Source organism: Pinus tabuliformis, chromosome 8, assembly GCF_031772625.1.
Source record: "Pinus tabuliformis cultivar Carrire ecotype Pingquan chromosome 8, CPIR1, whole genome shotgun sequence".
NCBI classification, from domain to species: domain Eukaryota; kingdom Viridiplantae; phylum Streptophyta; class Pinopsida; order Pinales; family Pinaceae; genus Pinus; species Pinus tabuliformis.
Window position 1 is genome coordinate 1,889,129,742 of NC_142294.1, and position 72,089 is coordinate 1,889,201,830.

Sequence of the window (72,089 nt, forward strand, 5' to 3'; positions counted from 1 at the left end):
TATGGGATGCCTTGTTGATGAGGCCCTTCCTCAAAAGATTGTGCTAGTGGGACTTGACATAACCGAACAAATTATTAATATTATAGACCTAAGTGATTAATAAACCAAGTCGATTAATATTATAAATCCAAGTGATTAATATTATAAGCTCTAGGGCCCACGGGGCTTTGGATTGACGGTGAATGGGTGCATTGTTAAGGCACTCCTTGCGATAGGTCACCGGTTCAAATCCCCCGTGGGTACTTAGGTTAGTCTTAACTTAGAAAAAAAAAAATATTATAAGCTCTAGGTATTAAAAAACCAAGGGATTAATATTATAAAACCAAGGAATTATTAAACCAAAGGGATTAATATTTTAAACCCTAAGGATTATAAGCCCAAGGAAATAATAAACCCAAGGGATTAATAAACCCATTGAATTATTAATATTATAAATGCAAGGGATTTATAAACCCAAGAAAGTCATCATTCCTTTCATCAGAAAGTGATCCATTAGTCTACATTTGGCATTGCTTCATGTCATCCTTCCATCTTCATGTTGTCTTTTTCAAAAGGATCTTACATCCATCTATATGGTCCTCTTGGAAGACATCCACAGTTCTTCCCTTGGCAGTCCTGCATAAGCCCATCCAGATATTGTTCAAAAATAAGAAATGAACTCTTAAATAAAAAAATTTACCTCTGTGACGGTATTTCATCATGACATATTCTGGTAATCATCAACATCCTGCATACATGTTGACACATCTCCCAAAGATATATATTGTCAAGGGTCTCCATATTTTCCAGACTTCCATCAGAGTCTTCATATCTTTCTCAGAGATATCATAGTCAAATATTTCAATTCTCGGATGTTGAATGCCTTCTTCCATGGTTGCATAGTCTACGATATCTTCCTTTCTTTCTTTACACATGGCATTCCTAGGAACTTACAATCAGAGTTCTTCCAATTACTGTCAACCACCTCATATTCCATATGAGGACACATTATGTTGATTTAATATAGTGTGATCCATGCCTCCCTGCATCCTTTCATAGGAGGAGATTCCTTTCCTTTGATCATGCTTCTCAAGATAGAGAAGTGATCCATGTTACCTCAAACCATACGACATGACTTTATAGTATTAAATACAAGCATACATACCCCATATATCTTTAGGTCATCTAGGCTTCTTTCAAAAACTTCCTTGATTGAAAAGAGATTCAACTCCATGATCTGCTTCATATCTTATGTGATCATACCATCATCCCATGAATTCCACAAGTTGGAGTTCCTGGTGAAACACTTGCTTCCTCTCTAGATTGGTGAACCCTCTGATGAATATTACATCAGAGAATATTGAGGATCTTGCATATCCCTATCTAGTAGATATTATCTTTTGATGTATGATGAACCTTGTCCTGGATGACTTTTGGTGAGCACCAGTATTGCAGCAATAATTCTGCAACTTCTGGGCTGCCTACTTTACTCTTATCAACCCGGTAGTTTGTAACAAACTTGGAAGCGATGGTGTTGTATGCACAAGTACTAGTTCTTACTGCAGGCTATCACTTGGTCAGCTGGCACAAGATCACTAGGAGCTCAAGCCAACTTCTATGGATTCCAGAAGAAGCTTTATATGTGATGAAAGAAATGAAAGATTACTCTACAGAGGCTACTCTACTTGGAGAAAGGAAAAAGACTGAAATGTAAAGTAAACCTAGCAAACCCTACTTAACCAACTAATCCTAATTTGGCAGAAAGAACTATGAAAACCATGAAATGAATGCCATTACTTACTCAAGGAAGTAAACAACATCTACTCAAGCTATTTATAGAAGCAAATGAGAAAAAAAAAACATCTTTTTGGATTTTTATGTATTTTTAAGTGAATTTGTCATGCATGTAATTTATTTGTTTATGAATGTGGCAGCAAATAGGTGGCGATGGAGGGTGGTTTTGGGACTTGAGAAGATGTAGGATGGTGTGAATGGGTCCTAGGAGGTCTCAGGTGGCCTTCTGGAGGCTTTTCCCACAATCAGCCTTCAAAAGGAAGCCTACAGGAAAATCTACAGGAGGACACAGGGGATCTACAGGAGGTCTACAAGAGGTCTACAAGAGGTCTACAGGAGGATGCCGAGAGAATTTTTGAAGGTTTTGAGGGTGTGAGAGTGGGTGGAAAGGGTAGACGAAGGCTGGGATGATGTGTTAGGGTGCTTAGGTTCCACCAAGGATCACTAGGAGAGGGAAAGATGGTCGGGAGAGTGGAAGGAATCCTATGGAAAAATGTAGAAAACTAAGGCAGATTTGAGGTGAACTTTGGGCGACCTGTAGGGCATAGATCAGGGAGAGAATGTGATGGCTGATAGGCCGACTTGTTGTGAGAAGAGATTTGTTGCAAAAGAACTGAAAGTCAAACAATGAGATCAAGAAAGCAATGAAATTAAGTACATCAAAAAAACTGAATTTTGCTTCAGCTAATCTAAATCATGAGCTATGGAAAGAAGTGTTGAAAAATGCTATAATGAGAGAAAGCATGGAAGAAGACTTATTGCAAAGATAGAAATGAGCATGGTGAAAGAGATCTAAACAAAAGCATTAACCTTCTAACAAACTGTAACACTAGAAATCCTATGGAGAAGGAAAATCTATGTTTTTGTGGCAACAAGAGGGTCTTGGCCTCAGTTCATGGTCCCAAAGGGAGGAAAGGAGGCCAAGGCACTATTGCTGACCTTTTTTATCTTCTTTCTATCACTGTTTAACCTGCTATAGAAAACACAAATGGAAACAACCTTCTAAATCACCAAAAGTAACCTATTCTTAACCAAGAAAGAAATTTATCTAACAGCAACTAATCCATAAACTGAAACAAAGCATATAAATACAAACAAGAGGAGCTTGGCTGCTTGGATTGGGCCCTAACCCAAGAACTTTAGCCCTCCGAGGTAATTTAGTGCTAGCTCAAAAGGGATCTCATCTTTATTTTCAAAATAATAATAGGATTACATGAAACTGTCAACAAAAGTAAGCTAGAAGTTGAGCAGAGCAAAGCTGCAACAAAAATTCAACAAAAATCCGACCCTAGTGAGGCCCTATGCCTCTCTACTTATACAACTAAAGCTCCCAACAGCTTCCTTAAAATCAGGGAGGCTTGGCTCCCAAAACTCGAGATAAACATAAGTTATCCTCCACTTGATCGGCTGTTATAGATCTGATCTAAAAATATATGAAATGATACCAATACATTCTCCACTTTTTCCCAAGATATAGCTCTAATACCACTTGTTATATATCTAACCCAGAAATATATGATAAAAGAAATAAACCCCAGAAATAACAAGATCGAAATAGATAGAAATGCTTCTCGTTATTAATATCAAACCCTTAAGGTAGGGCAACACCATACATTCACTCCTTAAGGAAGGAGAACACTCCACAAGCCATATGCCTGCTCATACAATATTCCTTGACATCTCTCCATGTGGAGTCTCTAGCCTCTATATAGGCCTCATACATACAATACCATGGGTCATTACCATGGTTCCCTCATACCATCGAACTAATACCATGGGCCCATTACATTATTACTAACTACTTGTGGTCCCTTACATGATATAGGTTAACCACCTTATTTATTACTATGGCCCATCCCATTATTACATTATTCCCTTGGGTACCTCCCTTTGTACCCCATATTATCCCCCCTAGGTATATAACATCGTCTGTCTCCTAGTGCATTGATTTGGTTGTTTGTACTCCAAGCTACATGAAGGGGAATTCGAAGTGGGGAGTAATAAATGAGGGGGGTTCCCTCCTATAAATCCTCTCCTTTGTCCACTTCGAATTATTGTTTCCAATTGTCCACTGAATCTTTGACTTTGTCTTCAAAATTCAACAAAAATATGCATTAAACACATATTATACTTCATGGTATCATAACTAACCCAACTCACTCCATAAGCATAAATATAATAAAAAAACATGCAATAAGCTAAGAGAATGGTTGATTTAGCTATGTTAGAAAGCAAAATGATCCCATATAATTACCCATTTATGGGGCTCATCATCACCTCCCTATTGAAGGTGTTGCTCATCCTCTGAGCAACTTAGCCCATCTCCTCATCCTTGATGGCCCTGGTGGCCTCCCTAACATCCCATGCTTCTGATATGATCTCCTCTTCTTTGTCATGGAATCCCACCTTTCTATCTACCTCTTCCCACTGATGTTGCTCTTCTTCCTCTTTTCTTCCTTCTAGCATGCCTAGCAACAGTGGGGGACTCAATTTGAGGACAATCCAATTGACCTTCAAACTCTGCATAGAGTGCTTGTACAGTGGCACTCTCCTTAATGCTTCTTTCAGCTTTGTTGGGGAGTGATACTCCCTGATTTGCAAATTGTGTGGTAGGGTGTTCCACCTCCTCATACAAGCATGCACACAGTCATCCCCAAGTAATCTTTCCATATCCTCAAAATGTGCAATGGCTTGAGCTTGATCATTGATATATTTAGGGGCAATTTGGGGATTATTTGCAAACAGGTGATGTGTGCTGCTAAGTGCCATGGGATCTGATGGCTCAGCCCTGATCATTAAGGGCTCATTCTGCTCCTTTAGCATCAACTTCCTTATTTCTGCTACCCTTAACTCTTCATGATTCATCCATGAGGCCATGGCCATTAGTTGCAGGTCCCCTAGCCTGGAATTGGGGTCCCACACATTCATGTCTATGAGGGCCATGTTATGCAGATAGAATTTTGCTATTTTTGCCTTGTCTTCTGAAGAGCTTTGGTCACATAGGTCCATAAATTGTCTGTAATCTTGAAAAGGCATTGTGCCTCTCTATGCCAAAGTCTTTATCTGAAACTGCAGCCATTGGTCCTTGAGGTATAATCCATATGATTTTGCTGGTGTTCTGCATTGCAGTGCCTCCATGGACCAGCTGGCCATGCATGCCAATTGTGTCTCTTTTTCTTGTAGCTGTCTTCTTAGCAATTCATTTTCTGTTTCAAGGTGAGTTCTTGTGATTGCTTCTCTATGTCTGATAGCACTTAATTCTCTGCCCATTTCTCTGAGTTGATTCTCCATATGGCCAATATCCTCAACTCCCTTGGATTTGGCTATTTTCATCCACTTGTGGGTCCTTATTCTTTCTTTCTCCAACTCAAAGAAAAGTGGGATTGCAAATTTTTGTGGAATGATTCTCCCCCCCCCAAGAAGATTGTAGTAAAAGCCAAGATTAGGCTGGGGGTCTGGTTCTTGTGCTTCTATTGCTTCCCCCTTCCCCTGTGGCTGTCCTTCTATCCTCTTTTCCAGTTTTTCAGTCTCCTGTAGTCTTGACAAGGTCTCCTGTAGAACACTTTGTGCCTCCTGTAGAACTGTTTTTGAGTCCTGCAGTTCTACTTTTTCCTTCCATGTGGGAGATCTAGGAGTCCCCCTTTCATAAGTGATAGGTGCCTTGGAAGGGGATTCCTTTCCTTGGGCAGAGGGTGAATCTTCAATAACAATAGGCACTTTAGAAGAAGACTAGGGTTTCCCTGTTTTGATCCTTGTGCTCTTCCTAGCCCTGAAATACATTGAGGTCAGCATATTCCTCTTTTGTTTTGGTTTAATTGGGGTGCTAAGGGCAGTGAGAGTAGCTGTTGCCTCTCTTTCTAGGATCTCAAGATACACTTCTATATTTTTTGCCCTTTTTTCTTCTCCTTCTGTCTTTTTCTCTGTCTTTGTTTGTTTTGTTTCTTCCTGCTCTGTTTTGGTTCTTCCTTCTTCCCTTCTTTTTCCTCAGTTTCTTCTCCTTCTCCCCCTTGCTACTCTTCCTCCTTGCTATCAGAAGGACTGATATCATAGGTGAGGGCATTTATGTCACCTTCTGTTGTCATGTTTCGGAAAATTTCCCATGCTATGGGTATTGTGAATGTATGGAGGCCTTCTTCCACTAAAATTTTGATCAACCCACGGTGAGACAGCTGATCTGGACTCCCTGCCTTGAACTTAATGCTGGAGTCTATGAGGGACTGCAGGAGAAAATAGGGGATGCTAAGTTTCTGGGCCGTTGGAGTGTCCATGCCATATCTTAGCTCATGGAGGATTCTAAAATGGTAGCCATAGACTATGCTATACCTCCCTTCACAGGAAATATATTTTATGATTTGGTAACTGACCTCATCCAAGGGTAGGGTATGCTTGTCCTTCTAATGCCATTTTTATCTTCTACAGGATGTTCATTGTTTTGGAAGAAGTTTTTCTTGGCAGCCTGTCCAATTGGTTTTTCATCTTTGCTCCAAGGTAATCCAAGAGGAAGGGTAGTAACCCTACTGATAAATTCTGGGGTGATTTCCATGGAAAGACCTCTAAGAGTGACAGTGGCATGGGTTCTTGAGTGAGGGACTAAAGAAAGGGAAAATTCCTGAGCAACTTCTTCATCAAACCCTCGGAATTTCTCAAAAAATGGCATTCAATTTTCCCTGGTGAATATGGCTACTACTTGGGGATGTTCATGGAGCCTGGTTGAATTAGTGGGCTCCTTCCTCATGAATCCTCCTATCATTGTGCTTATACCCCTTTTGAACACCAAATGTAGAGATGGAGACAAGAATTTTGAAGAAAACAAGAAAACAGAGGAAAACTGTGTTTTTAAAAAAAAACAGGCAGATTTTTTTTATGTAATTCCTCTTCTTCTATGTACTCAATTCCTCCTTAAAATGATATCATTATATTGATAATCAAGGTGGGTATGCATGGAACCTACCTCCTTAAGCCAGAAATCGAGCAAAAAAACCTGTGTTTTCTCTTTAAAAACATCTCATTGCCCCTCTTGTAGAACTGCCTGTAGGTGCTCTTGTAGAACCTGTAAGTGCTCCTGTAGAATGCTAATAGCAAGAGGATGGATGAGAGCGATGGAGAACGATGGTTTCGAGGCTGTGGGGTGACAAGGAGCTTGCTGCAGCTATGTGGATGAGAATGGAATGAAAGAAGAGGTGGTTAAAGTGTTTCGAGGAGGAGTACTTATTTCTTCTTTTAGATATTTCGATGATGGGGTGAGCTGCCAAAAATGTACATTGGCATATTTGGACCGTTGGTCCCCACATGCCTTTTCATCATGGTTTCTTCCCGCAATCACCTCTCATCATTGCATCGGATTTTGCATACCCTCCACTACTTGTCCTTGGGATATTTCTCTGAGTTGACTATGCGCACATGTGGGTGCCATCTTCGGATGAGTGCAGTCAACTAGGTGAAGGTGGCCAAGTTAACTGGCTACCTTTTAACGTTCAACCCCAACCATCTCATTCGCTTATGCATATCTTTCAATTACACAAATGCAACAGAGGACCAGGTTAGTCACTTACCTATGAGTTGAATGTATGTGCTATGAGGTATTTTGGCTCCTTTTACTGCTACATGCTTGTATTTCCTTTGTTGCATACTCTCTGCTTTTTGATGTGTGGCTGTTTGTCTTGTGCAGGTATTCTCTGGCTGGATCTAAGCTGCAGATGTCTCCTTCAATCCTTATGGTTGCACTTCTTTTGCTGTTGTGGCTTGATTTTAATGGGATTAGCTACTTGTTTTGTCCATATCTCCCAAACGGTAGACTGGATTGACCTGAAACTTTCTGAGCGTGTTTCTATCATCATTATGCACCTCCAATAGAAACATTTTGGTCAATGGATTCACGGATTTCAAGAAAAAGTAAAAATGGCTGAAGGTGATGGAGGCCGATTTCTAGGAAACCGTGCACTGGAATTTTCTGAAATTGCTTGGGCATGTTACCATCATCCATATGCATCTCCCCATGAAGCAATTTTTTAAATGGATGCATGGAAATTGAGAAAATGCAAAAATGGCTGAAGGTGATGGAGGCCAATTTATTGGTAACCGTGCATTGGAATTTGCTAAAATTGCTTGAGCATGTTACCATCATCCATATGCAACCCCCCATGAAACAGTTTTTTAAATGGATGCACGGTTTTCAAGTTAGGGAAAAAACAAATTTCTGCTCTATGTATTTTTGTATCAGAGCATCCTGTAGTTTTTTGGATAGTAAGAAAAATGAGCTTGGGTGTGATGCAGGCTTGGAAATGATGGAAGAGAGGTTTGAAGACTATAGGAGGATTTATAAACCCTTTATGAAGCTTCCCTATTCCTCAAACTGCTTTTAAAATCCATTTCTGGCTCTCTGTAATTTCTACAGGAGCCTCCTGTAAAAAACACAATTTTTGGGAAAGAAACACAGTGAGGTGGAAAGAATATCAAGAATGATGGAGAAAGGTGAGGGAAGGTAGGATAGGTGCTAGTATTGGTTTCAGAGCTTCCTTGGCACCTGTTGTTGCTTCCTGTAGTCCTCCTGCACCTGCAATACAACTGGAAATTCCTTTTTCTTTATCTCTCTCTCTCTCTCTCTCTCTCTCTCTCTCTCTCTCTCTCTCTCTCTCTCTCTCTCTCTCTCTATATATATATATATATATATATATATATATATATATATATATATATATATATATATATATATATATATATATATATATATATATATATATATATATATATATATTTGAAAACAACTAGGGCGCCTCAGAGAGGTTTTCACCCTAATTGCCGGCCTTGGGCGCCTCCAATGGAGATTTTCACCCAAGAATCTTATTCTTTTTCCTCTTTTTTTCTTCTTTCCAACCCATTGACCGCCTCATGAAGGTTTTCAATGAATGAGCCAATCTGAGGTGCCTCCAAGGAGGTTTTCAACTTAGATTTTTATTTTTTCTCTTATTTTTCGTTTTTCTTTTTTCTCTACCCTACCCTACTTGAAAAACAAAATCACTTTCAAGTATAAGAATACTTCCAATGGAGCCATGTGCATAGACAAAATGATGTGGATGTTTGAAATGTATGCTTTGACATGTATTCGGATTTCAAAGACCAAATGATTTGACTTTGAAGGGATCAAGCATAGTTGAGGAAGGGAGTGATGCTGCAACTTAGTGACTGTCTGGAACCATATTTCAATATAGTTGTGATGTCCTTGGTCCTTTTGCTGCTTTGTATCATTCTTCATGTCTTCTTCTACCATGACGTTCACATCCTCCCCTTTTTACTGATTTTTCTCTTGAATACATGGAGGATTTGATGGTAACCATAAGGGAGCTCTCTCGATCTTTGATTTTGATGTCTTCTCTTCATCAAGCGTAGCCCATGGTTCTTTGATCTTCTCTTTTGAATCTTCTTTCGCTGGATGTGGTCCTTCAATGATATCAATATAATCTCTTTTTTGCAATACTCTTCCTGAGCTATGGTGAATACCATTGAGCTCGAGAGGAGTTGTTTGGAAGTGTTGTACCTCAGCATTGTAAATGGGTTGAGCTACTTCAATGTGTGGGTTTGGAAATGGTGGTACAGGTAGTCGAGTGGGAGTGTATATTTGAGATGGATGTGGATGGGGTTGTGGTTGGGCAGGTGGTGGAGGCAGAAGAGCGGGAAGAGAGATGTATTGGGGCCTCCACCCTTGATGAGATGCATTCCACTGAGGTTGCGGCTGAGCATAGGGTTGAAATGAATGGGTGGCTAGTTGGGCATGATATGGAGATGTGAAGGACCAAGGAGGAGGTGTGGACCAAGAAGGATGAGCAGGGGGGCCCAAGAAGGTATGGATGTGACTTGGTTGGGGTTGTAGTATGCCTAAGATGTCCCTTGCATCCCCTACTGATATGGTCTAGGTCCATGCGGCCTCCTTTGGTTTATGTAATAGATCTGTTTAGTGGCTCCTTCGGCCCCTTGGTATACAACTTTAAGTCCGGGTAAGGACGGGCACTTGTCTGTAGAATGATTTTCTTCATAGATTGAACAAACCTCTATAGAGTTCAATGGGCATTCATTCCTAGGATTCCTCCTCGTGCATCTAGGGCAAAAAATGGCCAAAGCCCTCTCTACTTCCTCTTCTTTTCTTTTGATATGTAAGGTATCCATTTGCATGGCAAGAAGCTACAACATCTCACTCTTGAAGTCCTCTAGCATGTTTCCAATTTCAGCTTTAATGGATGAGTTAGAAGAAAAGGTACTGCCCCCACCATTTCTGTTTTCAGCCATTAGCTCTAGAGGAATGTTTTATTCTTCTTCTTCCCCTATAGGTTCTTCAAATATGTCTGGATGTTCACCTAAGGGTTCTTCTTGATTGCAGCCTCCGAAGAAGAGAGAAAGTTGGCTATGAAGTAGTGGGGGTGTTGGGCAAACATTTTTCTGAATTATCTCTATTCCTACGAGGCATGAAAGGAAATCTTTTTTTTCGTTGGTTTTTGTTTCTTTTTCCCCACACTGATAGTACCTGCAAAAATGAAATTGATTGAAAAAAACAAATTGCAACTAACTGAGATGAACTTGGTGAAATGAAATTGCAAAATTGAAGAGGAAAGCAAAAGAAATGCAGAACAAAAACAAGGAAATGACTAATCTACTTTTGCTGAAACAAATTGCAACTAACTGAGATGAAATTTCTGAAATGAAATTGCAGAATTGAAGAGAAAAGGAAAAGAAATGTAGAATTGAAAGCAAGGAAATGACTAATCTACTTTTGCTGAAATGAAATTACAGAATTGAAGAGGAAAGCAAGGAAATGCAGAACTGAAAGAAACAACTATTCTACTTTTGTTGAAATGAAATTTGCAGAATTGGAAAGGAAAGCAAGGAAATGTAGAAACTGAAAGAAACAACTATTCTACTTTTGCTGAAATGAAATTTGCAGAATTGAAAAGGAAAGCAAGGAAATGCAGAAACTGAAAGAAACAACTATTCTACTCTTGCTGAAATAAACTACTTAGCAAAATGTTGCAACAGAAAATAAAAAAAAAGTAGTAATCACAGAATACTCTGATGCTTCCCCTGCAACGGCGCCAAAAAGTGGTGAGCACCAGTATTGTAGCAATAATGTTGCAACTCCTGGGATGCCTACTTTACTCTTATCAACCTGGTAGTTCGTAACAAACTTGGAAGCGACGGTGCTGTATGCACAAGTACTAGTTCTTACTGCAGGCTATCACTTGGTCAGCTGGCGCAAGATCACTAGGAGCTCAAGCCAACTTCTATGGATTCTAGAAGAAGCTTTATATGTGATGAAAGAAAGGAAAACTTACTCTACAGAGGCTACTCTATTTGCAGAAAGGAAAAAGACTGAAATGTAAAGTAAACCTAGCAAACCCTACTTAACCAACTAATCCTAATTTTGTAGAAAGAACTATGAAAACCATGAAATGAATGCCATTACCTACTCAAGGAAGTAAACAACATCTATTGAAGCTATTTCTAGAAGTAAATGAGAAAAAAACATCCATTTGGATTTTTATGTATTTTTATGTGAATTTGTCATGCATGTAATTTATTTGTTTGTGAATGTGGCAGCGAATAGGTGGCGATGGAGGGCAGTTTTGGGACTTGAGAAGATGTAGGATGGTGTGGATGGGTCCTAGGAGGTCTCAGGTGGCCTTCTGGAGGCTTTTCCCACAATCGGCCTTCAAAAGGAAGCCTAGAGGAAAATCTACAGGAGGACACAGGGGATCTACAAGAGGTCTACTGGAGGATGCCGAGAGAAGTTTTGAAGGTTTTAAGGGTGTGAGAGCGGGTGGAAAGGGTAGATGAAGGCTTGGATGATGTGTTAGGGTGCTTAGGGTCCACCAAGGATCACTAGGAGAGGGAAACATGGCCGGGAGAGAGGAAGAAATCCTATGGAAAAACGCAGAAAACTGTTGAGGGACTAAGTCCTCTAGGGTTTTGGGTCAACACCCTAGCAGAGCGGGGGTTATCTATAGTGAAAAAAAACATTCCACATAGCCATGATACTTAAATAAGAAAACTACATGAAGAGAGGTGCACCTAGGGGTCCTTCGTTTGGGTAGATCCAGTCAGGGTCCAAACCCTCTTGGAGTTCCTCTCGATCCTTGAACCTGCAAAACAACCAATTCAAAGAAGCATAGCCATATATAGACAAAGTATCATACCGAAATCAACTTCATAACTTATTGAAAGATGGTTAATTATACATTGAAACAATTATTCATATGTAAACCATAACAATAACATCATATGCATAAAGAATATTGATTTCGGGAACAAGACAAATGTTTCTTTATTACAGATAACTAAAACAAAGCAAGGAATGATATCACCTGAATCTTCCTCTTGCTGGCTCCAAGCGGAACTGTCCTCCGGCTCCGTCCAATCCCAAGTCTTCAAAGGCTCCTTCCATGACTCACACAAAGATATCTCAACTAGTGAAATGACATCATAACTCAAGGAAACAAGGGTTTCCTGTAGTGGGGGAAGTACTGGAAGCATAGGGATCTTCAGACTTGATCAGGGATAATCTCAGCAGAGTAATTCTCTCTCTTCTTGCCTCTCTAAGGCCTTCCCATTGAAGCCTTTTTATACTTCTCCCAAAGTAGTTTTTTAGTTATGATTTCGATGGGAACAGTTGGGCCACGGGCACTAATAGGTAATCAATAGGTAAAACCCGTGATCTCCACCCGAAATTAAGGAGATTAATTTTTTTAAGTGTTTTAAGACATATACGCGGGTTGGGTATACACTGACCCGCGTACACACGTGTTTAGCTCAGGGCAATGTCGCGTACAGGGAGTAAAACACTGTTTTTTAAGTATTTGGACCAAGTCTGGAAGGAGGGGTTTCCCTAGGCCATAAATGCAGCATCACAAATATCAAGGGTGAGATTTGGAGCTATAACAGATGCCCCCTAATATATGAGGTCAGAAGGGGTACATGATGGCTGAAATGTATTAAGTACATGGAAAGAAAACTTGTCAAAAACTGAGAAGGACTTCACCAGATTTCAGCTTGCCAAGCCACAAAAGGAGATCAGAAAGAAACACTGTCTGAGGTGGGCATACCCATGCTCAGAGAAAGTAAAGCATGTCTGCATATCAAGTACAAGCGGATCCACTAAGTATACAAGTATAGAAGACTGGAAATACATAATGGATCATTTGATCATGATCGAACAAGTACATGTCTGAATATCACATATAAGAATGTCAATGATGCTGAAGGATGAAGCTGATCATTGATATCAAAGACTGATCCCAATAGTACCAAATGAACATGATGGAATAAGATGGTACTACACTGCAAACTCGGGTGCTAGCATATAGAATGTCGCCATGAATGACTGCAACATATAAGGTGGAATGGTATCAACTAGCAGCAACAGGAGCAACTGTCAAGTGAACCAATGAATGCTGATGCAACCCGAGGTCGTCACCGATCACTGTGGTACATTTCTACACAATGGGAATGAATGAGCTGAAGTTGACCATGTGAGAAATTGTTTGATTGCCGGTCATTGATGTATATCGTTAACAAATGCGAGAATACTCATCGATGATGATAATGAGAGTCAAGGTACCCCAGTAAAATCTAACAAGTGTGAATAAATGATCTGAAGTCAAACACCTGGAAGAATCTATCGATCAGGAGACAATGATGGTTTCCCACTGTCGATAGCGAAGGATCTACCACTAATGACTGCAAACCCCAAGGTACTGCCAAATGGACTCTAGACCTTTGCCCCAGAGCAATGAGTCATAGTCGATGGGGAAAGATCCGCTAGAAGGAAGGCATTAAGGCATCCTTCATCAATCTAGTGCGAGTGTAACCTGCAGGCCAATAATGTGGAAGGAATCGGATGAAAAAGATGTAGTAACCCAACTGAAGCACATTTTTGGCATACACAAGATGTGGCTAGCGCATGACAGAAACCCTCTGAACCAACCAATAATGAAAGTTGACATAGAGGCGAGGTATCCACCAATAGGGTCAAATGGAAACAAAGGTACTGCACGAATCCCAATGTATGATAATGTAAGCTGATGTTGAACACAAGGGAAACCACTCAGTCAAAGACCCATGATACTGATCGATGCTCAGCACAAGGTGACCTATCAATAATGAAAATAGGGCCAGGGTGCGGCTCTATGCCTGTCCTCAGAGCAAGATGTCATCGTCGATAAAGACAAGACCCGACAGCAAGAAGTCAATGGAGACCTTCTCAAACTGGCACGAGTAAAAGACCAATATAATTGGTGTGATGATAGACAAGACACTAATAACTAGGGATGGCCGACTGAAAAATGAGTCAAGAGACACTGCAGAGAGGCCGACTCAGGTTTACTTCCCTTGAACAAAAGCACAACTCAAATGATGACTTTGTGGCAGCATATGATAGCTTTGTATAAGCTCATCACACAGGAGGCATGAACGAACCCTCCACATGATTGGAAGAGATAACCAATCGGAGGAGAACTGACTCAATAACAAGGTTAAGGCGTACTTGAGTCAAACTAAATCCTGCCCAAATGGAGGAGAGACTTTCTTTTGAGTGCTTTGTTCAAGGGCGACACGACTAACTCTAGCTGCCAACAATAAATGGAAATATTGTCCCGTTCCCGCTCTTTTTGGAATATATAATTTTTTTGTCTTTTTGTTTAAACTTGAAAAAGAATAAAAGAATGCTATAATACAATGGAAAGAATGAGTGTCGGTGAAGCAGATGATCTAGTTCCTGGGATTGGAACAATCCTATGCTCAATGCAGGGAGGCAAAAACTGGTCAAAGACACTCAAAGGTATGTTCCTTCCACGGGTCATAGTGTGTCAAGTTGCAGAAGTTAAGGGATTGCAAGTTTGATTTTTGCATAAGACATGGTCAAAAAGTGGCTTAAACATGAGTCCAAGTGAAGTCGGCTCAAGGCCAAAAGGTGCAAATAGTCAAAATGCAATGCAGTAGTACAACTCAACACAAAGGAGCCTCTAGGGTATAAGGCCAGAACGAAGCGAAGAAGCAAAGAGGAATGAGTCTTAAACGCATAAGTCATGGCGGGACTAAAGAGGACTCCCGAGCCTACTCAATAAAGCAGCATGGGCAACCAATGTTAGCGAAGTTCTAACTACGATGCCCATGAAAAGGATGGTTCTACCATCATGCCATGATTTAAAAATCGGCGAGTGAAGATGGTTTACGAACAATAACACGATGGGATCGACCCTATGCCAAGTGTATCGACAAATGGAGGCTAGTATGAAAAATGCAACAGAAAAATGACTTCCCTAACCTATATTCCAGTGAGGAAACGATACCTGCCATGATGGGTCAGCAGTCATGGAACCGACTCGAAATTGTTGAAAAAGCATCCAAAATGTCCTGAAAAACAATCCATTTTCGACACTCCAAGCTCCCAAGTTAAAAGATACACGCGACAAAACAAAATCAAGTTTTGAAAAAATTTGACATTTTCAAAGCTTATAAATTAGTTTTTTGACTCACCATTGTTACCATTTGAGTTGAGAGCACAAGGAGTGGAGAAAAAGAAGCAAGCTTGCCTTTTCTCGAATTCTACCGTTCAAATCTTCCCAAAATCACCAGGTAACCCCCAAACTTGTCTTGCATCAATTTGTGATTGTTTTTAAGAATTTTAATTAAAGTTTCATCGTTGAATTTATGTCAAAAATTTTGTCGCGGCATATATGCAGGTTGGCTATATGCAACCTGCGTATACGCAGGCCCTAGATGCGACTGTGTATAAAACAGACCCGCGTATACGCTGTTTTGATTTCAAAACAAAAAACTAATGGTCCAAACTTGTTTTTTTCTCAGGATGACAATCACCTGGAGGGAAAGGGAGCATGCCACTGTTGATGATGAGGTTATGAATGATCAATAGGCCTTGGATGCCTTAAGAGGATGCAGTTTGCTAAAAATTTTCAAAATGCCAAATATGAAGGCAAATACTCGCTTGCTCGAAATGCTCATTCACTACTAGAGCGTCGAGGATGACTCATTCATGATTGATCAAATGCCACTGAGGATAGAGATTGAGGATATCTATTTTATCACAGGCCTTTCCTAGAGGGGAGAGGTAGTACATTCTACGGGTCGATCACGAGGTAGCCTTTCTATTGAGGACTATGTGCATATATACTGCCCGGGCCATCTAGAAAAGATTGGAAGCCAAATTCCAATCAAGCACGTAGAGAGTTTGTCATTGAGGATCATCTTGTTCACTATAGCTAGAGTGAATGGATCAACCTCCTTACACCAGGCTTAATCACTTGCCATGAGCTTGGCTGTACATTGTCCCACCACAGTGTTTGATTGGTGTACACCTCTTCTCACCAACTTGAAGAGCCAGCTATCATCTATCAAAAATGCCCAAACCAAAAACTTTGGGTATGGGACTATTCTGTGCTCCTTTTTCAAGAAGGTCCCAGCGCTATGCCCTAGAGTACCAGTTCCGATTAGTAGCCTGCGAGATCCACGAATGGGCAGGTGGGCTGATCTAATGAAATGACTAGGAGGTGGGGATGTACCGCTGACAACTTTTGACGATAATTTCTTCTCCGTGTGGGAGCAGCAAATAATCGCAGTGGATGATTACCCCTATGCCGGCTTGGACTTCTGGGGAGATCCTGATCTAGCATTACCACCAAGCACGACATGGGGAGATATAGGTAACAAATGTTTTTGATTTTATGATTTTTATGATTTTTCAAATATGAAAATGAACTTGAAAAATATTTTTCAGGGGATTCATATGACTAATGTAATGATGATATTCCAGATATTGGGCCAGTACGATCAGATGGTTTCCCGTGACATGGACGTCGCAGCTGAGGTGTCGAAGAGGCGGCTGCCAATACAGAGCGGGTCCTATACACACTTCAATGGAACTTGGTGAGATTAACTCACCGAGTACCGATGGCAGCGGTAGAGGATCTCCCTATAGACATGCAGCGTCGCATGGTTGGAATGCCATGGGACTGGGTTCAGACTCTTAGGCGTGTGGCTAACACTATAATCACATACTTGGTTGCTCATCCTGAGCCGGGTCATAGATAGTTTGGACATGATTATGGGCATTTAAGTCCCAATTTTTGTATATTATTTTGGACACACTTATGTACATTTGGGATGTTTTATGATATATATATATATATATATATATATATATATATATATATAGATATAGATATAGATGTATATATATATATATATATATATAGATATATATTATATATATATATATATCTATATATATATATCTATATATAGATATATATATATATATATATATATATATATATATATATATATATATATATATATATATATATATATATATATATATATATATATATATATATATATATATATATATATAGATATATTATATATATATATATATATATCTATATATATATATATATATATATATATATATAATTTCGACTTTTTGATGCTTGATTTTATCGTGATGAATGAATGATGTGCCAATCTAAAGCTTGATTAGTAATAAAATCTGCTAACCAATTATGAGATCTTGGAATGTGAAAATAAGTAATGTAAGTAAATGATCTTTGCAACAACCTCACTCTTAAATATTGGCAATATAACCATGGATCCCTAACTCGATAAATGTTTTTCAATTGTGACATTACCAGTTGTGAATCAAGATAGACTATCAATGAAACGATTCCATAAGAAATAGCTTTGGATAGTAAATTAATGATGACAATATACTCAACCATATTATTTGATGCAGGACCAATGCATACTCCCCTTGACACCATCAACTGACCAGTTGGATAGTAGATCCCCCAAGTTGCGGAAGCGAGGTTCTGAGTGTGCCGACTAGCATCATCGGTGAATCCAAAATAGACTAAGTCATCCATCAACACCTGCCATGACAGATCAAAAAGTGTTGATATCAAAAAATCCCTATGAAATATGTACAAAGATGCAAAATGTACAAAGAAGCCATTGCCTAGCTGCTACCTAAGCGAAGTACTTCTTAAGGTAGAAACCATTTCGGGGCTCTGCCAACTTGTTCCCTTCGAAATCGACTAACTCATACGCCCCTTTTTCTAAAAATCGTTTAACTATAAAGGGACCATACCACATAGGCTTGAACTTGCCTGCCCCAAGGCGTCTTTATCTTGGTCATAGACCAAGACAAGGTCACCTTCAGAAAAGACTCGAGGATAGACAGATTTATCGTACTGAGTTTTAACCCTTTTCTTATGAGCCTCATTAATTATGGTGGCATCTTGATGCTGCTCATCGAAATGTTCCAAATGAAGGAGGCGCTCTTTGAGACTCGAAGTTTTGGGGAGGAGCTCGACAACCAGTTTAAGGGATGGGATTTTGCTTTCAATGGGAAATATAGATTCCAATCCATAAACTAACTGAAAGGGTGTAAGACCTATGGTAGTATTTACCGAGGTTCGGTATGCCTAAAGAGCTGGATACAACATAAGATGCTAATTGGACCAATTTTTGTCGATCGTCCTTTGGAGGATCATCTTAATGGTTTTGTCCACAACCTCGACCTGTCCATTGGCCTGATGATAATAAGGAGATGAATGCTCCTACCGAAAACCCAATTTAAGAGCCAATTCGGACATTAGTTGGTTCTGGAAATGACTGCCATGGTCAATGACAATCTCTCTCAGGATACCAAACCTTGAGATAATCTGATTGAAAAGGAACAATGTTGTTGTTTCACTATCATTTTTATAAGTGGGCATGGCCTCAACCCACTTCGTGAAGTAGTCTACGACCACTATAATGTACTTGTGATTTGCTGTTGAAGGTGGATTACAAGTAGTAAAATCAATACCCCACTTAGTAAAAGGACCGACAGTGACAACGAGGAAAAGAGGAGTTGGATGTGCGCGCATCTTCCGAGTATAGACTTGACAGGGGTGGCAACGTTTGACCGCTTCAACACAATCTTTGAAGAGCGAAGGCCAAAAGTAGCTGGCATGCAGGATACGCTGGGCTGTAGCAAGCCCTGAAAGATGACCACCACAAGCTCCACTGTGGCAATCATTGAGCACAGACTCTGCTTCCTCTAAGGTTAAACAACGCCTAAGGATCGAATCAACCCCTCGGCGATATAACGTATCACCAATGATGACATAGTTCTTAGCCAGGTGACGTAATTTTCGACGTTCATCCTTAGAGAAAGTAGAGGGAAACTTCGAAGTCTAGAGATAGACAATGATATCTCCATACCAGGGGTCTTGTGAAGAGATGAGGAATAGATGTTTGTCGGGAAAAATTTCCTCATAAACAGTATCCTCTCCACAAGGCAGCTCAGAAATTAACTCCACAAAAACCAAAGATTTCTTAGACTTGGTGGACAAGAACTCGAGATCAAATTCTTGTAAAATGACAATCCATCGATTGTATTTGCCCCCAATCACTCACCTACTGAGGACAAATTGGAATGGATTGACTGCCGCTAAGACAAAAGTTTTGCGTAGCAAGATATAATGGCGGAGCCGCTGGACAGCATGGACAGTTGCCAAGGCCAACTTCTCAACAGGAGAATAGCGAAGTTCAGGACCTACCAAGCCTCGGCTCAAGTAATAAATCACATGCTCTATGAGAGCATTGTCTTCCTAAATGAGAACCATACCTATGGTTGATTCTGCAGTGGTGAGATATAAAAGGAAATCCCTACCATAATTCGGTGGACTCAAAAGCAGGGCAGAGACTAATGCCTTCTTCAAGGCATCAAACGACCATTGCACAAAGTCGTCCCATACAAATGGAACTCCTTTCCACAGCAAATGCATAAACCCTTTAGTGATCTCGACATAATTCACTATAAACCTTCTTAAGAAATTAGCCTTCCCCTGAAGACTTTGAAGTTGTCGAATAGAGGACGGGGGAGGCAACTGAATTATTGCCTCTACCTTGAAGGGATCAACTCGAATCCCTTCAGTTGACACAATGAACCCTAATAATCGACCAGATGTAACCGCAAAAATGCACTTATTGGGATTCAACTGGATCTTGTAAAATCGACATCGTTCAAAAACCAATCGAAGGTGACTAGGATGATCGATTCTCTTTCAAGAACGAGCAGCTAAATCGTCCAAGTATGCTTCGATGATATGCTTGATGTCGTGGAAAGCATATGACATGGCCCACTGGAAAGTAGCTCCAACATTTTTAAGACCAAAAGGCATCTTTTTGTATGCAAAGGTACCCCAGGGAAATATAAAAGCTGTCTTATGCTGATCTTCAGGACGAATAGAGATTTGATTATAACGAAAAATCTATCCATGAAGGAGAAAATCTCATTACCTGCACATTCATCAATTATCTGATCAATAAATGGCGTGGGGTAATTATCTTTGGGACAAGCTTTGTTTAGGTCTCTAAAATCAATGCATACTCGGATTGTTCCTTGCTTTTTATCAACTGGAACTGGATTAGAAACCCAATCCGTAAGAGGAACAGGGTATATAAAACCCGCCTTGAGCAGCTTCTCTACTTCAGCTTTAATAGCTGCTTCTTTCCTAGGATTGACCGGCCGAAGCTTCTGACGAATCGGCTTAGCGTTTTCATATGTCTTGATCTCATGTTGAACTATGGATGGATCAATACCAGGCATTTCTTCATAAGACCAAGCGAATACATCTCGAAACTCTTTAAAAAGGTCGGTGTAAATTTGAATTTCTTCAGGGGAACATTTGGCTCCGATGAAGAGATTCTCGATCACATTAGGGTTCCTAGAGATGTTTATAGGTATAGTTTTTGAAATCACCGACATATTACCTTCGGCACGAATGTGTGCTGGAGCCAAAGGATTTGATACCTTACAAACATCACTAGTAAATAGCTTGGAGAACCTAGATTCGACTTCCTGCAATGGAGGAAGAAAATATGAACGATGGGAAAAGTCTTCCCAAGGTCGATCTACAACAGTCATTTCTTCTAAGATCGCTTCTTCCGATGGTAAAACTGTATCTAAGCAGTCCATAACAGAGATAGAATCAAGGGTCCAAGTTGGGGCCACATCACCATCTAACTCCTCCTCAGAGAAAGGAGTAGAATGGTTGTCTACAGAGTTGACGATAAACTGATATCTAAGCTTTGTTGCAAACATAGGAAATGCCATTCCACCGACTTGTTCTTCATCTAATGTGGTCATAGGTGAAGGCAAGGTCCAAGGGTCTGAAAAATAATGAATTCGGAGGAACTCTTCCCGTGAAGTTTCATTGGATGATGAAATGACATTGATTCTAGCAATAGGAGAGGGAAAATCAAATGTACCCATCAATGAAGAATACATCCCAACTCCCAGATTCTTAATAGACGGACAAGGGTTATCCACTAAGGGAACAATAGAATCCGAAGTTGCTCGAGGATCAACTGGAGAATAATCCAATTGATCAACCTTAACAATTTTCCCCTCACGAGGAAAGCAAATGAGACGAAACAGAGTCGAAACAACGACATCCATTTCGTAAATCCAGTTCCGTCCTAAGAGGAGATTGTAATCTAGGTTAGCATCAATGACTTCTACTTTGATATTAACAACCTTTCCCCCAACACATATAGGAAAGGCCAGGATAATCCCATGCGGCCTATGAGAATGCCCATCAAACGCTATCAGGAGGGTAGGTGAAGGAACAACCGAAGGGGATCCAATGGCCTTCCAGCATGATATAGACATTACAGATGTGGAAGCTCCCTCATCTACAACTGTTCGAAAAATATTAGTTTTTCGATAAGTAGACTTGATTTGAAAAGCCATATGATGAGGAAGTCGCTTTTTGACATTAAGCATGTCAAAAGTGAGCACTAAGGAATTATTTGGATCAACTGCCCCTATCGCTGAAAGCAAAGCACTTCGTTGAGTTGGACACGATTGGAGGACCTCTAAAGCAGACATAGCGTATGGAATCTGATCCAGATCCTCAACAATGGAGTAATTCTGGGCGGCCCTAGCATTAGGGTTGATAATCATGCATTTGGCGGAACCTTTCGGTATCCGAGATATAGTCTCGATAGAGGGTCGTTCAATATGAAGTGGGTTGGTAGTTCCAGGAGTAGATTTATCCTTGGATGTTTCAGTTTCACCATAATCACGTGATCGAGTAGCAACATTAACATGAGAACCCATCATGAAAACATTCGATGATTTATCCCCTTCCTGGTTGCTCCCTGTAGAGGTACCAAGATTTGAATTTGTGCCAGCAAGCAATTGCTGCCCTAGGGGAAAAGGGTTGGTTAACACAACTTGAGAGCTAGAAGACCCTTGCTGCACTAACAAGCATTAAGCATCTTGAATTTTGGGGCAAAGATGAGTCAAATGGTCTCCATTGCATAACTTGCATGGAAACTTAACTTTCTTTTTGGACTGCTTTCCACCCTCACCAACACTATTGCCGGGTTTGTTTGTGTCAGCTTTCCCATCTTGATTCTTCTTCTTACCTCGTCCTTTCTTCTTTCCATTGGAATTTTGATTTTCTTTAGAGTTAGAAGATTGGACGACGTTAATGGAAGAGGGTTGGGAAGGCAAAGGGTTATACGATATGACCTGATTGGTAGGAGCAGTTTGTAAAGACAACTGCTGCAATTGGCTGAACAGGTTCACCACATTGGTGTCTATCGATCTAATGATACCATCCACATGAGGACTCGACTTCGATTTGGCTATATCAACCTTAGTCCTAGGAGAATCAAGCAAGATTTTCTGAAGAATCCCAGACTGAGAGTAAATCAATTCTAACTGTTGGGCCCGAAAATAACTTACTCGTCAGAATAGACTCCGGACAGAGAGACATCCTTGGAAATCTCAGGTTGTAATGATTTCAAGAACCATTCGAGATGGTATTCAGGAGGAATTTCAGCTTTAATGAGCCTCTTTCTTCATCTCCATTCCTGAATATGATCAGAGATGTGAGTTGCCGTATCCTGACGGAAATTGGCCAGAAGTTCAGTTCTGGCATCATAATGGACAGGCAACTGGAAATGGTTTAGGAAAATGTTAGCCAAATTGGCGAAAGATGTAAAGCTGCCCCCTGGCAACTCTATATACCACTTGACCGAATTGCCAATTAAGGTGCGTTGAAAAAGTCTCAACCTTATCGAGTCATCGATGAGGGAGTTTTATGAGCACCATAAATGGAATGTGGTTACATGGTCGCCTGGGTCTTAACCTCCCTCCCCCTCGAACTTTGAAATATCAGATGGCAGTTTGGTTGGGATCAGAGGCCAGGCCGGGTTGTATTTGATTGGATCATTTGTCAATTTTGCGAGATCTGGCAAATTCAGTGTTGCCAGAAAGGAAGTCTGAGAGGACCTTGGGGATTCCACCCAGATTGGGTGGAGTTCCCAAAGTTCTGAAAAGATTGGCCTGGATTTTGAAAGGCACTAGGCTGCCAGAAGTAACTAGCATAATCCGCTGAACCAAAAGGTGACCCTTGTGGTCCAGAAAAACTCAGAGTTTGACCAACTCCAGTCGAAACACCTCCGTAACTGGCGAAGTTTCCCCCTAACGCATTATTATGAGGAGTGGACAACCCTTGGTAAGGGTTCCAAGCATTAGCTAAGGGAGGAATACTTTGAAATGAACTAATTATGGAGTACGACGTATTCCCTTGTTGGCCAAAAAATGGATTCCAAGTTCCTATGCCACTAACCGCAGGGTTAGTCCAACCTTGAAAGGGATTACTGCCTTGACCTATAGAAGAAAAAGGAATAGATCTTATCGTCGGGTTGGAATGTGGTATATGACCACTTCCAAAAGGAAAACCCTGAAATGAATCCGATCCACTCATCATGGATGTGGAGGCACTGAACGAAACTGACGAAATACCCTGTGAATGGGTGCCAAATGGGAAGAATCCAGAACTAGATGCATGCGCTTGGGAACTTCCACTCGTCGATGGAATGGAAGTAGACCCAAACAAGGATGTGCTAGCAGTAGACCCAAATAAAGATGTAGAAGGGATGGAAATGGTTCCTCCCCCTTGTACTGATATAGGAGTCTGCGTACCTGTAGCACTCACGGTGGATGCCATGCTCCCAGCAGTGGTCATCAAAGGGATGTGCGTGAGGTGACCTGGACTTGAAGGTCTATGTGTCAGAGTCCCAACGTATAATACTATGTCCGGATGATCAGAAGGTAGAGGAGAATTCAGAGCTGCTAACGGCTCTGAGAGTTCTTCTACCTCAATATTATCTTCTGACTGGAAGAGGACTCGAGAAAGAACTGGAGTGTTCCTCTCTGGCTCTGTGGTAGTACCAGGCCTATCTTGTACACGAATGCCCCCAAGCGGAGGATCAATCCCCGATGCGTCGGTTGCCACTGGGTGAAACCCACTGGCAGTATCACTCCTACGCCTTTTAAAAGAAGGCTCTGGACTTACAGTTGAAAGCCCACGAAGTTTGCGAGATCGTCTAAGCGATCAGTCAGCCACTTTGAATTATTTAATAAGATCTACTTAAAGACTCAAGAAATTGAAAGCTAGGCTGACTAGGAGCACAAAACACACACTAAAAATGTCCCTAAAAGAATTCAGCAATCAAACAACTTCCAAGTATTTCTGCTTTAGGTGATTAGGACCGAACACCAAAATACAAGAAAGTGAAGTAGGGGCCTTCTGAAGATAGTCTGGGATAATGACGGCCCAGGCCTACTAGCGAACGTATCAGAGGAAGTTACGCTGACCTCCAAACAACAACCTGTATTTCCCGGGACTGTTGAGTCCTTTTACATTCCATGAGATGAGCTTCATGGTTGACTAGTTGGTAATGATCTGTAGTATTTGGTCAGCTTGGAGCACCTGCTGGACTCCACTAACATTTCCCCAATGAGGATGGTGCGTTGTAAATCTGTCTTTCTGCCCCTTTTCTTTCCATCTTTGGTGGTGTGTTTCCCATCCCAGTTGCTTCCTTGTTGTATGCCCAAGGTTCTTTGCTGGTGTACTCTTGAGAGTACTACTTCTAGATTTTCGAGCTGCCTGTTCGGTATTTTGTCGAACTCTTTCTTTTTGCAAGCTTGTTCGAGACCAAAGATGTCTAGGTCTCCTAGATCGAAGCTCTCTGGCTCTTCTTCCATGTGACTTTGTTGACTACTCTCAGCCATGTTGTGGTTTGTTTTGAGTGGGTCTGTCATAAAATTGTCAATGTCCATTCCTTTTGCTGACCATATCGCTTTGTCTTCTTCTTGAAGGGGGTTAGGTTGAGAAGCTGCTGGATGCTGCTCTGAGTTATTCCCCGGGAGAGGTTGACTAAAAGCATTGGGAATGGGTACGGCGGATGACTTAGTGGTTGGCACGGAGGTTGTCTTAACCATTTTGGAAGGATCTGATTCTGGCATATCTAGGTTTGATAGAAGATCAAAACTGTTGCTAGTGGATGGTGCAGCAGAGGCAGGCATGGTGTTTTTTGGTCCATGGGGGGTTTTTTGGTATTCTTCTTTCTATTTGCGACTTTGGTGAACCCTTCAGAGTCAGATTTTTCCACATGGTCTGAGGGTTTAGGAGAGGCATTTAAGGGGCAGTCACGGAATAAATGTCCATGAGCATGGCATTTCCTACGTCTAAAGGGCAGATGTTCATAGTCTATGGGTTGAATCCATTCAAAGTCATCATGAAGGAGACTTACCGAGTCTGTGAGTGCTTTGTCAAGTCGCATGTAAACGCATATGCGAGCATAAGATGTGTACCGGTGGAGCTTTGTTTCCTCTGCAATCTTTATGAACTCTCCTAGCTCGTTGTCGATAGCTTTGAGTGATTCTTCATCCCAGTATTCCAAAGGTAAGGAGTACATGTGAATCCAGACTGGTGCCCAGCTGAAGTCTTCCTTGTCTGGGTTAAATCTTTCTATCCAATCTCTTAGATATAGACCTGCGACATTGAAGAAATAGGGACCTCCGTCGAGAATGCAGTTTTTGTCTTCAATACAGTTGAAGATGGCCATAAAAAAACCTTTGGGGCCTAGCTGAAGGGTAACATGCCCTTTTGGCTTCCATTTTGAGGCTATCCATCCTTGCAGGGCTTTCTCAGTTGGCCAGTAGCCTATGAATTTACCTATAAGCGCATGATCTTTCATATATTGGATTTGAGCATTGATTCTATGGCTGGGTAGATCGATCTTGGGGCGTTCCGCTGCAATAGGCTTGCATGTGGAAGACATTGCCTTCTTTGGTTCTTCAGGTACCATGGAGGTGTACTCCTTTCCTTTGTTCCGATCTTCCACTTCCTGCTGCTGTGCAGGTTGGAGCGGTGGCTGTTCCGTACTCCCGGTTAAGGGTTGTTCATTTTCGTCCCCATGTGGCCTGTTTCCAGTGTTGTTGCCTGTAGGGGGAGGCCCTGTGGCCTCCCCCATCTGAATGTTCATTGTTTGTTTCTGTCAGATCAACTAACCCCGCGCTCGAAGTGTAACAGCTTGATTCTGAAGGTCTGCAATGCTATAAACCCTTAAATTTATTACTAGCTTAGATTTATAATATTAATAATTCCTTAGGTTTATAATTTAATCCCTACCATTTATAGTATTAATCCCAAGAGGTTATTAATATATTGGGATCAATATTTAAAACATAAAAGATTAATACACCAGATATTAATACACCCTAATAATTAATAAACCATATAGTTTAATAGGTGAGTGTTTAAGCCCTAAAATTTAAATTTTATAATATATTATTTTTACCTATTCTATTATTAAATATTATATTATTATATAAAACAATTATATAAATATAAATATATATATATATATATATATATATTATTTACCAATAATAATAGTATAATATATTTTAGTTTAATATATAGTTAATATTATTAATATACTCCAAATAAATATATAAAATATATTGACAATTGTATAAATAAATATATAAAATTATTATTCTATTATAAATACATATTGAGAATAATAATTAAATATTATTATTATGTTATATGTGAATTATATTATAGTTTTAAATATAAAACAAAATTTTATGTAATAACTAATATTATATTAATATAAAAAATAGTTTTAAATATAATTATTAATATATTAACAAAATTTTATTAAATAACTAATATTATATTAATATAAAAAATAATATTAATATAATAGCTATAATTATATAAATGAAAATAATAAAACTATTATTACTTATATAATTATTAATAATAAGAAAGAATAGCCTTTAACAAAATATACATAACCATGTTTACACATAATGGTTATTAATATAGTGAGTAGTGATATAGGTTTATCAAGATATATCAACCATATTGATAAATATGGCTGTGCTACTTTTTAATAGGCTTGAAATTAAAATAAAGCGGCTTATCACTTTCCCAAATTCACATAAAGCATTTGCTAATACGAACTTTGCATCTACTTATTTCCAAATTTACATTATGATGTACACTGCCAAAGATATCGCTCATGCAAAATTTGCGAGCACCTGAAGGAGTGTGTTTACTCATCCTCCAGTGCTGTTTGACTTTGCTGATAACATATTGCTGCACAGAATATTGCTCGGCTCATTCCCTTCTCTATTGTAAGAAAAAACAAGCCGACACCCATTTTGTTTTCAGTGCTCAATCCAACACCAACGTGAAGCAAAGAAAATCCAGCAGCTATAGCAGATCATGGAAAGGTACTCGTCTACCCCACCGTAAAAGGATAAGCTTGGGAAATCTTCATTTTAATTTTGCTTACAAGGATATGGTTGATTTCTTAACATTTTGATGGCCACCTCTGCAGAGTTATGTTTGAAAGCATTGGCCGTTAGATTTAAAGCATTGAACATCAACCTTCAGTAGGAGTTTTTTGAGAAAATGAAGAATGAACTTTTGTAGGAAGTTTCTGGTGTCTTTGGCAGAAATTTTGGGCTGTTGTAGTGGGTAAAATAGAGCTTTTCTTTGAGGTTGTTCTATGTCCTGGCGGACTCTCCCATCCATCCATTTCAGACTTCCGGTGTGTGATGATAGGTTTTCCGCCATCACTTCTCTGACTAGGAGGAGGCTCTTTTGCCTCACATGTGGCTCTGGCCATCCGCGGATACTAATCTCCCTAAGGTGGAGGCAAGAAAGGCGAACTGTGGCATTAATAATGGGAGTCTGATTCAGTTTAGTAATGAAAGATCGAACAATCTTGTCTTTGACTTAAATTTCTAGCAAAGCTAAATTGTTTGAATCTGACAGACACCTCAGTTATCCCATTTACAGACCATGTGAGTGCATGTGTAGTCTTATGTAGTGTTTTGGTTTTTTCATGATTTTTGAGTTTTCATCTCAGACAATGAAAATACTATTATATTTGTGTTGAATCTGCTCATTTCCTCCGCACCTTTTGATCTACAAAACTGTGCAAACAGACATATTAGATACACACAATTGTTAATTGAGATGGATCCAGCGCTGATTTGTCTGTTGTCCATATTCCCTCACTTGCGAAACTGTGCGAATTCGACACATTTGATGCAGATTCCATTATTGGATGCCCATATGGTGCTAATTTACAGAAATGTTGATGCAGGTTCACTGTTGGTCAGGAGATTGCAAATTTCCTAATTTCCTGCGGAATACTGTCCAAGGCTTGGGAAGAGTCAGATGTTGCAAGAGATTCAGAGAGTTTCAATCTGACGGAGCACGAAGGCGTTACATATGTTACCTTCCCTTCATTTCATAAAATAGAAGGCTTCATAGTCGACGAGGGCGAATATGGATTGGGCAACATACTAACTAATAACCAGATATTCTCGGAAAGGGGTAACGATGGTAAACCAGCCCTCGTCCATCAGGGAGCTCTTAAGCTGTTCCTGCTTATTATGGAGAAAACAGATTTGCAAGCAAAGGTAAATTGATTTTTCTAGATACAACTGTCTGGACAAAGTGCCCTTAATTTCACAAAAAGAGGGTTTACTTGTTCACTCATTATAGATGAAATTATAGAAATTCAAAGAGAAAAGTAACATTGTGTTGATGTATTCCATGATCTATCAGTTGCAGATTTATATGGACTCCAAACAAAGGAAACTCAAGCCCATTATATTTGTGGGTCATTCCTTAGGAGGGGCAGTTGCAACCTTGGCTACACTATGGGTACTGGAAAAGAGGCTAAGGCAAAGCTCTCCATTTTGTATCACTTTTGGTTGCCCTTTAGTGGGAAATGAAGGACTTGTTGAAGCAGTTGGTCGTGAGAATTGGGGAGGCAACTTTTTGCATGTGATTTCCCAGCATGATATTGTTCCTCGGATGCTCCTTGCACCGGTTGAATCCATTGCTGAGCCTTTGACTGCTATCTTGCCGTATTGGCATGGCCAAATCCGATATTCTTTTATTCAAGATGCTTGCAACACTCTTCTTGAAAACGTCATGCAGTGTACTTATACAGTGGAAAACCATGGGGCTGATTCCGTTAGCAGGTTAGTTGGAGTTATTCAAAATGCTGGCAACACTCTTCTTGAAAATGATGTTGATTCTTCAGCGGGGTCAGATGGGGTTATAAAGAGAAGCCCATACAAACCTTTTGGCATTTACTTGTTTTGCTCAAACCATGGCGCAGCTTGTATTGAGAATTCTGAGACCGTTTTGATGATGCTTCATGTGACAATGCCAAGCCGTGAAAATCTTTCGGATGATATAGAGGAATGTATTTCAGAGCATATAGCGTATGGTTCTGTTTTGAAACACGTCACAGAGAACTCCATAAGTGGGAGAATAATTGATAATTCCAACTCAGCATCCGCCTATGAGATGGGAATCTCAATGCAGCTAGACGCTCTTGATGTTAGACGCCAGGTACAGGTCAATTGAAAATTCCTTTTAAAATTAAGATTTAGGAACAAATGAAAAGTTCCATTTAAAAATAAGATAGGGTGAACAAAAGTAGGGTTATATTTAATGTTTTCAGAGAGCATGTGAATATTGGTAAAAATGATTTCAAAATATCATACTTATATATATATATATATATATATATATATATATAAAAGTATGTCCATGAACTTGCGATGCAGTGAGAGTTTAGTGTGAAGGTTAATTTTTAAAAAATATTATATCATATAATAAATAACAATCTACTTGATAATATATAACAAATACTAGAATTTTTATTAATAGCTTTTAATCATAAATTAAGATTAAAATAGATAATACATCGAAGTTATAATGAATTGAAAATTTAAATAAGTTTAATACTAAATTATTTTATTTATAATTTTAAATTTTATTTCCTTCTTTCAATTATATTAGTTAGGAATTGTAATTTGGTAATTTTGAATTGGTGATTTCAACTTTGTGCAGAATGGTCATAAATGGATTTTCTCACCCATAACAGCAGATATGGAAAACCATCTTGACGAAAATGCCGCTAAGCTGAGGTGTGAATTATTATTGAAAAAAACTCTTATGGCAGAGCTTGAGTGGTATAAAGAGAGATGTGAGAAGGACGATGGCATCGGATATTATGATTCCGCCAAGAACTTCGACCGGAAGGATATTAGAGCGGATCGTGTAAGGGTAAGGCTCGCTGAGTTTTGGGATGAGGTTGTTGAGATGTGGGAAAGTCATGAGTTGCCAAGTGATTTCGAAACCCAAGAGAAGTGGATAAATGCTGGCAATACATATAGAAGACTTGTAGAACCTCTGGATATTGCAAGTTATTATCGCTTTAACGGCAACGGCAACTATCTTTCAGATGGAAGACCCAGACGACATAAAGTTCTTCAGGAATGGGGGGAAGCGAAAGAAAAGAATTGCAGTTCAAAAATTCAAGGACGCCGCACAAAACCTGCATCCCTCACTCAAGACTCATGCTTTTGGGCACACGTAGAAGAGGCTCGGAGAGACCTGGAAAGTCTCAAACAAGGACAACACAAAAGGCTACAAAATCTTAAAATGTTTGAAGAGTATGTGACAAACATGGTAAAGGCTCTCACCATTTCTTCAGATGTTTTCTTGGAAGGAAGCTCCTTCATGATGTGGTGGAAAGAATGGAAAAATTATATTAAAAGCCATTGTCCTGGATGGATCTCTCCATTATATGAGATAATGGAACGTGAAAATCCATTCAAGTTTGAAAGGATTGACAGGTAAAGCATCAAACATTAGCCTTTAGTAGGAAGTGTTTTAGATGCTGAAGACTGAATTTTTGTAGGAGGTTTTAGAAAGTGCCTTTGGGGGAAATTGTAGGAGGTATTTGTTTTTTCGAATCTGGTCATCTCCTCCGTATCTACAAAACTGAATCAATGAATGTTCCGAGCTCACTTCTCCACTATCCATATCTCCTGACTGGCAAAAATTCGCAAATTTGACATATTTAGCATGACTCTGAATTAAGAGGGTCCATTTCGCAGTGCCCATATTGTGCTGATTTACATATATGTTGTTGCAGTTTAACTGTTCGGCAGGAGAATATTTCTTCCACCGGGGAGGTAAAGGAGACTATTCCTTCCAACAAGGAGGTAAATTATCTCGCTTCTCTCTTAGCCCCACAAGGTTGCAACTTAATGAAATGTCAGTCTTTTACAGTCAATGTTGTCTGTTTCAAGCCTGCAATGAACAGAGTATATTAAAATGTAAGATCTTATTATTTGTCATTGAGTCTACAGGTTCATATATACTGCCTGTGTATGCTATTTGCTTATCGTGGATGATTTGATTTTAAACTCCATCGTAACATCTTTGTCTGCACTTCTGTTGTTTATTTTCTTTCATTTAGGCAGCGAAGCGATGTTTTAAATGTGTGCTTGAAATTGTGATATTGTCAATTTGTACAGAGTGATTTGGCCCAACTAAGTTCAAAAGAAAGTAAACTGATCCCAGAACAAGGTCGTATGTTCGAGCTCGAGTGGTATAAAATGATTTGCCATGAGAAGGGTGACGCATATTATGATTCTTTCAAGAACCGGTATGAGAAGGACTATGGTTACAGTAAGAATAATTTGCTGAGGGTAACGCTCAATGAATTCTGGGATGGGATTATTGGAATCTGTAACAGTCCCTCATTGCCGAGTGCTTTTCAATCCCGAAATAAGTGGATAAATGTTGGCACTGCCTATAGAAAACTTGTGGAGCCTCTGGATATTGCACAGTATTATAGCACCTCGAAGGACAGCGGTAACTATCTAGACAAAAGACCTGCTCGTTATAAAGTCCTTGAGCAATGGTTGGAACACAGAAAAACTAATCGCAGTTCAAGAGATCAGAAATCTCGTACAAAGCTACCGTTCCTCACTCGGGACTCATGCTTTTGGGCGCGTGTAGAAGAGGCTTTGAAAGATCTTAAAGAAGGTGCGGACCAAAAGAAAGAAAGTCTTGAAAATTTTGAAAAATATGTGACAGAGATGATCAAAGATTGCAAGATTTCTTCAGATGTTTTGCTGAAAGGAAGCAGCTTCATGAAATGGTGGCGAGACTACAAGGAACACCAAACCTCTGAATGGAAATCAAAATCCCCATTATATAACCTGAAAAGTCGATTTTGGAAGCCATGAATTCAAAAACATGTTCTGCAACTTTCTCTCAGTTCAACTTCCTTTCAATTAAGATCCCCTTTGTTGGATATAATTTACTTTCATTTGATTTCAAAGGGATGGCTGGAATGTATTTGGGTTAAATTTTCCAAGTGTTAGATCTTTTGTGACACTCAGTGACTGACTGACAAATCTCGTGTACGCCATGTTCCCAATGTGTCATAGATGTTTCTTAAGATAGAATGCCGTCACCATTTTGAGATGTCCTCGCTTTGAGAATTGTGTTCGTGAATAAATTTTGACATTAGTGATATACTTTTTCCTTAAATGTAGGTTTGTTTTAGTAACTAAAATAATAAATATGTATATAAATTTTGTGAACTTAGTATAAATTTTTATTTAGCAATTCCAAAATATATAAGATTCTTTCTTTAAATAATATAGAGAAGTTAAGTCAAACCAATCCACATACTTACTCAATAATTTTATTATTATTATTATTAAAAAATAAAAATAAAAAATATTGTATATATTTATTTTTAAATCTATAGAAAGGTGTAATTTGATTGGTAATAATTGTGATATGATATTGTGTAAATTTGAAGCGCAAGGCTCAGAGTCCCTAAAATTACTTTGATGTTGTGCAAGTTGAGGTGCTAGGATTAAATTCCCTAATTTACTTTGTGTATGAATTAACCTAGAGGTTATAGTGGTAGCTATCAAAATCAACACAAGATTGGTCCAAAGGTTATAGTGGTACCTATGGAAATAAACATCTTGCATGGGCCTAGTCCAATTGCCAACTCCTCTAGACCAAAAAAAATAAATCTATATGTAATTTTTTTTGATGAGGTAAAGATTTGTATTGTATGAGATAATGATATTTACATTCTAAGGAGAAATCATGTGTTGGCTTGCCACTAAAGAAATCATACAAAACACAAAACATCAATTGTTCTAAAATATCAAATAGAAAAAAAGGAATTTTTCACTCAAAAATAAAAATATAATATATTAAGTGATAACTACCCTTCTTCTGCACAACACTAAAATAAGAGAACATAAAAGGAAAAGAAAATTAGAAAGGCATGTATGTATGCATGCCTACTTTTCAAAATCCATGACTTCGACATGGATGGGCTCCCTGTTGATGCTTGGAAAGCAATTAGGATCAAGAGAAGTTCCCACTTTCCATTCAATTCTTGCAAGCCTATAGTCCATTGCCATCAAAGTTGTTGCAATTGATTAAAGATAGGATTCCTTCATCCTTAACCTCATTCCAATCTATAAACACACTACAAATGAGGAACTTAAGGTGCTAGTAGATATCCATTATCTACTAGCACCTTAAGTTCCTCAAGAGCCCAATCTACAACCTTAGACAACACCTCATTGTCTATCAGATTGCACCATTCATTGGAGAGTTCTCATTCCACTTGAGTGATTGCTTCTTGAGTTGCTTAAGGGGTTAGGTCCTTGTAGCGAGTTGTCCTATATCTTAGCCTGAGTTTGAGCTCTAGAGCTTCCTCACTCCTAATAGTAGGCTACTCTTATTTGAACTATGGCTCGTTGTCTAGGCATGGCACTCAGTAGAAGGGATGAGAGTTTGGAGATTGATCTAGAAGTATCCTAAAAGGCCAAAGTTTCAAAGTTCTCAAAACACAACAAAACCAATATCAAATCAAAGAGTTCGTCGTTCTAAATCCAACAACATGAATGCCACCTCAAATCGACATCGTATGAAGAAGTTATGGCTCGCTGAAGTTTTCCGAAAATAACTAAACTTTTTGTAGGCAAGGACACCTGGCATGATGGCATAATTAGTACGGATGTTGACGTCAGTGGTATGAATGATGACATCATCAAGTGATGTGATTGTATAGATAAGGGAGAACCAACCAGAACATGCCATGTGGTTGTTGATGTCAGTAGCCTGGTCAACTGCCCAGTCAACTATACAAACCAATGAGGACATGACATGTGGAAACCCAGTGAGCATCACCAGATTCTACTAAGGAGATGTCAATTTGGACCGGTCTAGTGTTTGGCAGCAGCAGCGAATTTGTTTCCTACTTAAAATGTGCAATGACCCCTAAAAATTCGGTGGAAAATAGGGTTGTTGGAGGTTAAAATAATAATATTTTTAAATGATCAATGACCAAACTTAGTGACATTGTATATTATATAATAAACCAAATATTTCCAGTGGTGGTAGTTGAACCCACTTGGTAGGTCCACCGATGTCGGCCCAATTCAAAAACAACACTAAAAAATGTTAACAAACTGCGCCAAAACCATATGCAACGAATGGGTTGGGTGAGGGGGTCACCTCCATGACCTCCACTAGCCAACGATCCAAATTTCTGCACACCACTAGTGCACCAATGTTGCCACTTCGTTAATGTTGTTGGCCCACATATATTTAAACCCATTCAATCCAACGCTAAGGCAGGGGCCACATGGCAGGGCGAGAGCCACACTCAAAATAGATCTATGTGCACGGGAATTGAGATGGGATAATACTCCCAGAATATTCCAAGAATATTCTTGCAATATTCCTATATTGGAATCTTAAAGGGAATCTAAAATATTCCCTAGAGCTCTAGAGGTCACTTGAACAAAACTAGGCCAAGTTTATAGTCATTTTTCACGAACGTTTTGTAGGAATCCAATCATGCAGTATGTTTCTCAAGCAAAGGTCTACATTTTCAGGCCATCCCTAGAAGTGGAGGTACAAGGTATCATTTTGTAGTTTCTTGTATGTTGATTTCACTGCCAATTAATGAAAGAGGCCTCCCACATTGAGTGAACTTCATTATCAAGTTGTTTGTGTGTCTTTAATCTCATGGTTGTGTTTGATTTTTGCTTATTTTATGTGTTTATGTCGTTTGGTTACATGCTCTTTTAAATGAAATTATATATCCATCTATGAAGTAAACGATTTGGATCAAGTTTGGTATCAGAGCATTTCTTCTTGATGTGAGTTGCATGAGTGAATGCTAACTAGGAACAAGCTCCAAAGAGGTGAAGGAAAACAAAAATATTTGATCTCGAAAAAGGGCGTGCAACACGAAGATGGAACATGGAAGATGAGAAAGCTCGATTAGAGGAAGAGTGAATTTATCACAAGATCTCCTTCACCATCATAGAGAAAGTGGACAAAATGTTTGCGGAATATGAAAATACAATCAAGCCTGAGAAGAAAGAGGCAGATGATCATGCCTCAGTAAACCATGGAGGTAGAGGAGAAGAGCCCCCTCACTCTCCATATTCAAGTGGCCGTTCTTCTTCTTCCTCTTCTCATCATTCTAATAGGTGTCATATGAATGCATCTAAAAAAAGCATTTTTTAAGCTAGCTGTAAAGTTTGATTTGCCCACATATAATGGAGAATGTAATGCAGAGAAGTTAGACAATTGGATTAGACAGATTAAAGTCTATTTCCAGTTTCAACAGATCAAGGAAGATGAGGCCAAGATTCAATTACCATCTCTTGGGCTGAGTAGCATCGCTCTCATTTAGCAGGAGAGCAAGTTGTAGAAAGGTAGCAAAAACTTGGGTAATCTACTTTCTTCTTGGTCCAATTTTGTTTCTGCATTAAAATAACAATTCTATCCTATGGGTTATCGAAAAATGGCTTTAATTGAATGGAAATACTTAAGACAAGGCAAGGGTCAAATTGTTCAAAGCTTCACTGAAGAGTTTAGAAAAAAACTTTAAATTTGGGCATTTCAGTTGATTCACCAGAAACAATAACAAAGTATATTGGTGTTTTACATAGTTACATTAGCCATTCTTTGTTGTTGTTTGAGCCTACTACCATTGATGTAGTCAGTGTGAATTCCATTCACCTTAAAAGTGGGTGCAATAATGACAAAGAAGATCAACCCAAGAAATCGTCTTTCAAACCTCATAATGGAAAGTTCGAAGGAAATGACAAGGGAAAGGAAAAGAAGGCAACTACAACCAAGAAAGAATAAGGAACAAAGCCATCTTGCACAAATTGAAATAAGGAAGGCCACAATGATGAACATTGTTGGAAGTTGCATCCGAAGTTGAAGCCAAAGAGATCTAGTGGAAAGGGAAAGTAAAATATGGCAGCAACCATGCAACAAGACCTTGGATCCGACTCTAGTGGCGAGACACAGATCATAACAATCGGCATACAAGGTAACCTTTCTCTTCATGCTATTGAACATTTTGAATTTCATGCAAATAAAATTTCTTCAAATGAGTCTCTTGTTAATGAACGAAAGAGGACTAAATTGTGCCACATTAGATTTGTGATGAAACATATACTAAAGTGGAAACCTTGTTTGATCCAAACTCACAAGTAAACTTGATTTCAGAATCCTTGGTTAAGAAATTAAGGTTGGAAACCAAGCCTCATCTGAAACCATACCCTCTTGGTTGGGTGTGTGAAAAAGCCAAATTGCAAGTAACTAAATAGTGTAGTGATAGATTTGTTATGCATCCAAACTAGTAGATGAGGTTGACCTTGATGTTATATCTTTGGATATCTATGGCATTGTATTTGGGATTTCATATTTGTATGACAGGAAAGCAGTGTTCATTAGCCATGAAAACAAGTATCATCTCACGAAAGATGAGGTGGAATACATTGTTAGGACTCATCATGGCAAGATCATCACGAGTCTTGTAAGTGCAGTTCAAATGAAGAGATTGATCAATTCTAGCAAAGGGTGCATACTTATGGTTGTGAGAGAAAAATATACGGAGGCATCAAAAGCTTTCCAAGGTTGTCATGCCACTCATAAAATATAATTGTATCAAAATTGTTTCTAACTATAATGGGAATTTTTAGGAACCAAGTGGGTTTCCTCCAAAGCATGATATCGAACATGAAATTCACTTGCAGCAGGATGCTTCTTTACCAAATATTGGTATGTACAGGTTTTCAAATATTGATATGGAGGAGATAAAGAAACAAGTGCAGGAATTGCTGAACCAAGGGGTCATAAGGCCAAGTTCTTCTCCACGCGACTCGTCCATCATGTTTGTGCCAAAGAAGGATGGCACATGGAGGATGTGTGTGGACTACAAGGCACTCAAAACGATAACGGTGAAGAATCGATGCCCTCTCACTCGCATTGATGATTTATTAGATAAATTGAAAAATGATATCTATTTCACAAAACTGGACGTGCACAGTGGCTACCATCAGTTTAGGATTGCAGAATAAGATGTAAGGAATACTACATTCATGACAAAACATGGGTTTTTTGAATGGTTGATGATACCATTCAGACTATTCAATGCTCGAACCACATTCATGAGGGTGATGAATTACATTTTCAGACTTTTTCTTGATGATTTTGTAGTTGTTTATCTTGATGGCATTCTTGTTTTCAGTAGAACATGGGAAGATCATGTGAGTGATGTTAAAAAGGTTCTTGATGTTTTGCAAAAAGAAAAATTGTATGTCAAAATGTCTAAGTGTGAATTTGGTAAGACCTTTTTGGTTTACTTGGCTTACATTGTTGGAGGTGGATAGTTAAAAATAGGTCCTTCTAAAGTTGATGTGATTATGAAGTGGCCGAAGCCCACCAATGTTACAGATGTTCATAGCTTTTTTGTTGCAGTACAATACTGGAGCAAATTCATTACCAACTTCTTCGTCATTACATCCCCCTTGCATGCATTGATAAGTGTGAATCAAACCTTTTAGTGGGGAAGAAAGTAGTAAAAAACCTTTGATGCACTAAAAGAGAAGATTAATATCACACCAGTTTTGGCCTTACTTAACCTCAAGCAACCTTTTGAGATCAAGACAAATCCCAATGGGTATGCCATGGGAGTCGTGTTGATGCAGCAATGGAAACATGTATGTTACCATTCAGATACATTCTCCCAAGTCATTTTGAACTATCCCACATATGACAAGGAGTTCTATGCCTTGGTTCAAAGCGTGAATAAGTGAAAGAATTATTTGATAGGCAATGATACCATCATTCACACATATCACCAACCCTTTCATTACCTCTAGTTGAAAACTAAGCTTCAACAATGTTGTGGGGGAAAGTATCCAACTCGGAATGACCCTAACCCACTCTAAGGGTGACAGTTACCTTAGCAACAACTGAAAGCAAAGCTATCTAAAGTTTCTTCTTTATGACATGCAAGAGATAAAAAGGATAGATCCACTTACCGATGTCTTGCGCAAATGGTCGATCCAATCTCCTTTGATTGCCGCTTGCTCCCAGCTCCAAGTCTTTTCACGGGCCCAGCTACACGAGATCCTGCAAATAAGACAAGAAAAGGAAACTACAAGAAGCATGCATGCATAACTGATTCAAGAATTAGCATAAATCAAAGACGCAAGTAAGACAATACACCATTGAAACACATGCGAATAGAAGAAACTCAAATGCTTTATTAATATATGGAAGTAAGGTTCAGGCGGTGATACAACCATGAGAGGTCCAATCCAGCATCACCTTCCCGGTGGAGAGAAATCTCTTCTTCACCTCCCTCAAGCAATCACCCAATGCTCACAACTGTAAACCAACAGCAATTCTTCGCGCTAAATTCCGGCCTTCAGATCCCATGGGATGAGATCCTTATATAGAGTTTTGGAGTGAAGGCAAGTCATGTTGATGTGTGACTTGCTGTGCTCTTCAACCCCAGTTGTTCTTCAGTCTTTCACTTGGAGTTTCTACCTTCCACTTGGAGTTCTAGAAGCTCTTAACTCATTATTAGGCGAATCTTTTGATCACATGCCTTTCTGGAAGCTTCCTGGGCACTGGCACTTTGAGAAAAAGATTCCTCCACATGTCCAGTTACGCCCAACGCAGGTAGCCTTTGTCCTACCTGCTTTGCAACGCAGGTAGCCTTTGTTGCACCTGCTATGCAACGCAGGTACCCTTTGGAGCAGCTGCTTTGATCCAAAATTGACCTGTTTTGAGTGTTTTTTCAGTGGAAGACTGATTTGCAGAGCTGTGGTTTGCTGACCTTGTTCCTCTAAGGGTAAGAACAACATGTTTGGGGACTTTGGATCCCTCAGATTATTGACATTTCATGCTTCATGTTGTGAGGCACAAAAATGTCTATAATAGTTGCCCCCTAAAGTATGAGGTCGTTTATCGGGTGAAATGCTTTATTAGGAGGATCCGAAGTTCATTCAATCGTCGGGAGGTGACCTGTAACAAAATACAATACAATACATTATCTTTTCATACTTTCTTTTCATGATCTAGCTGAGGCGGGCATTTCCCATGCTCAGCTTTATAAATACATTTGATGTACATAAACAGACGATCGTCTGATAAGAGACGGATAATTCTCTACTTTCAATTATCATCCTTTTAGTAGGATAATCATCTGTTGCACATGTCTATGTTTTTATCTCCTGAATATATATCGCAGCCCGGATGGATGAAACTAGATCCGGGGTCTTCAAACTTGTCCGATCTTCACACTAGTACAAGTCGATCCATGTGAGAATTTCTTGAAGTCGAACATGGAAAGACATCGCTTGATTACCAGTGAATAATGTAAACTGTTAACAAGCGCGAGAGGAATCACCGATAATGATGATGACCCTCAAGGTACTGCAGCACAATTCACGTGGCGTGAATATAGGATCTGACGTCGAACACCACGCAAAGTCTCCTGGTCGAAGGTCATTAATGTATACCTATCGCCGAGAGTGAGAAACTTGCCATTGAGGCATGCAAGCTTCAAAGTACTGAGGGGGTGTTCCTAGATCAACTTCTTGGATAGTGAGCTGATGTCGACAAGAAGCGATCCGTCAAAGGAGGGCCTTAATGAATCCCACATCAGTGACACGGAACGGAGCTAGTGATGATGGTGAAAACAATCTGTGAAATATGATTCAGGGTGGCGGTCATGGAAGGATGAAAGATGATGTATGGTAGTGGATGGGACCCGGTTGACACTTTCTGAATGACATCTCTTGAACATATAACGACACTGATGTGATGGATCGGTAGCATTACCCCATGTATGGATGGTATGGCGAGACCATGGTGAAGGGACCGGTGAATGATAATAACCCAACCCGATATTTACGGAGGCAAAAGTGTCATGTTCAAGAGCGACCTGCTACCATTAAGCTTTGAGGTTCTCCCAAATTTTCCCCAGTCATTTCTGACCAGTACCTCTTTATTTTTGTCAAGCTTGAGGAGGATAACATATGCTTGTTCTATAACCTGCCCTTCGGGCAAGCCCATCGCTATGTTTTTAATGAGCCTAGCGATAGGGAAACTCGTTCTTGTCTAAAGACAAGTTTGTCGCTATCTAATATTTTTAACGAGTCCAGCGACAAAGACAGCTCGGTCCTTTTCATTTTTAGAGAGTCTGAAAAGTGTACATAAAGTAGACTCCAGGGGTCCTTTTTCGTCATCTAATCCCTTAAGTCCGAAAAAGTATAAAACAATACAGAAGGGATGAATGTTCGATAGTTTTATCGAGCCGAACTAGACAAGCGCTCGATCTTTTTGTGCAATAATCCCTCAGGTCCAAAAAGATTAAAATCTAGAGGAGGGATAGCTCTTCCGGTCTTTTTAACGAGCTGGAAGGCCAAAACTCGGCAATCTTTTCATATTTTACGAGTCAGTTGAAAAGAGCTTAAAGAAGACTCGTCTTTTGAGGAACGAGTGATAAACAGGGATAGCTACAGATTCCAGGTACGGGTTGGAATTTTCCAATCACGGCAGTATTACAAGGATGGCTAGGTGAGATCACTCTTCGCAGTTGTTCCTCAAAATAGGTAAACAATCAAGTGGATGTGAATGATCGGCCAAATGACAAGTGGAGGTGACGGTGCACAAACACGACCAAGGTTTTTATGGCTGATGAATTTACGGTCTCAAATGGTTATTTACCGGTTCATTTTTTCTGAATGAGCTTGAACTCTGGGGGAAGCCTGCTCACGAGCTTATGTTTATTTTTTAACGAGCATGAAGTCCGCATTAAAACTGCTCGGATCTTGCGTTTATTTTTTAACGAGCATGAACTTTATGCTAAAACTGCTCGATTGATAAGGTCTAATTCATATTTTACCATGACTAGCTTTTCCTTTTCAGAGATAGTACTGTTTTCATCAATTGCTGCAACAAACTTGTTAGAAATGGATACCATGAAGTAAAAATACTAATATTTTACTTTGAACTACGTAAAAAGCAATTTAAAAGATGTTTTTACCTCTCATTTTACCATTTCATGTGCATTTGGTTTGTTGGAGCTTTGGAGGCACTTTTTACCCTTGATTTTCACCAGCTGATTCCGGGAGATTCTGCGGACGATTTTCAGCGCCGTTTCCACCAGGTAGGAGCTAAACCCTAGCTCTATCATTTCATGGTCTTATTCCTCAGTTTCATGCTTGTTTTCCTGCCCCCATGAGCCCCTGGGGTTTCTCTAGGGCGCTCTGCCATCAACGCAGGTGCCCCATATCGAAACCTGCGTTGGGGGCTGCATTTTCAAGGGCATTTTATGCCCCAACGCTGGTAGACCCTTCTCCACTTGCGTTGGGCGCAGAAAACTTGTTGGTTGCATTGTTTTTCATGAGATTTTTGCCATTTTCTTCACTGAGTCAGGGATCTTACTCCTCTTCTTGTTTGTTTTGCAGAGTTTATTGGAGCAGAATGGCTCTTACGTGGCGAGAACGAGAGCATGAAGAGGAGGACATGATTGCCCTCCATGATCCTGTTACCGTGAGTGCGTTGCGGAACTGTGGCTTGCTAAAATTCTTTCGTATATCTAGCATGAGGGCACAGATACATTTACTGCAGTACCTGCTTGATGCTTGGGATCTTGTTAACCAAGTGTTCCAGATTAGGGGCAAGTCCATCCCTTTGACCATAGTGGACATTTACTTCTTGACTGGGTTGTCAAGGCGGGGTGCCCCCATTTCCTTATCTGGTTCGGCCCGAGGGAGTGATTCCGTGAAAGATTATGTCCGTCAGTATTGCAGGGAGGGATCCCAGCCGAGCAGAGACGACAAGGTTTCTATCCGTGATGTCACTGACAGGTCCCTCAGGTCCATTCTGTACACGATTTGTAGGATGGCCGGTAGCGCATCCCCTCATGTTGCCAACAGGTCTTATGTGCAGCACGCTCTTGAGTGTCTCCAGCCGAAAATTTTTAACTGGTGTGATGCAGTACTGGTTCAGATGAAAAACCAGTTGACCAAAGTAAAGGACGGGAAACTGAAGAATTTTGGCTTCGGTTCAGTTTTGACTGCCTTCGCTTTGGAGAAGATACCCTTGATGCAACCTCAGTATATCATTCTCGACTTGCCATCCCCTACTGAGCCACGCATGCAGAGGTGGGTTGACCACATGGCTAGACATGCAGGTCAATCTCAGATTACTTTTACTGATGCCTTCTTTAGGTGGTTCGAGCGGCAGGATATGGCTTTTTCCGAGTATCCATATATTGGCATGGATTTCTGAGGTGATCCGGATTTGGTATTACCGGATGGCGAGCAGTGGGGTGATCTCGGTAAAATATTGACCTTATCACTGTTTTACCGTTTTTATTTGTAATGTTCTTGTGCTTTACTCTATCAAGACGCTAATCAAACTCATGTGTGCATGCAGATGTTGGTCCCATCCATCCAGCAGTTCGTCCGAGAGTTCCGGCCGCTGCCCCTACAGGGGAGGCTCCTGGGAGAGCTATTCTCCGTGACCTTGAGTTGGCCGAGACTCTTACAGCTGTGCAGGAACAGGTCGAGGGTCTTACCTTCGGGATTCCGGATGTACGGATCGATGAGCTGCCTCTGCGATTGCAGCGACATACTGTTGGTGTTCCTAGACGATGGTCTCGTCTTCTGCGCATGATTGCACAGGCCGTGGCATGTTATCATGAGCATCACTAGGCTAGGGTGCCCCCCAGCCATTTTTGAGTTTTGGGGTCATTTGACCGATTTTGTCTTGGTTACAGAACATTGCATGTAAACCGTAAACAGTTATATATATTTTTGATTTTCGGGGTTCATTCCAGTTTTTATGTGATCCATGTATGAAACATTGATTATGCTTCTCTTTTTATCAATTTTGCAAATGTCTATCTAACACATAGTTTGCTAATGAGTCGGTTAATGTGTTTAAGTTTCTGGAAATGTGTTGATATTGGATAAAATCAAACTGTCTTTCCAAGATTTTAACTCTTAGGAACTTGCGATAAATAGCTGGATTTCGGACAGAGTAGGTACCTTTGAGCTGTAGTACTACGAGCTGTGAGTCTAGCCTGACGACTAGCCGGCGTATGCCATGGGTGATGGCATCAGAGAGGAGTTCTATCAACGCGCTATACTCAGCGATATTATTTGTTGATTGACCAATACATACCCCCCTGAAACTCACTAACTCGCCGCTTGGGTTAAAAATGGCCCATGCTGCAGAGGATAGGTTCCTCGAACTACGACTCGCTCCGTCAGCATATCCAACCCACGGTTCCAATGGATTCGACATCTGCAATAAGTGTAAAAAGCGGATTACTTAAACCGGAAAACGCTTTAGCGAAAACAAAAATGTAACAAAAGCATACAGGTTACTATTAGGCATAGTAACGCTTAAGGTACAACCCGTTGCGGGGTTGCGCCAGTGGGATTCCGTCATAATCTACCAACTCGTAGGCACCTTTTGCTAACACATTTTTAACAATATAAGGGCCCATCCATAAGGACTTGAATTTTCCAGCTCCCAATTTATCGGATTCTTGGTCGTAAAGCAAAACCAAATCACCTTCCGAGAAGACACGGGGTTTGACATTCTTGTCGAACTGCGCTTTAACTCGTTTCTTATGTGCTTCGTTGGCCAAGGCGGCATCACGACGAGTTTCATCCAACTGGATTAACTCCAAGAAACGAGCTTCTTCTTCTGAGGTTCCGGGGAGGAGATCAATTGCGAGTTTAAGGGACGAAATTTCACACTGGATTGGTAGGATTGCTTCTAGGCCATACACCAGTTGAAACGGTGTGAACCCAGTGGCATTCCTTACCGACGTTCGGTAGGCCCACAAAGCCGAGTACAGGATCAAATGCCATCTTCTTTTGTGAACCCCAACCATCCTTTGCAGCATGCGCTTCAGGACCTTGTTGATTGCTTCAACTTGTCCGTTAGCTTGCGGATAGTACGGGGTAGAGCTGTCGTGAGACAATCCTAGTTTGGCAGTTAATTCAACCATCATGTGATTGCGAAAATGCGACCCATGATCTGTTACTATGGCCTGTGGTACGCCGAATCTGGCGACTACATGATTAAAAAAGAATAGGGCTGTTGTTTCACCAGTGTTATCCAATGTAGGCATCGCCTCGGCCCATTTGGTAAAATAGTCAACTGCGACTATAATATACCCATGCCCCCCGGTCGAGGTGGGGTTACATTGCATGAAATCAATGCCCCACTTGGCGAACGGCCCCACAGCTATTATTGGCTGTAGTGGAGCGGGGGGTCTTCTGGTTTTGCTATCAAAAATCTGACATGCATGGCAACTTCTGACTGCGGTTATGCAATATTTGAACATGGTTGGCCAGAAGTATCCTGCTCGTAAGATCCTTTGTGTTGTAGCATATCCAGATTGATGCCCCCCACAGGTGCCTGAATGACATTCATTCAGGGCTTTTTCGGCTTCCTCAAGGGTTAGACACCTTCTCAGAACCGTATCGACACCACGACGGTAAAGTGTATCACCGACGATCATGTAGTCTTTTGCTTGGTATCGAATGCGTTTTTGTTCTGAGTGTGAGGTGTCTGGCCGAAATTTTTGGGTTTGGAGATAAACTATTATATCTCCATACCACTCGTCACTTGCTGATATCAGAAACAAGCTCTCGTCCACGATTGATTCTTTGGACGTTTCATCGTTGTACGATGATGGGAGATCGCATAATAATTCTGCGAAAACTAAAGCTTTCTTTGATTTGGATTTAACAAATTCCAGATCAAACTCTTGAAGGATAGCTATCCACTTTGAATATTTGCCCCCAAGCAACTGTCGCGACAGTATATATGTCATGGGGTTGCAATCTGACAATACAGTGGTCTTCCTAAAGAGGACGTAATGCTGAAATCTTTGCATCGCTTGAACAGCTGCCAACGCTAGCTTTTCAACATGAGAATATTTACTTTCTGTATCATTTAAGTTTTTACTTAAATAATATATAGGGTGTTCTATTCCATCGACTTCTTGAACTAAAACCATTGCAATGGTCGTATCTGCTGCAGCCAGATACAGGTTAAAATCCCTTAGGTAGTCTGGGGCGTACATTAATGATGCTTTGATTAGCGCTTCTTTCAAAGCATGAAAGGAAGCTTGCGCAACCTGGTCCCAGACGAAAGGTACATCCTTTTTCAGGAGACGGGTATAACCTTTAGCAAGTTCTACGTAATTTGGAATGAACCTCCTCAGAAAGTTTGCTTTCCCTTGGAGTTTCTGAATTTGAAGCAAGTTCGAAGGTGGAGGCAAATTAATGATTGCCTGTACCTTACAAGGGTCGAGACGAATCCCATCCTTGGAGACTATAAAGCCAAGTAAATGACCAGAACCGACGCAAAACACACATTTGTGTGGATTGAGTCTTATCTTGTAGTGTCGGCAACGTAGAAATATCGCTCTTAAATGCTGCGGATGATCAGTCCGCTTTCGCGAATGAGCCGGAAGATCGTCGAGATAAGGTTGAACGATGTTCTTGATGTCATGGAAAGCATGATTCATTGCTCTCTGAAACATCGCCCCTGCGTTCTTTAAACCAAAGGGTAATTTTCGATAAGCGAATGTGCCCCACGGACAAATAAATGCAGTCTTTGACTGGTCCTGTGGGCGGATATTAATTTGATTATACCCGGAGAATCCGTCCATAAACGAAAAGATTTCACATCCGGCGCATTCATCAATTATCTGGTCGATGAAGGGTGTAGGGTAGTTGTCCTTTGGACAAGCTTGATTTACATCCCTATAATCGACGCACACTCGTATTGTTCCTTGTTTTTTCATAACAGGGACAATATTCGATACCCAATCGGTTAGAGGAACCGGGTAGATGAAACCAGCATGGAGGAGCTTTTCAACTTCCGCCTTGATAGCAACGGCTTTCTTGGGGTGTACCTGTCGAAGCCGTTGTCTTACTGGTTTGACATCAGGATACATCTTAATTTCATGTTCAACGATGCTCGAGTCAATGCCTGGCATTTCATCATATGACCAAGCAAAGACATCCCTAAATTCGCGGAAAAGAGCTTTATATATTTCTTGTTCTGAAGGGGAACAACCTTTGCCGACATAAATATTCTCTACAACGTCTGTTTTTGTCGAGATATCTATGGCTATAGTCTCTTCTATATTGGATAGGTTTCTCTCGGAGTCCACCGTATTTACAGTATTTGTTAGGAATTCAAATACTGAAGGGTGATAAAGGTCGCCTTGAGTATCTTCCTTTGGAAGGGAACGATGGTGGTTATCATCCCATGGTGCCCCCTCAATCATCATTGACTGCAGGATTTCTTCGTCACTTGCATGCACTCGTGACCAAGGATCCAAAGGGGTACCACATTCTCCTGACCTATCTACCCACATGCTTGACGAGCGTTGATTTGGGCTCGCCTCCCATGCCTGAAATATTGATTGCTACAATATTTCGATTGGGCTTGGGTGTAAAACCATTGCCCGATCCATGATGACTTTATCTTTTGCGACCTTCGTGGAAGGTATCATGTTGCAGGTAGCCACCAATGGTACATTTCCTATGTACATATGATTTGGTAGCGAGAAAGTTCCCATCATTGTGGGATCTTTCAACAGGCCTACTCCTATATCTTGAATTGAACGGTCGCTCTCATGGATCATGGGAATGCTTCCCGTAACTTGTGAACCATTTAGGAGGAAGTTCTGTTGGTCGACGACCGTAATCCCTCCTTCAAACGAGAAAGCGATCTTCCTGAAATAAGTCGACACTACAGCTGCCATGGCATAGATCCACGGTCTTCCCAGCAGGATGTTGTAATCTAGATTTCCATCTATGACTTCAACATCAATCTCTACTGTTTTTCCACCTAGTTCAACTTTCAAGTTACTTAGGATACCGTAAGGGGTATATGTCCTACCGTCGAAAGCCTTTAGTGTTGTCGAAGATCTCGACAAGGTTGGTGACCCTAGTGTTTTCCAGCAGCTCATCGACATAATACATGTCGATGCCCCCTCGTCAATAATTGTTCTGTGAACAGTCTTGTTGAGGGTTTTTACCTGAATAAGGAAAGCTAATTGAGCTGGTAACTGAGGGTCATACCCTTTGTGATCAAAGGACACAAGATTGGAATCCTTAGGATCAACCCCCCCTATTGCCGATAACAATGCCTGCCTTTGGGATGGACAATTTTGTAGTACTTCTAGGGTCGACATAGCCGATGGCGATTGAGCCAAATCTTCTACTATGTTATAATGTTGCGCCGCTCTGGCACGAGGATTAAAAGTCGACTTGTGTACTACACCCTTAGGTGGCTTTATTGTTAATTCTGGCATTATGGGTGGGACAACTTCTGTCGAAGTTGTTGTCGAACTACTAGGTTGATCTTTACCTTTTTCGTTTGACAGTTGCGGATTCCCATAATCTGTGCTCCTTGTCGAAATCAAAGCATCATTTTGGTGCTTAGAGATCGATAACATCAGCACTTGCGACGGGGAAGCATTTCCATTATCAACCATATTTTTACCTGGGTTGGGAAACGGGTCAGTCAACACAGCTGGGTTCTTTGGACTTTTAAAGAATCTCTTGAGCTCAGCTTTGTACGGACAATCTTGTGTCCTATGATCCTCGTCACATATAGAACATGGACCAGGTGACTTTTCTTTCTGTTTCCCTTTCCTAGGAGAGCTTGAAGAAGCTTTTTCAGGTGACGGATCATTCTGTTGCTTCTTCTTCCCTTTGTTTTGTTTCTTCTTGCTTCCTGGTTGATTGGTTTCTTTGCCTTTATCTGTCGATATGGCATTTACTTCCGAAGCAAGAATCTCGTCATGGGCATTTCGATCTGAAGTCTTACGGGCTTTCTGAGGTGAAGCCTTTCTCGACGTCGCGCTTGCAGTGCCAATCACGCCATCTCCGGCATGAGAGTCAATATTCGATTTAGGAGGGGGAGGAATTGAAAATTCAGGTCTCGGGGCGTCAGGTATTTTGTCGTAGAGCGTGCCAGACTGAGTATATACTAAGTCTAAATATTGAGCACGAGCGATGACTTGCTCCTCTGTTACGACCCCCCCCTTGGCCACATCTTCCGTTATAGCCGGAAGTAATGACTTTATAAACCACTCAGCTAATAGCTGATCAGGAACGTATGTCTTCACCATCCTACGTCGACGACGCCACTCATGTATATGATCCGATATGTGAGTAGCTGTCGTCTGTTTGAAGTTGGTCAGTATTTCGGTTCCTGTTTCATACCTGATAGGTAATTGAAAATGTGTTAAGAAAGTCGTGGCTAAGGAGCTGAAATTGTCGAAGGAGGCTCTTGGCAATTCTATATACCATTTAGCCGTCGGACCTGTCAATGTCCTCTGGAAGAGGCGAAGTCTTATCGAATCATCGTTCAGAGTGTTCGATGAACACCACAGATGAAAGGTCATGACGTGATTCGACGGGTCTTCACCTGGATTTCCATTGAATTTAGGAATGTCCGAGGGAAGTTTGTGAGGAATCGCGGGCCACCAAGGGGCGTAGGCGATAGGATCGTTTGTCAACCGATGTAGATCGGGTAACTCTAGAGTTGCCACGAATGGCAGCTGCTGACTCAAGTTAGGTGAAGCGTACCCAGGGTACGACGGAATTGCCTGAGCAGTTGGCCTTTGCATACCAGCATAATGTAATTGATGCTGATATGATTGATACGGTTGATGGACTACTCCACCGTAGAGTGGTTGGTTTTGACCGTATTGTAGGTACGGTTGTCCATTGTTCGCAAAAATCTGCTGCTCGGTACCTTGGTACACTTGCTGGAACTGCGGTTGTTGATACTGCACCAACCATGGTTGTGACACCATTGGTTGTTGTGCGATGCTTACGACTGGGCCAAGATGAGGGGTAAGGGTACCCGTTTGTGTTTGTGACGCCTCGCTAGCCGGCGATTGCGGTTGGGTTGCAGGGTCAACGGGTTGTTGCATTACAACCTGAGAAAACTGAGGTTGACATGTAACAGGTATCGTTTGAACTTGCGACACAGTCACAATTGCTGGTGTCGTCGGGATGTTCGTCACAGGCATCTGTTGTTGCATAGAATACACAACTCTTGGTTGCTGGGGTAGCATAGGTATCCAACCACTGGTAGTTATTCCAGTATAACTTGGGTATGGTTGTGAACTCCCGTATGGGTAACCTCCCGGAGGGGGTAGTGAGAAGGCATATTGCCCCCCATACGGCGGTGGTCCGGAGCCGAGAGGATTTATTACACCTCGAGGACCGGATTGCCCAAGCGGATTTCCGAAAGGATCAATCTGTTGAGTTCCAACATAGGAGTTACCGGGTATTATCCCGGGAGAACAAACAGGAACAGACCATTCTGTCGTCACGGCCCCTGAAGGGACCCTCTCCATCTGTTGAGAGTTAGGGACAGATGGTACGCCGGCGAACATTGTCGGAATGACTGCAGGGAGTTCTGCTGTCGCTGTGTCGTTTGGCACAGTCCTAGATGTCGACGGTTGTTCAGACATTTTTAGTCTATCTAGTAGATTGCCTAGTGATTCTTCAGGAACTTCTCTGGGTGATAGGCTAGCTTCTGATGCAGTAGGAAGTAGAGTGATCCCTGCTCCAAAATGTGTTGGAGAAGTTGCTTGCGGATCTTCTACAATTTCTTCTACTGCGATCAGACCGGGTGGAAGAGGAAGACCGTCAGGTCCGTAGAATATTTCTGGTGCCGAAGAAGGGGTTGTTTCGACAGCGACAGTTGTTTGAGGAGCAAGACTCTCTGAACCGATCACTGATGGAATTGATTCAGTAGTACAAGTATTTGCTCTCAGACTAGGATCAGTATTACTGTCCTTCTGGGGCTGTTGAACTTCTTCAATAGGGGCAGGGTTTCCAGAAATGTTTGGCATAACCGGAACCTCAGATGTCGTCGGAACACTTGTTCTAACTTTGACAGGAGATTTGGAACCAGTTGAACGAGATCGCTTTGCCCGGGTTGTTTTCGAATCCGGAGACAAAGAAGGTTTACTCGTACGCCTCTGCGAACGGCGGTTCATCTATTGACTTTCTTCCACGGTTGTGGATTACTTGATCAACCAATTATGCACAGGGTAAAATGTGTTTTCGAATTGAATTAATTTTAGACGCTTTTAAGACACAACTTGCTTTTTCATGTTTTAAGAGTCGAGAAAAAGCTAAAGATGACTCTAGTCTCCTTTGATGTATTAACGAGCCCGAAGTGACAAATGCTCGGATGGACTTTTTCAGTTATAGAGTTTGAAAAAGGCCAAAAGAAACTACTCTGGAGTTCTAGGCAAGGGTGTGCCAAACCTTTCGCGAAACCACAGAATACGTTTTACGATACGAGTGGTCGATCTTCGTGAATGCTGTGTTCACTGCATCGCGATCAGTAGGGCGGCCGACACGGCTTCCTATGGATAAAGGCTTTGTTCCTATAGGGGTCCCCCAATATACGCGACGGTACGCGGGGGCACAAGTCCGTATTAGTGCTATCGTCCCTCAGGAGGAATCACCCACCTTCGTAGAGATCGACAGTCACTATGTTTAACGACGCCGGTTCACGTCTCTACCTAGACCTCTATTGTGTTTCGTTATGTTTCAAAGCGTTGTTAGATAAATTCAGTTCTTTTTAGGTTGATCTTGTTTAGCAGTTTGCCTTTATGGATCACCACGTGATGTATATACAACTCCTAAATGCAGTCTAAGAATGATAAGCAAGCTTTTTCAATTCTTTCAACTTATGAAAACCTTAACTACTGAAGGAAAAGAAAGACATCATCTTTTCAAACAGATCATGGAGCACACACTAATGCACTTTCCCTAAATCGACATGCAAACTGTCAAAATGCACATGCACAATGCAAGTATTTCTTTTCTTCTTTCTTAATGTTGTGTATGACAAAAAGAAAGCTGTTGTACGATTTCGAATTCAATTTCAAGCGAAAGCACACGAGTATTGTCCAACAATCAAAAGAACACCTTAAGATTTACTCGTTTCTACACAAGAAATATTGAAATTCGAACCAGAAAACGAAAGCAAATGCTCAAGCAGCTATGAACAACAATAAACTAGCTCTTAGAATCACAACGACACTTTCTCAAAGGTCTAGATCTAAGAGGTCACAGCAAGACTAGCTCACTTTCGCTACGGGAAACTGTGAATGAAAGCAAGAAATACAATAAGAACAATCACGGTTTCTTCATACAACTGAGGGGGAATGAAGGCAAAGAAAAGTGGTCTCAGCTGGGTATACAGGTTGATAGCAGGCTGCAAAAACAATAGTGAAAACTGGGCAACAGACAGTGGGGAACCCCAGTTGCACAAGGCAAAACTGGATCAGCGCAGGTACTGCACTGTCAAACAGGGATGCAGCGCAGGTAGCCCCTTTGGGACCTGCGTTGTAGTGCAGGTAGCCTTTGTTGCAACTGCACTGAACGAGACAACTCTCGTCCTTCCCAGATTCCGGGTCACAGTTTGCTCAAAAATCAACGGTTTTTGGCCAAATCAGAGGCTATCAATCAAGTATACTCTAGAGGATGATTAAGGAAGATGAACACTATCACAAAGAGCAAAGAGAGTCCTTGTGGATCAACTCTTCAAATCATGAACATGCCTAGCACTGGGCTAGAGTAGCTGCCCTCTACTTTGCATTCGAAGGACTCGCATGCAGTTCGATTCGGTACTCCCTTTGTTCAAGAGATGAATAGCAAGAATACACAAGCTACCAACAAGACACGCTCCCCGACGGAGTCGCCAGTCTGTTGTGGGGGAAAGTATCCAACTCGGAATGACCCTAACCCACTCTAAGGGTGACAGTTACCTTAGCAACAGCTGAAAGAAAAGCTATCTAAAGTTTCTTCTTTATGACATGCAAGAGATAAAAAGGATAGATCCACTTACCGATGTCTTGCGCAAATGGTCGATCCAATCTCCTTTGATTGCCGCTTGCTCCCAGCTCCAAGTCTTTTCACGGGCCCAGCTACACGAGATCCTGCAAATAAGACAAGAAAAGGAAACTACAAGAAGCATGCATGCATAACTGATTCAAGGATTAGCATAAATCAAAGACGCAAGTAAGACAATACACCATTGAAACACATGCGAATAGAAGAACCTCAAATGCTTTATTAATATATGGAAGTAAGGTTCAGGCGGTGATACAACCATGAGAGGTCCAATCCAGCATCACCTTCCCGGCGGAGAGAAATCTCTTCTTCACCTCCCTCAAGCAATCACCCAATGCTCACAACTGTAAACCAACAACAATTCTTCGCGCTAAATTCCGGCCTTCAGATCCCATGGGATGAGATCCTTATATAGAGTTTTGGAGTGAAGGCAAGTCATGTTGATGTGTGACTTGTTGTGCTCTTCAACCCCAGTTGTTCTTCAGTCTTTCACTTGGAGTTTCTACCTTCCACTTGGAGTTCTAGAAGCTCTTAACTCATTATTAGGCGAATCTTTTGATCACATGCCTTTCTGGAAGCTTCCTGGGCACTGGCACTTTGAGAAAAAGATTCCTCCACATGTTCAGTTACGCCCAACGCAGGTAGCCTTTGTCCTACCTGCTTTGCAACGCAGGTAGCCTTTGTTGCACTTGCTATGCAACGCAGGTACCCTTTGGAGCAGCTGCTTTGATCCAAAATTGACCTGTTTTGAGTGTTTTTTCAGTGGAACACTGATTTGCAGAGCTGTGGTTTGCTGACCTTATTCCTCTAAGGGTAAGAACAACATGTTTGGGGACTTTGGATCCCTCAGATTATTGACATTTCATGCTCCATGCTGTGAGGCACAAAAATGTCTATAACAAACAAGCACGTCATTTCAAATGGATGGGTTTCCTTCAACAGTTTCATCTCGTAATAAAATACAAGAAGGGTGCTAGCAACAAAGTGGAAGATATGCTCTCTCGCCCTCCTATTTATACATCTATTATTTTGCAAAATTCTTCTTTGTGTTTTGATAGTTATGTTGAGCAATATGTTGATGATGGATATTTTAAGGAGATTTATGCAAATATGACTCATGGATCGCAAGTAGACAATTACCATGTACGGGGAAAATTGTTGTGCCATATTGGAAAACTTTGTATCCCCACCAATGAACGAATACATGTAATGAGAGAGGCACGTGCCTCTATTGTGTCGGGTCATTTTGGTGTAGGGAGAAATTAGTGTCATTTACAAAGGTTCTATTATTGACCTCACATGAAAAATATTTTGACTTGATATGTAAAGGGATGTGTGTTCAGTTCAGTTTTCAAGCCCACAAATAGCAAATTAGGGCTCTACACACCACTCCCTTTTCCAAGCCGTCCATGGGAAAGTGTGTCAATGGATTTTTTTGGAGGTTTTCCATTGTCTAAGAGAGGTCTTGACTATTTGTATGTCATTGTGGATCATTCTAGTAAAATCTGTGTCTTAATGCCTTGTAAAAAGTAGATCACTGCAAAGCAGACTGCTAATATCTTCTTCCAATTTGTATGGGTCCACTTTGGGTTGCCCACATCCATAGTGTCTGATCAAGACTCTTGTTTTCTTGGTAGTTTTGGATGAGCTTGTGGAGAATGATGGACACCATGCTAAAGAGGAGTACACCATTTCATCCATAGACCGGCTGGAAAACAAAGGTTGTCAACTGCGTAGTGATACACCTACTCTAGGGCTATTATGGCAAGCATCCCAAGTTGTGGGATGAGCAACTTCCTTATGTACAACCTGTAGGTTTTAACCTCATATATAAACTACCTGCATACAAATTCTAAAACATATCAAATAAACAATGCGAGAGAAAAACACATAAAACACATATACACAATGATTTTCCCCTGGATCTCGAACTCGAGACTACCAGATTGATTTTTCATTATTTTCCTTCCAATATTGCAATACATATTTATACATGCCAAAGCATCCAATACCATGGACAGAAAACCATTGCGTCCAAAACCATGGACCAAAAACCATCGCGTCTAAAACCATGTGCGAAAACCATGCACAAAACCATAGGTAGGTCTTCCCAACCTAATATAGGGTCCAAAAAAAATTTCCCCGGGGTGTTGCCCCCTTCTAATCCCCCAGTTAACTATGTGGGCTAGTCGCAAAAAGAATATAACACAACCCAACATTCTCCCACTTGTTGTTTTCTTTCCACAGGGGGCCACAAGAGAGCTTAGTCATTTATCCAGGCTTGCAACACCCATTGTTTCTCTACATGAACAGAACTTCTTAGAGCTCACATATTTTGTCAATGCATTTGCAGAATTCTTCAAAGTGTCTACCTTTGCCAGCACCACCTTTTTGTAATCTATCATATCCCTCACAAAGTGATACTGAACATCAATGTGTTTTGTCTTTGAATAATAAGCAGGGTTCTTTGCCAAGAAAATTTCACTTTCGTTGTCAAAGTCTATCATTATAGCTCCCTGTACTAACCCCATACTTGAACACAATATCTGCAACCAAACTGCTTCCTTTCTTGCATGAGTGGTTGCCATGTATTTTACCTCTGTAGTTGATAGTGCCACTACATATTGTTCCTTACTCATCCAACTAACGACACCTCCAAATAGGTTAAACACATACCCACTTGTAGATCTTCTCTGATCCAGATCTCCATCCCAGTCTGCATCAACAAAGCCACAAATATCCAACACTCTGTCTAATCCTGGTCTTCCTTGATAGCACAAACCATAATCACTAGTGCCACACAAATACCTGAAAAGCTACTTCACTATTGTCCAATGCTCCTTTCTTGGTTTTGACATAAACTTGCTCAATACTCCCACTACATGTGCAATGTTTGGTCTAGTACAGACCATTACATACATCAGGCTACTAATTGCACTTGCATATGGAACACGGAAGATGTCCTCTTCCTCTTCTTGTGTCTTGAGACACTGTTCAGCAGATAACTTCACACCTACAGGAATAAGAACCTTCACTAGTTTACTATCTTGCATATTAAACATTTGCAGTATGTTAACGCTCGAATTTGCCCCAGGCTGAGGAAGGAAAAACTCAAGGCAACATCAAACCACGCTCAGCCTCGTAGCTAGCCCTACGAGGACAAGAGAGGGCTCTCTCCGGGTCAATCTCGGAAAAATATAATCAATGGGGCTCGAGATGACTGAAATTGTAACTAATCTTAGGCTAGGTATTAAGTGCAGAGGTTTAAAGGTGATTCTTTGGGGTTTTTGTTGAATCAAAGGGAAAAGCAATTTTGGGTGCGGGAATGAGACACAGTTTCTGCAGAGGTCTGATTGGAGCAAGGTAGGAAATTGTTTTGATGCTTTAAAAGCAATGAGGTGAATAGATTAGACAGGTGAGGAGCTAAGAAGAGCAAAAAAACCTCAAGAGTTCTCCTTAAACAGATGAAAACATAGGATATCAAACAAACTTAAAGGCAGAGCATTACAGATTATGAATTCTACCTTAAAACTTCATTTGTTCAATTTGTAGAGGATGAGAGAAGGAAAATGATACACATAACAAACTTACAAGTACTGAAAGAAGCACACCATGAAGACATAAAGCCACAAGAATTCCAAACAGTGTTGCAAAACCCTGGTCTTTCCTTTGCCAAAATGCTGAAGAAAAATGTACACTAGAGTCTCAAAGCCTTTTCCCCAAGAGTCCAACCATGAAAATGACTAAGAAAATAAATAATATAGGCAAGCCAACCCATTCCCTTACCTCTAGGGGTCGATCTCATCATCCTAGGAGCTGTTTCAACCAATTCTAAACAAAGCACTACAATCTAGGCAGTGAAAACAACTTGCCTCTATAAGGTAGGAAACTGATTCATTCATTTAATTTGTACTTTTTTAGTGAATGAATCTTATAGAACAAGTAATAAAGTGCCAAAATTACATCATGTTTCATTAATTACATCAAGAGGAGTGAAAAATAACATCACAAGTCAAAAATGGTCAAACTGGCTACGTTTCCTGAGCTGAAAATGAAGATTGTGCCAAAAATACCCTGATGCACCGCACACCTTTCCACCTGCTTTTGGGGCACTTCCTGGCATCCAAATTGAGCTCACGATAGCTCGTTGGAAAGCTCTGGATGTCTACTTTCTAACACAAGTAGCATTTTCCAATTTGGTGTCCATTTTCCCTTTCAAAAGTGCATTCTCCCAGGACTGCTTCCTGTGTGTCCAAAAAGGGGCAGTGAGGTCATTTTTTGCTTTTTTTTTTTTACCTTTTGGGGACCCAAACCTTGATGAAATGCCTTGTCAATAGCTGAGAATGTATATTTCATCATGAAAAATCTAAAAATGCAAACCATTTGTGATTTGGACCTCCCAATCTTCTGGGTCGCGCGCTGCGCGCTACGCGTTGAGCCAAAAAACCTGTTTTTTAACCAAAAATTTCAAAATTGACAAAATTTTCTCCAAACTTGTTGAAATTTGGGCTGGGGATCCCCAATCAAGTACCATGCTCAGCCAAAGAGGCTTCGGCCAAAATCCGAAGACGATCAAGCTCCTTTTGTCTTTTTTGCTTTTTGACCGCTTTCTTCAATTTTGCCTTAAGACTCCTAATTCGCGCCTTGCAAACTAGGTTCCGGGCCTTGTAATGCATAGCCATGTGTTTTAATAATGCATTGTCTCTGTTGGCCTTTCTCAGCCGCATCATAATCCTGCTCATAGTTTGACTCGGTCTCTGACATGTTTTTGAAGACAAGATAGCTGGAATATATATATGCTGATGTGTAAATTGTGTGCTCAATTGCTTGTAGACTGTTCTTTTGCTTCTTTTTTTTTTTTAAAATGCTGTGACCAAAGGGAAAAAACAAATACATAAGGGAGTATTAGGGAAGGGGTAAACATTAGGGAATTAGGGATTTTGGAAATAAAAGTTAATTAGGGAGTGGAGGGGAAATCTATATATGAGAATAGGGTTTTAGGGTTTTGGGATATTGAATAGGGTTAAAGAGTTTTGTTTGTTTTATATAGGGATAAGGGATTAGGGGTTTATTGATTGTAATGTAGGATTAATAAATGGATTTTATGAAATTAGGAATAAAGGGAAATTGTGAAAAGAACAAATCTTGGTCACAAACTTGTTTTTCAAAACCTACAACAATTTTTCATAATTGCAAAGGGAGGCTTTCAAAATCTCGTCTCAACGGTCATTATCCATGAACCCACCACATTCATCATCAAATACAATGCAAGTGCAGTGGATGAGGGCCTACCTGAAAAATTGATTCAAAGAGGAGGTGAATTCATGCAAATTCTGGGTTTAAACCCCAGTGCGCCGCGCGCGTGTATTTTTACACTGCGATTTTTTTCCTGATGCGCCGTGCACTTTGCAGGAGGTGTTTGGAGATCTTCCTGGTGTCAACATCAGGCCCAAGATAGCTCGTTGGAAAGGTCTCTGAGTCTAATTTCCAACCCAGCCAGAATTTTTTAATTTGGAGTTCATTTGCCTTGTCAAAAAGCAAATATCCCAAGACTGGTAAAAATGTGCCAAATGAGGCTGCCTCAAGGAAGAGTGCTGTTGAAGTCAACTTTTGAATGCCTTCCTCAACTCCAAATTGAGCTCATGATAGCTCATTGGAAAGATATTTGTGTCTAGTTATCCTTTGACTCACCAGAAAAGTTATTTTTCCAACCAAGCTATGAGAAAATCGGATTTTCCCAAGGTCACTTCAGAGGTGCATCAATTCTCCCGAGGCGATTGTATTTTTGACATTTCTCTAAAACCATGACACCTGTGTAAAAAGTGAGGGAGGTTTTTCTTCTTTGGCATGTTGTGGACAAAAAAAATTCTCAGTTTTCCAAAATTCATCTTTGATTGCTCTGAAACATATTTTGAGTGAAACTTATCCTCGATGTGTGAAACAAGGAATTTTGTGGAAATGAAGCGAAATGAAGGGGATGAGGGGCTTGTAAATTCTTGGGGAAATTTTGGGAAGTAGGGAGGGATGTTAGGAAGCAGGGGAAAGTGGAATCTTAGAGATGGAGTGAGGGGAAGGGGTCCAAAATGGAAAAACACAGGCCAAGCCTAGAAAATTGCCAAGTTGTGGCAAGAAACTAGGGTTTGTGGAAAAATGAGGAATTTGGGGAATCTCAGTGATGGGAAGTGTTTAATAAGGTACATTAATGATAGGGGAAGGTGTATGAACATCAGGATACAAATTTTTCCGCTGATTTGACCCTCCAAGAGAATTTACCTCCAAAACCCTAGGAGAGGGAAATGAACCTTGCCTAGGCGCAACTGAAGCATGAACAAGGTGTAAAATGACCCAATGGAACCTGACATGATGAGGAAAACCCTATGAATGATGATAGACTCAGCTGAATGATGACATGGACCGAAATTTCGACAACTTTAGAACGAGTGAAAGCAAACCCTGGACCTAATGCCTAGTGACCAAATTTTACTTGAAGACTCACTGAAATGACAAAATTTGACCTTGACATTCTGAGACCACTTTGTAAGAGCATATTTGATCACTGTAGGAAGGCTGGAAAGACTGACACTAACATAGTATTGTCTCAACATACTTCCTCTTGTTTAACCAGAGCTTCTTCTTTGCCCGGTCTCTTTTAATTTACATGCCCAAAATATAGTTTGCAGCACCAAGATCTTTCATGTCGAATTTGGAGGACAATTGGGTCTTCAAATCCTGGATAATTTCTTTGTCATTTCCAACCAGAAACATATCATCCACATATAAGACGACATAAATAACACAGTCACCAATTAATTTAAAATACACACAACAATCCGCTTTGCTTTTGGTGAAGCCAAGTCCCCATATAAATGTATCAAATTTCTGATACCACATAATTGGTGACTGTTTTAACCCATACAGAGACTTCTTTAACTTGCATACCAGTTCTTTCTTACCCTTCACCACAAAGCCTTCAGGTTGCTTCATGTAGATCTCCTCTTCCAGATCCCTGTGAAGAAATGTTGTCTTCACATCCATCTGTTCTACCTCAAAATCAAAAGTAGCAGCAACAGATAAAAGTAATCTAATAGAAGCTACCTTGGCAACAGGAGAAAAAATATCACCAAAATCAATTCCTGACACCTGGCAATAACCTTTCACTACCAATTGAGATTTGTATTTATCCACCTTTCCTTTTGCATTTGTCTTCTTCTTGAACACCCATTTACTACCAATAGGTTTCCTTATAGCCGACAACTCTACCAGATCCCAAGCCTCGTTTTTGTGCAGAGACGCCATTTCATCAACCATGGCCTCTTTCCAGAGCTTGCCATCCTTTGAATCTACTGCTTCCTTCACAATTCTGGGATCATCATCGGTAATAGATAAAGCAAAATTTGAACAGAAAGCAGATGGACTATACCTTTCTGGCTGCCTTCTTTCTTGAACTGATCTTCTCACGCCCGGAGTTTGTGGCTCTTCATCTTCTGATTCCTCTTCTATTGTAGAGTTTGATTCTTCCTCCTTAAGCTCAAACTCTATCTTCTCGGGTTCCTTTGATGGGACTTCATGTTTAATAACATCTTTCCCCTCTCTGAACACCACATCTCAGCTGTACACAACCTTCCTTGTTACTGGGTTCCAAAACTTATAACCCTTTAAACCATCCTTATACCCAATAAAGATGCACTTTTCATATTTACTATCCAACTTGGTTCTTTTCTCCTTTGGAACATGTACATATGCATCACATCCAAATACCCTCAGATGTGAAAGAGAGGGTTTCTTACCAGTCCATACCTCTTGGGGAGTCTTATCCTCCAACGCTGATGAAGGTGATTTGCTGACCTAGTAACATGTTGTCTCCACTGCCTCCGCCCAGAATTCCTGTCCTAACCTAGCACCACTGAGAATGCTTCTTGCCCTTTCCATCAACGTCTTTCTCATTCTTCCTACAACTCCATTTGCTCAGGTGGATATGGAGTAGTCTTCTGCCGTGCTATACCACACTTCTTATAGAGTTCTTCAAATTCCTTACTGCAAAACTCTCCACAGTTATCTGTCCTTGGCACTTTTATCTTCTTCTCTATCTAGTTTTCCACCAGAACCTTAAATTCTTTAAATCTGTCAAAGTCTTCAGATTTCTTATTAAGGAAATACATCCATGTATTCCTTGAGAAGTCACCTATAAATGATACATAGTACATAGACTTACCCAGTGATGGAACCTTCACAGGTCCAAACACATCACTGTTTTAACAATTTTCACAGAAATCAAAATCCAGAGAGCTATTACTCTTACCTTCTACCATAGCTTTACTATGAAGTATTCGAAGGCCCTTCTCTCCAATATGTCCAAGCCTTTGATGTCATAACATGGTCTTCTAGCCAGAGACCACTAGATTTTCTGCTCCACTTTCAGGAACCATAGAATTGTTGCACCTATCAAAAATAGTGCTACTTTGTAGCTTGGACAGAGTTCCAATCCAAATTCCTCACATCAATACGAGTGCTCCCCGAACCGTCTTGTAGGTATCCTTCTCGAACACAATTTTTACACCTGCATCATCCAACTTTCTTACAGAAATAATATTTTTGGCCAATGCAGGAATATGCAGAACACCAAAAGTGTTCTAACCATTCCACCTTGCAACTTCAACTTTACTTTTCTACAACCAATGATTCTAGCCTTCCTGTCATCCCCCAAGAAGACATCACCACCATCGTATTTCTCATACTCGCAGAACTACTCTCTATGGGGAGTGAAGTGAAAGGATGCACCTGAGTCAATCAACCATGCCTTATGATATACATCTGTACTTGAAGAAGCCAAGTACACATCCCCACCTTCATCTGAGGTGGTTTTCACATTTGTAGAAGGAGCATCATCAGATCCCTTTCCCTTTTTAGGAGCTTTAGATTTATAGTCCCTTTTGTAGTGCCCTTCCTTTCTGCATTTCCAGCACACCACCTTTACAGGTTTTCCTTGAGATTTAGATCTCCCACTCGATGACTTATTTTTGTTTCTATTTTTGGACCGTCCTCGTACAGACAAGGCATCACCATTTTGGATCTCCATATTTTTCCGTCTCATCTCCTCCGTCGGCAAGGATGAGACTATTTCATCAAACTACAAGGTAGTTGCATTGTTACCTATTGCAATAACTACACTATCCCACGAATCTGGTAGAGAACACAACAAACTATTGCACTTATCTTCATCTAAAATTTTACTATCAACAGATAATAATTGACTTACCATAGAATTAAATGCGTTCAGATGCTCTGTCACAGAGTCTCCATCTTTCATCCTCGGTTATACAGCTTTTTCCGTAGGAACATTTTATTCACCAGAGACTTAGATTGGTACAAAGTCCCTAACTTGTCCCACTAAGCCTTCACTATAGCTTCCCCTAATATATTTAGCAATACTGAATCTGAGACACACAATCGTATTGTGCTCTTAGCCTTCTGATCCAACTTCTTCCATTCTTCATTAGACACTCCTGTTGGTTTAGTACCTAGATCTACCGCGGTCCACTGATCTTTATCCACCAAAAAATCCTCCATCTTGAGCTTCCATAACTCAAAACACTTACCATTAAATTTCTCGATCTCTATCTCTCCACTGCTCACCATCTTCTTTCACCACCAGAATCGATCCCGTAGATCTCCCCTTGAATAGGGTCTACCACAGGCGTGACCAAAACCCCTCAGCAACAAAGGTGTCCCCTTGAAGCCAAAATGGCTCCAATACCAAATGTAGTTTTTAAACCTGTACATAAATTACTTGGATACGAATTCTAAAACACAAAAGATAAACAATGCGAGAGAATAACACATAAAACACATATACACAAAGATTTTCCCCTGGATCCCAAAACTAGGACTACCAGATTGATTTTTCATTATTTTCCTTTCAATGTTACAATACATATTTATACATGCCAAATCATCCAATACCATGGACCGAAAACCATCGCGTCCAAAACCATGGACTGGAAACCATCGCGTCCAAAACCATGTGAGAAAACCATGGACAAAACCATAGATAGGTCCACCCAAACTAATATAGGGTCCAAAAAAATTTCCCTGGGCTGCTGCCCCGGACCCCATAGAGGGGGGCTACCCACCCCCCTCAAACCCCCCCACTACACAATCCGTGAAACGAAGGGGGGGCTACGCCCCCCCCCTCTACCCCCCAATTAACTAAATGGGCTAGTCATGGAAAGAATATAACACAACCTTCATACAACAGGGTGGTGCATTCATCCACTTAGATCTCACCGTTTGAGACATGCTTTGGATGTTTTCCAAAGGGTCCCTTAGATATGGTCTTTGGGAGATATGAATATTCCAGTGAATAAGGTGATAAGGAAAAAGAACCAAATTTCATTCAACGAATTCAAATGATTCACTAGAAAGTGTAGGAGAAATTAGACTAAAGTTAAGCTCAATGCAAGGCTTGACATGAAAAGCACCGAGTTGATCACCAATTTTAGGTTGGAGACAGGGTGTGGCTCCACATCAGCAAAGACATAATGAAAGGGGAAGGAAATAAGTTGAGACCAATCTAATATGGTGTTTTCACCATATTAGAGAATATCAGAGACAATGATTTTTGTCTCGATTTTTTGGCATGCATGCAGATGTACTCACTAGTGAACATTGAAAACTTGAAGCTTTATGAGCCTCCTTTGATCATGGACATTGAAGAGGTTGGACAAGTTCCTACAGTGGACAATTTTGCACTTAAATATTTGGACAAACTACCTAAACTTATCATTATTGACAGGAAAGCTAGGACTTCATGAAGGGGATACGTGGAGTACCTTCGTATTGGTTTCAAGGGAATGCATTTGAGTAAGGCTCATTGGATTGAAAAGGGAAAAGTGAGGGAGAAATTCCCCCACTTTCCAATTGAATGATAAAGCTTTTTGTGGCCCAAAATCTCATTAGTGGGGAGGAATGATTGAGGAGGATCTTAAGAGGCCAAATTCTCAAAGTCCTCAAAACATAGCAAAATTAGTCTCAAATCAAACAGCTGAAACAACACCTCAAACTGACATTAGATGAAGAAGTTATGGTCCACTGAATGATTACAAAAGCAACTAAAATTTTTAATGGCAGGGACACTTCGCATGTTGACATCAGAAGTATGGATGTTGACATCAGTCATATGAATGATGACGTTAGTAGGTGATGTGGCTATAAAGACAAGGGAGAACCAACTAGTGTGCGACACATGGCAGATGACATTAGCAACCCTGTCAACCACCCCGTATGTTGTATGGGCCAATCAGGACATGACCCATGGAAACCTAGATAGAAATGTGGGATTCTACTAAGGAGATGACAATTTGGACTGGTCTAGTGGTTGGTGGTTGTGATTTTGTTGCCTACTTAAAATTTCCAATGAATAATAAAAAATTGGCAGAAAACCAAGTCGTTAGAGGTTAAAATAATAATATTTTAAAATGGTCGATCGTTGGTCGGCCAACGGGAAAATGGTGGTGGAATTGTATATTATATAATGAAACAAATATTGTCAGCGGTGAGAGTTGAACCTACCTTGCAGGTCCGCTGGCACTGACCCAATTCAAAAACAATGCCAAAAAACATTTAAAAACACGCTAGAAACATATGCAACAAATGGGTCGGGTGAGGGGTCAACCCCATGACTTCTGCTGGCCAACAGACCAACTTGTCGCCCACCACCAGTGCGTTAGGGGTGCCACTTTGTTGATGTCGCTAGCCCATGTATGTTTAAACCCATTCAATCCAGTGCCAAGGCAAGAGGCTGTGTGGTGGGACGAGAGCCACATAACTCAAGATAGATCTATGCACACGGGAATAAATGTGGGAGAATATTCTAAGAATATTCTTATAGTGGAATCTTATAGGGAATCTAACATATTCCCTAAAGCTCCAAAGGTCACCTACACAAAACTGGGCTAATTTTATAGTCATTTTCCATGATTTTTCGCCAAGAATCCAACTATGCAGTCTGTTTCTCGAATAGAGGTCTACATTTTTAGGCCATCCCCAAAAGTGGAGGTACAAGTTGTCATTTTGTAATTTCTTGTAATTTGATTTCACTACAAATTAATGAAAGAGGCCTCCCCACATCAAGCAGGGCCTAGAGACGTAGCCCACACTGGGTGAAATCTGTTATCAAGTTGTTTATATACCTTTGATCTCATGGTTGCATTTGATTTTCACTTATTTTATGTGTTTATGTGACTTCATTACATACTCTTTTAAATGAAATTTTGTATGTGATCTAGACCAATTCAACTACCATAATTATCCAAGATCTTTTACTTCTATGATGTTAGAATAATTTCATATGAAAGAGTTTTGAACAACCACATGTGCATGCTTAAAGAAAGATGAAACATAACAATGGCCATCTGTTGATGGTGTTGGACCCTCCAACATATCACGTGATCTCTCCAGTAAGAATTCCCAACTAGACCTCAAACCATTTGGAGTAGGAGTCCCAGCAATGGGTAGTAAATGTATGCCTTGACTGCAATAGCACACAAAGGTAAGCATTATATCCTTGTCGAAAGAAAGTGTGTGACCTTGCAGTGAGTGAATTGAGATGCATGAGGGGGTTCTAACACACAGTGTGAAAAGGAAGTGTGCCCCTTAGAAGCGTGTAAAAGTACACAACCTGAAAGGAACACGTGAGCTGAATGTCATCACAAACTGGAAAGTAGAATAGTCAACAATCCAAAGTGATGACTTAAACCAAAAACACGCTTCAATAAGATTCATACAATCACATACGGAATAGTCCATACATCAATGCATAAGTTAAAACTACATACATTACTAAAGTAACCATAATATTCAAACTACAATAACAACATATGCATGAAACACGGTGTCTCTGTTATATTATATAAAGTGAAAGTTCCATCATACATACAACCATGACAACCACTAGCCCCCAATAGTGGAATGTTACAATCAACACCGTCTGCTCCTCCAAAGAGATGTACTCGCTCTGCACTGTGGAGAAGCCAAGGCTCATCACAATACTCTCCAAGCCTTCTCTAAGATGCAAAAACTTGGCTCCCAAAATCCCGTTCTATGAGTTATGAGGTTCTATTTATAACAAAGGGTGGGGTGATCCTTGACATTCCCTTTGTGACACTTGGACTATCCTCATGACTCTTCAACTTCATTACATAACTCTTTACATTACATATGACTGTTTGCATTTGACTATGACACTTGGAATTTCACTTTACAACACGTTTACAAAAGTACATTTTCCACGTATACCCATGTGGGAAAAAATGGCTTGAGTTAGCTAGACACGAAAACACTAAGACTCGGACGGTTGTGGAAAGAAAAGCTCATCAAACTCCTTTATGTGATCCTCAGTGATGAACTAACGTCATGCTTGATAGTACGTCATGGTGTCTGCTTACTCCTTGATAATGTCTTTCTGGAAACAAATTCTTGCCTCCAATAATTCCAGGTATACTGATTTGGAACCTCTGTCCAGCTCGTCCAGTAACATCCGAAGCTTAGTCCTGAGCAAGGATGGACTGACAGTGTACATACGCATGTTATCTGCACTGACTTACAAATATGTGATGGTGGTCGTGAGCATCAACTGGTCAAAGTATGCATCGAGCTCGAGTCTGACTTAGTTCTTCTCTTTGTCCTCGGTGAGTGTACCAGTCGATGGGGTGCCATACTTTCTCACCATGATATCCAAACTCTTGTACAATCATGCATACGAAGCCTCAATAGTAGCCATGAGCAACGAGAGTTCCTCATAGTTCTAGATCATACTCCGGATAAGTGATTTGTCCAACTATTCCTGCAGCTTCAACATCTTGTGCAAGTGAAGCGAGGCTCGCTTGTACTTCATTGTCCATGTTTGTACATGATCAACTGTGGCGTATATACATTTGAGTGTTCGCACTACCTTCATGTTGCACTGTTGATGACCATGTAGATGGACAACTGCCTTGTGCACAGTGACGAACCTATCATACAATCTCTGCATGACTGTCTCAAGAGCCGATACTTCAGCGATTATGGCTTTCTTCGTCTCTACTCTGGCGGATCCTGTTTATTTTTCCTCTCTCTTCCTATCTTCTTGAAACTCCTTAGCCATACGCTCATTTTTTTTTATCAATAACTTAACACTCTAGCTCGTGGCTTTGGCATAAGCCTTTGTAGCATCAAGCAAGGTGGCTGGATGTCTTCTCACATCTGACACTATCACTCGTTCTTCAAAGTGCATAGGTGATTCATGTTCATTCGGGGTGTGCAATCGACGTGCTTATACAACTCTGTGTTGTGACTCATCAAAGGCTATGTTGTACACATCTGCTCTCGGATTGTCCTCAAGGAGAGTGTTATCCCCTTGTTCACTCGAGACTTGCTCAGTCATTGGATCTAATGAAGCATGTGGGATGACCTTGGTTGCTTCTGGCATGAGGTCAGTGTCCTAATCGTATTCTGGCTATTCCATCTCCATGTCCATTTGTTCTACTACCAGTTCATGTTGCGGAGCAAGTTCCTATTCCTGTGGCTTCTGACCCAGTTCCTCATCTACTGCTGGTTTAGAGTCTTCAACCTATATGGTGTGTTTTGTGCTATTTGTGCACCTTGTACTTCCTCCTGTTCCAAATTATTGTTCCTTTTGTTATATCATCATTTACCACCTTTTTATACTTAATGCTTTGAGTCACAGCCTTGGGCAACTGTTTCCCTTCAAACTTGGGCCAAATATTAAAAATATTATTTTAAATTCCATATGCAATTCTTCCCTATCAAAAACATGTACACACTCAAGTTTAGCTATACCGAACCTGCATATATGATTTAAAATATGAAAAAAATATAAAATCACTATTTTTTGGGTGGGGTTTACAGGTTACACCAGAAGCCTACCTACAAGAGTTTGTGGCCTAACTGTTTCCCAACAGAAAAAAATGTTTTTAGGTCATATAAATACACCTCATGGGAAAAGCCTAAGGGGAGAGAAAGATAGGATATTTATATTACATCCAACTTGTCCATGATCATGTTTGATTTATCCCTGTGCCTCTTGCACTCCCAACTATAGGAAACCCATGTTTCCTCAATGTGATGTCCATGTCCTTTATATCGCATCCATGTGTATGTATTTGAAAGAGGATTGTTGAGGCTTGGGCTTGGAGGCATCTGGAGAAGGATCAGGTTGTATTCTTCCACATTCTTTTGATGTCATCAATAAAGAAGCCATGTCTTGTTCCTGATGTTTAGATCTTAATGCTTTAATTCATGTTTAATCTAACTAATGTATGATTTCACGTTTTATACTTATATGCTTATATGATCTAACACTTATATAATGAACATGTTTTCTATTACTGCTGTTGTATATGCTTTTCTTGAATGAGTTTCAGGTTTTAAGGCATTGGAGGAAGCAGAGGGTTTGGACCCTACGTGAACGACCTCAAATGTAGGACCTTCGAGTGATACTTCTTCTTCCTACTTCAGTAGTTTAAGTATTAAGGGTGCATGTTTGTCTTCTTCTTGTTAATGTATGCCCTCTACTCTATTGGGGTGCTCAACCCATACCCTAGGGTGTATTATTCTCGTAACATAATTGGTGACTCCATTGGGGAACACTTCTATTATTTCCTAGTTCGGGTTGTTTTATGCTTGATCTGTGCTTTCTTGTTTGGTTTCCTTTCTTTCCAATATCTTTGACTTGTCTGCAACCTTGAAAAACAGTCTGATCTTCTTGATCAGACCTAAATTTTTTATTTTTCCTTATTGACTTTCTATACACAAGTTTTATTTTATACATTCATGTATACATGCATTTTGTCTAAAGAAACACGCGTATATGTGTGTTTCCTTGAGAACAGTTGCATATAAACGAGGGTCTGTCATTTCACAGTCACGTATGCCTGGTTTTATTTTAGTTTTTCAAATGCTGAGACTAGTAAAGGGTTTTGCCTAATGTTTCTTGCTTTTGTTTAGTCATTTATTGTCTTGGAAAGTCCTGCTTCTAGCATATTACTAGTTTCTTGTCTCTCTTTACGAAAATACCTAGTCAACCTAGGGTTTTCATTTTGGTAAGGTGTTGGTTTTTGTGTTTGGGTTCAAGGCTTCTTCACAGTGAAGTTCATGGTTGTTCTGAGTCTTTGGAACAAAGAATTGGTTTCAATTCATTTATTACACAGTCTTTGCATTACTATGCCTTGCTTTCTTGAAAGTTGGTGTTCTTGGTTTTTTCGAAAGTTTTTTAGAAAGTTTTTCTTGCAATCTTGCAAATTTTTCTTGGTCTTCTTGAATTCTTTCTTATTTGCTTGATTTTGTATGTTTCTCTTTAGATCCTTTCATTTGAGTTTGTAGCCTCTGGTCACTCTAAGTCTTATCATGCTTGTGATATCTGTGGCTTGTGAATTTTGAGGTTCTTTATTCTTGAATTTGATTTTGAAGCCTCCAATAGTTTTTGCTTTCTCGAAAACTCTTTTGTGTTCTTAAAAAGAAAAAGATAAAGACATTGTTTTGTTTCCTTTCTTTTTCTTTTTGGTTTTTTTGTGGTCTCTTTATAATTTTGAGAAAGTGTGAAGCCTTTTCATTAGGTTGAATTCACTTGATTTTGGGAGGAGTTTGTGATTGAATTTGTTCTTCCTTTTGTCAAGTTTGGCCTCTTGATCATTTTGAGAAACACATTTGCTTGTTTTTAGAGTAGTCTTTTGAATCTTACATTGAGCATTTAGTTTGCATTAGGATAGTTGCACTGTAAGCATTTTTAGTCCTTTTTTGTAGTTTTAAATGTGTGAGCATGTGTTTTGAAAAAAGAGAAATAAATTATTTCTTTCATAGTGTGTTTGTAGAACCTTGTAGAAATCTCTTTTCATTGAAAGAAAAAAAGTTGCATGTGCATATAGCTAGGTTTTCTATTGATTTATTTCGCATCCATAACATCATAAAGTTGCACTTCCATCTTACCCTTGACCCAAGAAAAGCCATTAAAATCAAGAACCTAATATAAAATGAACTAGAATTTTTTGATTTTTCATTAGTAACATCAAATAGTCTAGGTCATAGTAGGGGCTTTGAATAAGTGAGTGGAGAGTTAACTCTCCAAGGCCACTCTAAATTTAAAATGTAGAAGTTGATTAAAAGAGTGAAATACAATATCGTGAAGTTGACTAGGAAATCTCTTCTCTTCTCGGAATCAAGCACGAGGGAGAGTGGAGGCAGGAAAGAGAGATATCCCCTCTCTGACTTGTTGGATACCAAACTATATTTGGAAGGTCCTTTATATCACTTTCTTATATTTTAGTGTCTGGTCCTAATCATTTGGAGTGGAAATACCTGAAAGTAGCTTGATTATTATATCTTTAGGGACATTTGGGTGAGTTCTCTTTGCTCCTAGATTGCCATAGCTTTATAATTTTTTGAGTCTTTACAAGTTCTCATAATAATTAAAAGTGGTTGATCGACCAATTCGTTGGTCCAAGAGTTCTCATAATATATTTATTAACTATAACATTATTGTATTTTTCATGTTTATTTACATTTTTTTTTAATTCAATATAACTAAGACCACATCACGATGATGTCCAAGAACACTAGTCGAATAAGGAATTTTAACATCAATGAAATTTAAATAACCCAATATAAAATGAATTTACATAATAATTTAATACTTTATTTATTTATATATAAAAACAATACCTACTCTATAATTCTATAATAAAGCATTTTAGCATTATGCAAACAATATAAAAAATATAGCATTATTGAAATTGTAGCATATGCAATTTTTATATGAAAAATATTGTGATATATATATATATATATATATATATAATCTTTCAAATAATTAATTTACAAAATATCTGAATAAAATTAAATTAAAAGTGAAATAAAATTTAAATTCACATGTTTTCAAGTAAGTCCCATTTGCTCTTATAAAGTGTAGCCAAAAAAAATACAACACATTAAAACTTTAATTGATTTTCAAATCATACTCAATTTTAAGTAAAATTAATAAAACTTAACAATTTAATTGCTTTATATAATTTAAAAAAAGAGAGAGGAGATGGTAAGTGAAAGCCTGCTCCCTTACGGACCACCAGCGGGTTATTTCAGGTGGCGTGGTTTTCCTTGATAACAGTGATGTGTCAACTGACATTCGTGGATAGCAGCCAGAGATGGCTGTCCTCACTGTTGGTTTGACAAACTGAGTTTGATAGGTTTTTCCACCTTTTGATAAAAAAAAAAAAAAAAAAAAAAAAAAAAAAAGTAAAAAGGATTTTCATATAAAGAGTTAAAAAGTATAAAAGAGTTTAATTATTTATATACATTTTTAATTAATTTGGTTGTATATTTTTTTACAAGATTATATCTATATATATATATATATATATATATATATATATATATATATATATATATATATATATTTGATATTTTAGAGTACATTGTCTAAAATTTTAAGCTAAATAAATAATTTTCAAATTTAAAACAAAATTGATTTAACTTATATAAAAATAAAAAAACAAACTCAAACATAAAAAATAATAATTTCCAAAAAAAACTTCCCCGATCAGAGTGGAGGAGATGGGGAACAACGGTAAAATGACGAAAAGGGCGAGGTGGCAGGATGAACCACCGCGAGTCATTAATATCACTGAAGCTGGAATGACGAAGCTCAAAATCGGCAGGATCCCGAGGCCAGGATTTGTCAGGGCAATCAAGACAGGTGATGGCAAGAAGGGCAGTGATCAGAAGAGGAGGGGAGATTGTAAGAAAGGCAGCATGGATGCGAGAGATCGGAAGGTAGATGACAAAAGTTTAAAGGGCACTCCAAGTAAATGCAAGCACCGAAGGAAGGAGACGCAGGGCAGAAGAAGAGGAGCGGAATTCCAACAGAGGGTGGTGGTGCGAAGGAGCAAAGGAAGAACGATTAGTAGGGTTAAGAGCATTTGGAACAGGAGCGCTAAGGTAGATCTCTCCCCCACACAGATAGTGAGTACAGGTGGCAAAATTGCAAGACACACCACAACTGTAGAGAGTGAGATAGAGACGGAAGCAGCCACGAAAATGGAAGTAAATGAGGCAGGGCAGAGTAGAATCATGCGCAGAACTTGGGAAGGCATAGCCCAAGGCCAAGTGGCAGGGGAGGAACGAGCGTTTGATGCAGAAGTTAAGATAATAGAGAGGCCACACCAAACTATATCCAGGAAAGCAGGAGAAAGGAAGACCCGGAGACCAGGGGGTGACCAACAAGGCACAAGAACAAATGTCGAGAAGTGAACCAGAGGACAGCGAGGTGAGGGAGTAACAGAGAGTATAAATTTTGAAATTGGGCAGGGAAGTGAGCCAGCAGCAAGGAAAGAGCCCATGCATCCAGGTAGGAGAGGCAGGCGTCGGGGCAGGGGCAGAAGTAGGAAATTCGAAAGGCAGCAGGCGAACTCGGAACCGCCAGCGGACCAGAGACGAGGGCGTCGAACCATGAATCATATGGTTCAAGAAGTGGAGAAAGCTTACAAAGAAGGCACAGATGCTGAGATCTATAGGATAATCCAGGAGATGGAAGCCAAGGCTCTGCAAGAGGATTCAGAAACTGAGATGGAGGACTGGGGAAATTTGATTCCCGATCCAGGTAATACCAGAAGTCGACTATCTCTTTTTAGGCAGGCATTACATGTTTACTGGGTTGTAAAGAGAATTATGGAAAAAGTGATGGAACAAGTAGCAATGGAAATGGCTG

General features: G+C 40.2%; 2 protein-coding genes across 2 annotated transcripts; both read left to right on the forward strand.

The window, feature by feature from the left end:
- Window positions 1-27,156: 27,156 nt before the first annotated feature.
- LOC149243935 (uncharacterized) lies at window positions 27,157-28,651 on the forward strand. The gene is made up of 2 exons (XM_089374668.1): window positions 27,157-27,436; window positions 28,318-28,651. Exons 1-2 carry the CDS (start codon window positions 27,429-27,431, stop codon window positions 28,643-28,645), a joined length of 336 nt encoding a protein of 111 aa, XP_089230794.1. The 5' UTR covers window positions 27,157-27,428; the 3' UTR covers window positions 28,646-28,651.
- Window positions 28,652-28,759: 108 nt separating this feature from the next.
- On the forward strand, window positions 28,760-32,429 carry LOC149243936 (protein EDS1-like). Its single transcript, XM_089374667.1, has 4 exons — window positions 28,760-29,582; window positions 30,087-30,874; window positions 31,177-31,246; window positions 31,562-32,429. The coding sequence occupies exons 1-4, from the start codon at window positions 28,764-28,766 to the stop codon at window positions 32,276-32,278; spliced, it is 2,394 nt and encodes a 797-aa protein (XP_089230793.1). The 5' UTR covers window positions 28,760-28,763; the 3' UTR covers window positions 32,279-32,429.
- The last annotated feature ends 39,660 nt before the right edge of the window (window positions 32,430-72,089 follow it).

Coding starts and splice junctions, on each gene's coding strand:
- LOC149243936 (XM_089374667.1), top strand. CDS start 28,764: ATGTATTCCATGATCTATCAGTTGCAGATTTATATGGACTCCAAACAA. Junction 29,583..30,086: donor CTCTTGATGTTAGACGCCAG/GTACAGGTCAAT, acceptor AACTTTGTGCAG/AATGGTCATAAATGGATTTT. Junction 31,247..31,561: donor CTATTCCTTCCAACAAGGAG/GTAAATTATCTC, acceptor CAATTTGTACAG/AGTGATTTGGCCCAACTAAG.